The following is a 72089-nucleotide window of genomic DNA, read 5'->3' as shown; positions in this document are numbered from 1 at the left end:
ACCCCCCATATGATATTCATTAACAAATACCTGTACGTAATACACCCCCGATATGATATTCATTAACAAATACCTGTACATAATACACCCCCCATATGATATTCATTAACAAATACCTGTACGTAATACACCCCCCATATGATATTCATTAACAAATACCTGTACGTAATACACCCCCATATGATATTCATTAACAAATACCTGTACGTAATACACCCCCCATATGATATTCATTAACAAATACCTGTACGTAACACCCCCCCATATGATATTCATTAACAAATACCTGTAATGTAATACACCCCATATGATATTCATTAACAAATACCTGTACGTAATACACCCCACATATGATATTCATTAACAAATACTTGTACGTAATACACCCCCCATATGATATTCATTAACAAATACCTGTACGTAATACACCCCCATATGATATTCATTAACAAATACCTGTACGTAATACACTCCCATACGATATTCATTAACAAATACCTGTAATGTAATACACCCCATATGATATTCAGTAACAAATACCTGTACGTAATACACCCCCCCATATGATATTCATTAACAAATACCTGTACGTAATACACTCCCCATATGATATTCATTAACAAATACCTGTACGTAATACACCCCCATATGATATTCATTAACAAATACCTGTACGTAATACACCCCCATATGATATTCATTAACAAATACCTGTACGAAATACACCCCCCATATGATATTCATTAACAAATACCTGTATGTAATACACCCCATATGATATTCATTAACAAATACCTGTATGTAATACACCCCCCCATATGATATTCATTAACAAATACCTGTACGAAATACACCCCCCATATGATATTCATTAACAAATACCTGTACGTAATACACCCCCCCATATGATATTCATTAACAAATACCTGTACGTAATACACCCCCCCATATGATATTCATTAACAAGTACCTGTACGTAATACACCCCATATGATATTCATTAACAAATACCTGTACGTAATACACCCCCATATGATATTCATTAACAAATACCTGTACGTAATACACCCCCCATATGATATTCATTAACAAATACCTGTACGTAATACACCCCCCATATGATATTCATTAACAAATACCTGTACGTAATACCCCCATATGATATTCATTAACAAATACCTGTACGTAATACACCCCCCCATATGATATTCATTAACAAATACCTGTATGTAATACACCCCCATATGATATTCATTAACAAATACCTGTACGTAATACCCCCCCATATGATATTCATTAACAAATACCTGTACGTAATACCCCCCATATGATATTCATTAACAAATACCTGTACGTAATACACCCCCCATATGATATTCATTAACAAATACCTGTACGTAACACACACACCCATATGATATTCATTAACAAATACCTGTACGTAATACCCCCCATATAATATTCATTAACAAATACCTGTACGTAATACCCCCATATGATATTCATTAAAAAATACCTGTACGTAATACCCCCCATATGATATTCATTAACAAATACCTGTATGTAATACCCCCCCATATGATATTCATTAACAAATACCTGTACGTAATATACCTCCCATATGATATTCATTAACAAATACCTGTACGTAACACCCCCCCATATGATATTCATTAACAAATACCTGTACGTAATACACCCCCCATATGATATTCATTAACAAATACCTGTACGTAATACACCCCCCATATGATATTCATTAACAAATACCTGTACGTAATACACCCCCCCATATGATATTCATTAACAAATACCTGTACGTAACACCCCCCCATATGATATTCATTAACAAATACCTGTACGTAATACCCCCATATGATATTCATTAACAAATACCTGTACGTAATACACCTCCCATATATTATTTATTAACAAATACCTGTACGTAATACACCCCCCCATATGATAATCATTAACAAATACCTGTACGTAATACACCCCCATATGATATTCATTAACAAATACCTGTACGTAATACCCCCCCATATGATATTCATTAACAAATACCTGTACGTAATACACCCCCCATATGATATTCATTAACAAATACCTGTACGAAATACACCCCCATATGATATTCATCAACAAATACCTGTACGTAACACACACCCCCATATGATATTCATTAACAAATACCTGTACGTAATACACCCCCCATATGATATTCATTAACAAATACCTGTATGTAATACACCCCCCCATATGATATTCATTAACAAATACCTGTACGTAACACCCCCCATATGATATTCATTAACAAATACCTGTACGTAATACCTCCCCATATGATATTCATTAACAAATACCTGTACGTAATACACCCCCATATGATATTCATTAACAAATACCTGTAATGTAATACACCCCCATATGATATTCATTAACAAATACCTGTAAAATACACCCCCATATGATATTCATTAACAAATACCTGTAATGTAATACCCCCATATCATATTCATTAACAAATACCTGTACGTAATACACCCCCATATGATATTCATTAACAAATACCTGTACGAAATACACCCCCCATATGATATTCATTAACAAATACCTGTACGTAATACACCCCCATATGATATTCATTAACAAATACCTGTAATGTAATACCCCCATGTGATATTCATTAACAAATACCTGTACGTAACACCCCCCATATGATATTCATTAACAAATACCTGTACGTAACACCCCCATATGATTTTCATTAACAAATACCTGTACGTAATACACCCCCCATATGATATTCATTAACAAATACCTGTACGTAATACACCCCCCATATGATATTCATTAACAAATACCTGTACGTAATACACCCCATATGATATTCATTAACAAATACCTGTACGTAATACACCCCCATATGATATTCATTAACAAATACCTGTACATAATACACCCCCCATATGATATTCATTAACAAATACCTGTACGTAATACACCCCCCATATGATATTCATTAACAAATACCTGTACGTAATACACCCCCATATGATATTCATTAACAAATACCTGTACGTAATACCCCCCCATATGATATTCATTAACAAATACCTGTACGTAACACCCCCCATATGATATTCATTAACAAATACCTGTACGTACACCCCCATATGATATTCATTAACAAATACCTGTGTAACACACCCCCCATATGATATTCATTAACAAATACCTGTACGTAATACACCCCCATATGATATTCATTAACAAATACCTGTACGAAATATACCACCATATGATATTCATTAACAAATACCTGTAATAATACACCCCCCATATGATATTCATTAACAAATACCTGTACATAACACACCCCCCATATGATATTCATTAACAAATACCTGTACGTAACACCCCCCCATATGATATTCATTAACAAATACCTGTACGTAACACCCCCCATATGATATTCATTAACAAATACCTGTACGTAACACACCCCCCATATGATATTCATTAACAAATACCTGTATGTAATACACCCCCCATATGATATTCATTAACAAATACCTGTACGTAATACACCCCCCATATGATATTCATTAACAAATACCTGTACATAACACACACCCCCATATGATATTCATTAACAAATACCTGTACGTAATACACCCCCCCATATGATATTCATTAACAAATACCTGTATGTAATACATCCCCCCATATGATATTCATTAACAAATACCTGTACGTAATACACCCCCCCATATGATATTCATTAACAAATACTTGTATGTAATACATCCCCCCATATGATATTCATTAACAAATACCTGTACGTAACACACACCCCCATGGCAAAGACAACATAAGGGAAGGAGACTGAAGTACACAAAGTAACACAAGTATAAACAGGAAGTAGTTCTAATTTCTTTTGTGTCTGGACAGAGAGCACTAATCAGGAAAACAGCTGTGATTCGTTGTTCCATTTTCATTCAAGTTAATTTTATTTGGACGTCTTCCTTACGGTTTTGTCTGCTGTCCAGAGTTACAAGTCACATTTGTGGCATATAAACAGCTTGCAAACTGCAGTGATATTGACTAACACACACTAGAAGTAAATCATTTGACATGTCCGAGATATAATGAAGACCCAGTCCAGACTAAAGAATTAGATTCATAAACCCATAACCTGATCTACAGAAGATGCACAGCACAAAAATGCATTACATATGCCATGGTTTGGACACACACACACACACACACACACACACACACACACACACACACACACACACACACACACACACACACACACACACACACACACACACATACACACACACACTCACACACACACAAACAAAGAAGTAAAACAACCAGATAGCAGAAATGAGCAATTGAGACCACAGTGAGTTTCTTGTTCAGACCACAGCATTTATTTTTTGAAAACAAAACTGCATAAACATCTCAGACTCAGGAATTAATACCACCCAACCTTCAAGTGTTTAAAATGTGCAGATGAAGCTGTATAAATAAAACATGTGGATAATGGCTGGCAGTGAAATAAAAAGGCAGTACTTAACAATAGGTGTAATAAAAAGCCATTAGTTAACAAAAAGTGTAATAAAAAGGTTTTACTTAGCAATAGGTGTAATAAAAAGGCATTAGCTAACAATAAGTGTAATGAAAAGGTATTACTTAACAATAGGTGCAACAGGTGTAATAAAAAGGCATTAGTTAACAATGTTGTGTCTTTCGGCTTTTCCCAGTTAGGGGTCGCCACAGCGAAAATCCAGCCCGCTAATGATTGTCAGTAGATTTTTACGTAAGTTAACAATAAGTGTAATAAAAAGGTTTTACTTAGCAATAGGTGTAATAAAAAGGCATTAGCTAACAATAAGTGTAATAAAAAGGTATTACTTAACAATGGGTGTAATAAAAAGGCATTAGCTAACAATAAGTGTAATAAAAAATATTACTTAACAATATGTGTAATAAAAAGGCATTACTTAATAATAGGTGTAATAAGAAGGCATTAGCTAACAATGGGTGGCAACGTTTTTCTGTCCCACTAGCTGTGATCATGTAGAACCTTGGTGCCATGTTGACTTATTTGATCCGTTTGTACAATTCCATGTCATTCTTTGAGGAGCCATCCTTTCCAAGGGAAAGTAGCTTTTCCCATAAATCATTTGTGGGAGACAGCTACATAAACAATATCTTGTAGCAGTCATCTTCAGCAGCTACAGAATGGCTTCTCATTTATGGTCCTATTCTATAAGCTGTCTCTGTGTGACATATATATTTAATACAAACACAGGTTCCACTGGTGTCTCTCTTTACAATGTTACACCCTGATGTCTACCTGCAGAATAAGATGATGTGTGCATCTCTGCTGGTCTGCTGTTCTCCAACAATTGATGCTTTCTGAGCTGAAAAATTGCACCTTTCCACCTGAGTTAGAAAAGCTGGACACCAGTAATATGCAGTACCTCTCCCACTCTACCAGGTTCACCAGTCAGACTCCTCTCACCTGTGTCATACATAATCAGGGCTACAATGTTTACACCAATGGAGCTGTTTGCTAGAAGACAAAAATGCAATAAATAATATAAGGAAACATTTCTTTGTTGAAGGAATGGTAGTAAGATATATATGGGTAGTTCTTTTATAAATAAGAAATATCAGAGCAGTTACAGAGTTTAAAAAGGTACTATAGAAGCATAATGAAACTCTGAGTGATAGTTTACAATAGATATTTGAGTATAAGTCCTTACATGCCAGTTAGTCCTCACATATCAGTTCTGGGTTTCAGAGGGAGCAGATAATACGATGTACATATTAGCATTGTTTTACCAGATTTTTTTCTGACGCCATTCTCTGACTGGACATTTCACTTTGTGGCTTTACACAGAAAAATGGTTGATACATACAAAAAAGGAAGAAACTCTTCCGTGCTCTGTAAGTATAGCAAGCTGCTTCCTAACAAATTGCCACAGTTACTAATACTCACTATGCATTTCAGCCAAACCTGCTAACCCACCAATGTGATATTGACATTCACTTATGTAGCCATGATGTCCTCTTGGCTGCGTACATCAATAATGGTACTGCACTCCTGCCCCATCAGCACCCATAGAATGGTACTGCACTCCTGCCCCATCAGCACCCATAGAATGGTACTGCACTGCTGCCCCATCAGCACCTATAGATTGGTACTGCACTCCTGCCCCATCAGCACCCATAGAATGGTACTGCACTGTTGCCCCATCAGCACCCATAGAATGGTACTGCACTCCTGCCCCATCAGCACCCATAGAATGGTACTGCACTCCTGCCCCATCAGCACCTATAGATTGGTACTGCACTGCTGCCCCATCAGCACCCATAGAATGGTACTGCACTGCTGCACCATCAGCACCCATAAAATGGTAGTGCACTCCTGCCCCATCAGCACCCATAGAATGGTACTGCACTCCTGCCCCATCAGCACCTATAGATTGGTAATGCACTCCTGCCCCATCAGCACCTATAGATTGGTACTGCATTCCTGCCCCATCAGCACCTATAGATTGGTAATGTACTCCTGCCCCATCAGTACCCATAGATTGGTACTGCACTCCTGCCCCATCAGCACCTATAGATTGTGCCCTTCAGACAGGATAGTCCATATATGGGCAGTTGCTTCCTGTGAAAAAACATGAAAATGGCAAATGTCCTGACAGTTCTGGTCACAAAAATATTTCCTAAGTTTCTTCTATCAGCTGTATAAAATGATTATTTAGTATCGGAAGTGCTTTAATATTGTATGGAACAACATCAACAACTGAAACCCACCATTTTAGCAAAACAGTTTATTCCATTCCTTTGTTTTTGTTGTGGGCATGGTCTGTCCCTAAATATTTCACATTTCCATATATATAGTGCTCTATTTTAGATATCTGAGGGCTAAAGGTTCTACTCTCACTCTTGGTGACTAGATTAATTTTCAAACTGCTGACACTGCATTGTAGCACTGGGGGGGGGGGGGCTGCACTTCTAACTGTGCTGTCCTTCAGATGAGATGTCAGCTAAGGTCCCATCTCCTTGAATTGGTGGTAGCTCACATGCATGGAAGAGACCCCACCGCACTTGCCGAAAGGAATAGGGGAATTTTCCCAGTGTCCTAGCCAAATTTCCTCTAATAGCATAAATACTATTTTGGGTCTGCCCCAAAACAGAGGATACTTGTTTAGTGAGACTAACCAAGTCAACAAACGATAAATGAATAACATTTGAAAAGATGGCAACCCCAGCGTTTATATATTTAATCACTGGATAACCATTTTCATTGATCCGGGTTTTGCATGGGAACACTGCAAATGTTTACAGTCAATTACTGACTACAGGCATTTCCTTCTGTTATGCTGTAAGTTTAAGATTGCCGCTTATATGCATGCGCTTCCACAGTCATCCATGGGTGGCTCCAAAGACACGTTCCACAACTTACTGTTACTATTTATCCTTTTGTATTTCAGTAATCACCACACTGGTTTGGGACATGTTATGCATGCCTGCCTAAAGTGTCTGTAACATACAGATGTATTAACAGCATTGCCTGCTGTAAAATAACTTGTAAATATTTGGTCAGTGTAGAAAGACATTTATTTTTTTATTTATTTATAGTTTATTGAGTGGGTTAGTCCTTTTAGGCCATCAGTTTCTCTCCAGGGCAGTTCCAAGGTGGGATTCATATTGATTAGTGGAGATTAAGTTAGGAAACCAGGGAACTTCCCCAAGTCCTTATGAACTGCTGCTTTCTAGTGCAGGCTGGACTGGAATCATGGTAGAGATAATGTACAGCAGAGCATTGCAGCAATACATCCTTGGAAATGATGGACAAAACAGAAATAGTGAGTCAGGAGAAGCTGAAGAGATTGTCTGTATAGCAGTAGCTCAGCTTCTGGAGGTGGAGATCACCGTAGTACAGTCAGGAGATTTACCAGATGACAAACTGCAAAAATGATGCTGGAGAAGGAACTAGCAGATGAATCTGCAGTTTCTGGGGGAGATATTCTAGGAAACATGTTTGAATTCTTTATGAGTGTTGACAAATATGGATATTATAGTAGCAACACTGAGCTAATCAGAGGAAGGGCACTGAGCAAACCCTGATCTGCAATATATAACATTAAGTATCATGTTTTTTGCTTATTTTTATGAGTTATGTATAGCACTTTTATTGTCTGCTGCATACTTTTCTAGCTAGTTCCACTGTGTGTGAGGTATTAACTGGAAATTTTCTGCATTTGTTAAAGACCTGTTTGGGTTTGTTTGTTCTGATTTCCTGCCAAGGAGTGTATCATATAACTTATTTGTTTGCAGTTAAAAGCATTCTCTAGAGTCTCCTTGATCCTTTATCTGTTTAAAACTTTCATTTAAAGGCTCACTGCTGCTTTTCTGCTGTAATAAATATTTCTGCAGTTTTTTTTTTCTACCCAAGTATTGTGGGTAGTTGTAGCATTGTCCATATTCAGGCTTGAATTTTGGTCCTAGTTGTTTGTTTGTAGAGGCTGTGTGTCTGAGCACATGTTCCAGGCCATCTTAGTTTAGCCAAAGCTATTCTTGCATTTCTGTGAGAGGGAAGTGTTTATGGTCATTGGCTGATTGGGGCTACCTGGACTACCTGGACTATGGCTTGGAGTAAGCACCTCATTGGTTCTTTCAAGCTTTTTATAAAGTTGTTTCAGGTTTCAACTTTCTGTTACTTAAGAAGTTAACTTGCGAGTTTTTCTGCCATTTCCCATTAAGCTAACTGAAGGAAGGGCACTGAGCAAACCATGATCTGTGATATATAACATTAAATATCCTGTTTTTTGCTTATTTGTATGAGTTATTTATAGCGCTTTTATTGTCTGCTGCATACTTTTCAAGCTAGTTTCACTATGTGTGAGGTATTAACTGTGATTGTTTTACATTTGTTAAGCACCTGTTTGGGTTTGTTTGTTCTGATTTTTGTCTTCCACCCTCCCTCCCTATTGGTATCCTGTTCTTATACTTGGCGGCTTTGCAGTTGCCCACCCCTACTGTAAAATTTGATCTGAGACACTCCTCCCAGTTTAGTGTCATTACCTCATTCTACCTAATACAGGGAGAACATTTGAGAAGGCCAACCCACTTAGATCTTAACCTTGAGTTATCTTCTGCTCCTCCTTACACCCTTTCCACTTTACAAAAAAAATGTTTAAGCTTGTTTCCTGCCTTTCCTATAAGTAGTCTAGTCTAGATACAGACTTGCTATATCCAGGACTGTTTGTAAGCTTCTGAGCCCCCACCGCTTAGCTAGAGTTAAACTATTCCTGGCGCCATAAAGTCTGCTCTTCAAATTTTCCATTAGAACTAGCCAGTTATTTAGTTTTAGCACTCAAATCTGTTTCTTTGCACTCAACCCTTGTTCAGAACTCATTGTAAGCACTAAATAAACTGTAACTTACTACAGCACTCAACTTTCCTCACTTGTCTAGAGGAAAACAGGTTTTAGTACTTAATAAATGAGCACCTACCCAGGCATGTCTAAGGGTCAGCTCCCGGTGTTTTCTCCTGTTTACCTGATTAATCTGGGCATCTTGGGGCAATGCAGCAATTGCCTCATGTAGACAGACAACCCTCTCCTCCTACCACCCAACACTACAGCCTGTGAGAGATGCACTTATACAGCCAAACTGGAAGCAAAGCTCTCTTCACCAAAGACTAGACTAGACAGTCAAGAAGAGGTGGTAAACACTTCCACCACACCACACCCATCACATAGTTCCTTAAAACCTACACCACAAAAACACACACATAGCAGCAAAAAACACACACCTACATTCATGGAGGCTCTCAATAAAAATCTGCCCTAGCAACAGAGACCTCCAAAGCAGAAACCCAAGCAACCTCCACCCCACCAACACAACCCAAATGACACATAGCCCACAAACTCAGTGTGCCACTCAACCACAGCCTATAAGGCATAACAACGTACCCAATACTCTAGTCATAGGTGACTCTATAGTCAGGCACACTGATGTTCCACTCACCAGGCTAAACAAGGAGAAAGTTACTGTCAGCTGCCTGTTGGGTACCAGGATCCGCCACATAATGCACGCACTCAGGTCACTCCACAAGTACAAATACGACTCTGTCATTGTCCATTTTGGTGTGAATGACCTGAGACGTACCTTCTTGGACTACATGAAAAGAGACATGAAGGAGCTGTCCGATCTTGTAGCCCAGGCCGGTATGACCCTAGCCATGAGTAGCATCCTATCATCACCCAGAATGATACCACAGTACAAGGACAAAATGATTGACTTCAACAATTGGCTAAGCTACTAGTGTCATTTTAAGGAGATCCAGTATCTGTCTGCCTGGGATGACATGATCGACAGACCACGATGCTTTGCTAGAGATGGCCTGCATCTGTCACCCTTGGGATTACGGATATTGGCTAAGGCTCTTGCCACCCCTATAGTGGCTTTTTTAGGCAAGGTTCAAATGACAAACTCACCACTGTAACAGGTACACGCAAGCAAATTCTGAGGGTAATGCTACTCACTGCTAGAAGTCTAAACCTTAAAATGCAGTCACTTGAGGCACTCCTTAAAATGGAGAACATCAACATCTGTGCAGTGACAGAGACCTGGTTCAAGGCTAAAGAGAGCACCCCTGCATTACCAGGCTATAATTCATACCACACCTTTCGGCCACCTAACCTGGACCGAAACACTAAAGGTGGAGGCGTGTCCATATTCATTAAGGATATCCACACCTCCAGCTAGTTGCTCAGCATAATGCATCCAACATTATCCAAGTGCAACTAACTCTGGGCAAGACCACAATTCAAATTATAGCTTGCTACAGATCCCCCACCATGCCCCAGGATTCCCACTACTCATTTCTTGATACACTGGAAAATATTAGGGTACAACCTAACACCCTAATAATAGAAGATTTCAACTACCCACCATTAAATGGGAAAACTACTCATATACCAACTCTTTTGCTCAACATTTTCTGGAATTCATAAATTCCGACACCTTGGATCAACTTATCCACACCCCCACCAGGGGCAGCAATTTCCTAGACCTGGTCATTACCAACATGGGCAGCCGGTGTTCCCCAGCAGAGGTCAGATCCGACCACAAGCTAATCACTCTAGACATTCTCATCCTGCCCCCACCCCCCATTAGGGAAACCACCGTAAAAAAATTCTCTGAAGCCAACTTTACGCTTCTTAAGACAGAAGTGGCAAACTTCATGACATCCATGCAGATGGGCAATAGAGGTACGATTGCTGAATCCTCCACAAATGCACTTTATAAGCACTTACACAAGTGCATAGATCGTGCAATCCCTAACAGAACCAAGATGCTATTCTCCAAAAAAAAGGAAGCCAATCTGGTGGTCCCCTGCCATAAACAAACTATACAACAGAAGAAATAAACTGCTGCAAAAAAGAGTAAAATCCCATGATTGGAGGAACTCCCTGGTCAGCCTCAGTAAAAATCTGAGATCCCTCATAAAATCCTCCAAAGCTAGTTATGAAAACAAAATCACTACTGATTCTAAAGACAACCACAAAGCATTCTATAGCTATGTCAAGAATCTCAATGGCAACACTCAGATCTGCTCTGAGTTACAGCACAATGGCATTAAATATACAGAACCAACTGATATTGCCAACATCCTGGCAGATAGTTTCAATGCTAACTTTACCCCCTCTCACCCCCTAAACGGCCTGTGTCTATACCGGAAGAATGCAAAGTTCTTGTAATCACAGCTGCACAGTTAAAAACCACACTCTCCAAAGCCAAGAACACAGCACCCATGGGACCTGACAACTTCTCATGCTGCATTCTTCACGAACTACAGTATGAACTGGCTCCCCACCTAAGTACCATGTTCAGTCATAGCCTCACCTCAGGCTTTGTGCCCAGTGAGTGGCACACAGCGACGGTTATCCCACTCCACAAAAGGGGAGCCACCACAGACCCTGGGAACTACCACCCCATTAGCCTGGTGAGCCTGGTCTGCAAGGATATGGAACGTATCATCATGGAACTTATAAACAATGACATAGGTAATCTCCAAACTCTGGACCTCACCCAGTTCAGGTTTGTAAAAGGCAGATCATGTCTCCTAAATCTGATAGACTTGTTTGAAGCGGTCATCAAAGCCATAGATGAGGGTAAGATGGTTCACACAGCCTATCTAGATCTCACCAAGGCTTTCAACACCATCCCCCACTCTGGAATTATAGATAAACTCACTAAACTAGGTATAAATTCCTATGTCACAAGATGGGTTGCCAACTGGCTTACTGACAGAACCCACACTGTGAAAGTAGCAGACTCCAAATCCGACTTCAGACCAGTGACAAGTGGAGTACCACAGGGTTCAGTCCTGGGTCCTCTCCTGTTTGGTATCTACTTCTCAGAAGTACAGGGTAATACAGAATGTCTTTGGCTAATGAAGTTTGCAGATGACTGCAAACTAGGAGCCATAATCAAAACTCCTAATGATGTGGACATCCTACAAAAGGGCCTCACTGAGACAGATGCCTGGTGTCAAAGCCATGGCCTCAAGCTCAAAAAGTGCATTGTCATCCCTTTTGGTAAAAACTCTGTACCCATGAACTAACACATAGGTGGTAGTCTACTTAACACTGAAAGTATGATAAGAGACCTGTGGGGCACAGGTGGGCAGTAGTCTCTCCTTTGATAATCACATCGCCACAGTAGTCAGGAAATCCTTCTACATGGTACACCTCATCACAAAAGGGTTCTCATCCAGGAAAAAAGAGGTAATTGTTCTCCTCTACTCATCACTCATTAGACCCATTATAGAGTACAATGCCCCTTTTGGTAAGTACTTCACAAGACATCTACAACAAATAGAAAGGCTGCAGAAATACCTCACAAAGAGGATTACTAGTCTCAAACAGATGCCCTAGGCAGACCATCTCAAAAAACTCCAGCTTTACTCCATCGCATTTCATCTGCTCAGAGGTGATCTCTGCCTAACATACAAAGATATGTCAAACCCAGAGCTGTTGGACATGCTTCACTTAAAGAAATCCCAATCCATCTGAGCTATATGCTCTAGGGACTCAAACCTTGTCACCACAATAAACAGAACATGCTGGAGGGATAGATTCCTGTCCCAGAGATTTCCCATACTCTGGAAGAAACTACCTATCTCAAACAAAGCTCCTCATTAGCACTCTTGAAGAAAAATCTTGATGATCGGATGGGAGATAGGAAATTCACCCCGGGGATCACTTCTGTGGCTCTACTCGACAGGGGCACAGGAAAATAATTTTCTTGGGTGGCGAAAGCCAAGGTACCTTTTTGGCTAGGCTTATATAGGCGATAGGGCCAATAGCCTAGTACCTACCTATGAACTGATGAGTCAGTGGATGATATAAAAAACTTATGTGGTAAAAGAGACACTACTTTGAGATGAAGAAAGACAGCAAAAAATAAGGATGAACCTGACAATAAGACTGAAAGCAAAACCTGATGTTTATTGGAGAGACATGATATTTGGGACAATGTCATGCTGCCTTTAGGTATAAAGGCTTATGAAGTTAGGACTTTTATTCTTTTGGAAATAGAGCACTTTTGTGACATCATATCTGAGTTTTTTGCTGGATTGGAAAACTTCATGAAAACATATCAAGAAAGAGGTAATATTTACCCTTAGAATAAATAAAAATTTCATATATAGACTTCACAATTAAAGAAAATAAATTATAAAACAACTCAGAACTAATGCTGGAAAAGAAGATTTAGTATGTAATTATTGGTCACAAGGATACACAAGTAAGTAAAGAATCATGTAGTGAAACAGGGAAATCAACTGGAGGGTGGAATATTTTGTAAGTTTAAAAGTTCAAAATACAAAAGGGAAGCATATTCCATGTTATAAATGTCAACTGTGGGGCCCAAAATGTTTGTTCAGGTTCAGAACAACCTTTAATAACAAACTGTCCTTAAAGGAAATGCAGTCAGTGCATGGGGGGGGGGGGGTATTCTATTAAAGAGGCTGAACATTATGAACATCATAAAAATGGCATTTTTATAGGTTCATAGGTTCATATGTAAGTATTAGACTAGCTGCCCTTGTGGACCATTTTAAGCCTAGTCTATTTCTTTTTTGTGTGCATGAAATAACTTATCCAATTTAGTTATAGACTGACCTTACCCATCCCATTGTTGATAATTATATATTACCCCTAATGAGAATAACTCTGATCAAACCATAGATAATTTGAGGGGACCCATGGGAAAAGGCATTTCTGAGCTGGGTCTGTCCATTAGTAGTACAGGGGGCAGTTATGCAGTAAATGTTTAGTTTCCCATCCATAGATCTAAGTTGCGTTTGAAAATGGACAAGGATGAACTTTTTTTATATGGATGGGGAGTCTGTTCCATAACAGTGGTATTCTCTGAGAAATATACACGTGCCATCCAAACCATTCTGTTGATGTTGCAGAAGAGGTTTAGATCCCTAAGCCAAATATTTCTGATGCAATATGACTGGCTGATATGCAGTAAATCCATCAGTAATGGATCAGAGGATGCCTTCTATGCCAAATATATGTCACCTCTTAGCAGTCTATAGTAACCGAGTATAGTGAACGGGCTTTAAGTTGGTCCATGTAGGACATAGTGTTTAGGCCTTCTATCCTTTTAGTAAGGTATCCCTGTGGACATTTCAGTTGTTTCATGTGGCTGTACCGATACATACAACAGGGGGCATTATATTTATTTATTTATTTATTTTACATTTGCTAACCAGGATAGTCCAACTGGATTAATGTCCATTTTCAGAGGAGGCCCGGGGAGAAAAGCTCCAAGGTAGACAGATAAGTAATAACAAAGAAGGCATATTACCAAGGTAGACAGATAAGTAATAACAAAGAAGGCATATTACCAAGGTAGACAGGTAAGTAATAACAAAGAAGGCATATTACCAAGGTAGACAGTTAAGGAATAACAAAGAAGGCATATTACCAAGGTAGACAGATAAGTAATAAAAAAAGAAGGCATATTACCAAGGTAGACAGATAAGTAATAACAAAGAAGGCATATTACCAAGGTAGACACATAAGTAATAACAAAGAAGGCATATTACCAAGGTAGACAGATAAGTAATAACAAAGAAGGCCTATTACCAAGGTTGGCAGATAAGTAATAACAAAGAAGGCATATTACCAAGGTAGAGAGGTGCGTAATAACAAAGAAGGCCTATTACCAAGGTTGGCAGATAAGTAATAACAAAGAAGGCATATTACCAAGGTAGACAGATAAGTAATAACAAAGAAGGCATATTACCAAGGTAGACAGATAAGTAATAACAAAGAAGGCATATTACCAAGGTAGACAGATAAGTAATAACAAAGAAGGTATATTACCAAGGTAGACAGATAAGTAATAACAAAGAAGGCATATTACCAAGGTACACAGATAAGTAATAACAAAGAAGGCATAATACCAAGGTAGACAGATAAGTAATAACAAAGAAGGCATATTACCAAGGCAGACAGATAAGTAATAACAAAGAAGGCATATTACCAAGGTAGACAGATAAGTAATAACAAAGAAGACATATTACCAAGGTAGACAGTTAGGTAATAACAAATGAGGCATATTATCAAGGTAGACAGATAAATAATAAACAAAGAAGGCATATTACCAAGGTAGACAGATAAGTAATAACAAAGAAGTCATATTACCAAGGTAGACAGATAAGTAATAACAAAGAAGGCATATTACCAAGGTAGACAGATAAGTAATAACAAAGAAGGCATATTACCAAGGTAGACAGATAAGTAATAACAAAGAAGGCATATTACCAAGGTACACAGATAAGTAATAACAAAGAAGGCATATTACCAAGGTAGACAGTTAGGTAATAACAAATGAGGCATATTATCAAGGTAGACAGATAAATAATAAACAAAGAAGGTATATTACCAAGGTAGACAGATAAGTAATAAAAAAGAAGGCATATTACCAAAGTAGACAGATAAGTAATAACAAAGAAGGCATATTACCAAGGTAGACAGATAAGTAATAACAAAGAAGGCATATTACCAAGGTAGACAGATAAGTAACAAAGAAGGCATATTACCAAGGTAGACAGATAAGTAATAACAAAGAAGTCATATTACCAAGGTAGACAGATAAGTAATAACAATGAAGGCATATTACCAAGGTAGACAGATAAGTAATAACAAATAAGGCATATTACCAAGGTAGACAGTTAGGTAATAACAAATGAGGCATATTATCAAGGTAGACAGATAAATAATAAACAAAGAAGGCATATTACCAAGGTAGACAGATAAGTAATAACAAAGAAGTCATATTACCAAGGTAGACAGATAAGTAATAACAAAGAAGGCATATTACCAAGGTAGACAGATAAGTAATAACAAAGAAGGCATATTACCAAGGCAGACAGATAAGTAATAACAAAGAAGGCATATTACCAAGGTAGACAGATAAGTAATAACAAAGAAGACATATTACCAAGGTAGACAGTTAGGTAATAACAAATGAGGCATATTATCAAGGTAGACAGATAAATAATAAACAAAGAAGGCATATTACCAAGGTAGACAGATAAGTAATAACAAAGAAGTCATATTACCAAGGTAGACAGATAAGTAATAACAAAGAAGTCATATTACCAAGGTAGACAGTTAGGTAATAACAAATAAGGCATATTATCAAGGTAGACAGATAAATAATAAACAAAGAAGGTATATTACCAAGGTAGACAGATAAGTAATAAAAAAGAAGGCATATTACCAAGGTAGACAGGTGCGTAATAACAAAGAAGGCATATTACCAAGGTAGACAGATAAGTAATAACAATGAAGGCATATTACCAAGGTAGACAGATAAGTAATAACAAATAAGGCATATTACCAAGGTAGACAGATAAGTAATAACAAAGAAGGCATATTACCAAGGTAAACGAGTGCAAAACAAAAACTGGATGAAATATGTAAGGAGAAAATACCACTCTGGACACAGAAATAAATATAAAGTTAGCGCTTTCGTTTATAAAATATATAAACTTCTTCAGACAAAAGTATACAGGAAATAAACCATTTAAATAAGCATTCAAGAAGTGACATCATTTCCCATTCAAAGAAAAAAGTCACAATAAAAGTCCCATTAAACATCAAAATAAAAGACATGCCTCAAAATAAGATATCCAACTACACAATAGACCCATTGAACAAAACTTTAAATAAAATCCTAAACACTACAAATATATGCATAAAATATATATAGAAGTTAGAATATTTAAATAATTGACTACAAAAATACAATAATAAATGTTATCTACATAAAGACTTCAGTTTCAAAACACTCATGATAGAAATGGTGTCATTCAATCCAGGTGAAACTGAAGCGTTCAACTTAAGTTGCCATAAAAGTATTTTCTCCTCAAGTTGCAAGGAAGTCGGACCTCCCCTAATGTTTTCAACAACTCTATCAATGATTAAAAAGCAAAATTCATGTGTAGGAAAGGCCAAAATATGTCTAGCCAGGGCATTTGTGATGTTTGCTTTAGAAATGGCGTAAAAATGTTCATAAATTCGATTTTTAAAAACCTTATCAGTTTTGCCAACATAGAAAGAAGGGCAATTCTGACATAATGCCAAGTAGACCACCCCTCTTGTGTTGCAGTTGTATTTATCCGTTAAGTAATATTTTTTCTTTTTGATCATAAACATGTTGGTAACACATATAAACTTACGCCAGCGGCATGATCCACATTTAAACATCCCACAATGTGGGCGGTGACGTTTATAATTTACTGTTTCAAGGATAGTTTTTAAGTTCCTACCTTTTTTAAAAATTACAAGAGGCCTTTCACCCACATAATTTCTTGTTGTACTATCCTCGACTAAAAAGTACCAGTTCTTGAAAATGATATCCCTTAAAAAGGGAGCATCCTTAGAAAAAGTGGTAATGAAACCCAAATTTCCAAAGTTATTGTTATTTTCATGCTCAAATTGCTGTGTTAAAGGAATCAGTGTGTTAGGTGGATCCATAATATCATTAACACACTCAAGATTCTCATTTCCAGATGAAATAACATAACTTAGAATTGGTTTAAAATAACCATATGTCCTTTTAGATGTAACCTCAAAAATGAGTTCATCCAATAAGTTGATAGGGTAACCTCTTTTCAAAAACATATCCCTTAATAAACTGCACTCATCCAAAAAATCTTCATCTAAAGTTACCATCCTAGCTGCCCTAACTAGTTGTCCCTTAACAACTCCCTTCTTCTGATGGAAGGGGTGGCAACTAGAAAAATGGAGGAATGCATATGAGTAAGTGGGTTTTCGAAAAATCCTAGATGTAAATGTGTGTAAAACAACATTTTTTACTAATTTTACATCTAAAAATGAAGTCTCTTTTTCTTGAAAGTCCCAAGTGAAATCCAAGAAATTAGTAAAATCAGTAACTTTTTCAATAAATGATGCTGTGGAATGTCTATCACCCTTCCAGAGAATAAAAATATCATCCAAATAACGGGTACATAAAGCAGCCTTACTCTGGAAAACAGGGTCTTTAAATAAAAACTGTGTTTCCCAAAATGCCATTACTGTATTGGCAAAGGTTGCACCACAGGGAGATCCCATGGCTACACCTGTTTGTTGCAAATAGAATTTAGATTCAAAAAGGAAATAATTGTTAGCTAAAACAAGTTCCAGTAAATATATAACCAAATCAATAACATGCCCATCCATTTTCTGGTCCAACATAAAATCCCTAACCCATTCGCATCCAAGATCTTGTGGTATACAAGTGTACAAGTCACGAACATCGATGGTAAAAAAAATTAAATCTTCATCAAAAGGAAAACTATTTAAGGAATCCAAAAAAGCCCAGGAATCCCTGCAAATTTATTTTTGATTTTTTAGTAAATCTTTTAGTTTACAGTCAATGAATCTGGCACACCCATAAGTGATAGATTGCCTACCATCGATGATCGGACGAAAAGGGGGTTTATTTAAATTCTTATGGACTTTTGGCAACCCAAATAATGTAGGAATAACTGGGTGTGTAATGTTAAAAAAATTAAATAAGTCAATGTCAATGCGGCCTTCAATGAATAAGTCATTAATGAAACCTTTAAGTTTACGATAGGCTCCATTAATTTCATTAAGAGAAACACATACATAAGCTGCACTGTCCAAAACAAGCAACATATTAGTTGTATAATCAGCCTTATCCATAAAGGCCAAACCACCCCCTTTATCTGGTTTACATATTCGTATGTTAGCAAACTTTAGGCTATTCAAAGCATCTTTTTCCTCGAAAGTAAGATTGTCATCCAAAGAATTAACTGGATAATGTACATTTAATAAACTTCTAAAGTCATTCTCACAAATTTTTTCAAAAAGTGAAATAGAAGGATCTAAGGGTGGGTTAAAAATGCTAGCCACTTTGTAATCTTTAATAAGACTGGGAGTATTAGCAAACATCACATTCAAATTTAATTTTCTAGTAAAAGTCTTTAAGTCAATCAAGGACCTAGCAATATTGCTCCTAAATGCAGGAACAGATAAGTAATAACAAAGAAGACATATTACCAAGGTAGACAGGTGTGTAATAACAAAGAAGGCATATTACCAAGGTAGATAGATAAGTAATAACAAAGAAGGCATATTACCAAGGTAGACAGATAAGTAATAACAAAGAAGACATATTACCAAGGCAGACAGATAAGTAATAACAAAGAAGACATATTACCAAGGCAGACAGATAAGTAATAACAAAGAAGGCATATTACCAAGGTAGACAGATAAGTAATAACAAAGAAGACATATTACCAAGATAGACAGGTAAGTAATAACAAAGAAGGTATATTACCAAGGTAGACAGATAAGTAACAAAGAAGGCATATTACCAAGGTAGACAGATACGTAATAACAAAGACATATTACAGATGAGATCTTTACAAATTACATAACCAGACATGAAATAGACAATATCACAAGTTCAAGTTACCCCTGGTAACAGTCAGGGGAAAAAATAACAGTAATTTGATTAATAGATTATATACATTCATGTTGAGAGTTAGCCAGGCTTGTTACAATGGCAAAGCCAGTTTAGTGCCAGATGGTGTCTGAGTTTAGCTTTGAATTGGGATAGAGAGGAGAGTAAAGTAATGTTAGCTGGAAGGAGGTTCCATGCTTTGCCTGCAGAGTTTGCAAAGAGGGAGTCACCGGCTACATTGTTTATTTTAATTGTCTTAATTTGTAGTCTGTTTGAGGATCGGAGCAGTCTTGGCTTGTTGTGGGGGGGGCATATTTTTAAGAGCTGGTGTGTTATCTGGATACTAAAGGATTTTATTAGCCATAATCAAAAGGTTATATTGAATTAGACTGGGAAGTTCTAGCCACCCAAGCTGTTTTAGGTTGATGCAATGGTGTGTTCTAAAAGGTAGGTCAGTGGCAAACCTGACAATGTGGTTTTAACAGATTGAGGGTCTATTAAGTACAGTTTTATTTAGATTAGAGAAGGTGGGATGCATATAAAAGTGTTAAAAGCAGATGGGAGCGAGCTATGGCAACCATAGCCGGAGGGGTTAGGAAGGCTTTTATTCTATACAGTGACCCTAGTTTTTTATTGATGATTTTGATCGTTTGGTTTACATGAAGGTTAAATTTTAGGTTATTATCAATTATTACTCCTAACAGTTTTGTAGAGGAGTCGGGGTGATTATTGTGCCATATTTTGCATTTATGGTGAAGGTAAATGGTGTGGACCTTTGTGTTGAAGAGAATAACATCCTTTTAGTTTTTTAGGATTTAACAACAAACAACATTTGGAGAGCCAGATTTCTATATTATTAAAGGTGGATTGGGTAACAGACCTTAATTCTGAGGGAGATGTGGCTGAGCACATCAGGGTGGAATCATCAGCATATTAGATACAGCTGTCATGCGAAATGATTGTATATAGGTTGTTTATAAAGATGGAAAACAGTAGGGGTCCTAATATGGAGCCTTGTGGCACTCCAAGGGTATTAGGTAATAGAATGGAGAGCTTGTTCTGCCAGAGGACAGCCTGCTGCCTCCCACTGAGGTAGGATTTAAACCATTGAATGGCACTAGTATTTAGACAGAAAGATGGCAGTGTGTGAATCATAAGTTGGTGCTCTACCATGTCAAATGCATTTAAAAGATCCAAGAAGAGGGCTGAGGATATTTGATTATTGTTACAATTACTATTAATGATATTGGTGAACGCTAGTAGGGCTGTGGTTGTGCTGTGGTGTGGACGGAAGCCATGTTGGGTATCGGCCATGAGGTGATTCTGAATTAAGTGGTGCATGAGTTGTTTGTGAATACATTTTTCCATAATCTTAGCTAGTGGAGAAAGTATAGCTATCGGTCTGTAATTGGAGAATTCAGTGGAGAAACCTCCTTTATGTAGTGGGATTACATAGGATGTTTTCCAAATGGTGGGAATTTTTGCCTCTGCTATGGTGCAGTTAATTAGTATAGATACTGGATAGGCTATGGCATCAGCTGATTTTTGAAGGTACTCAGCAGGGAGTTGATCAGCTGAGAGTGCAGTGGGTTTTAATTTTTTGAGCAGGGTACAGATAAGTGATGTGGACACTGGTTGGAAGCTGAAAGAGAGTAGGTTTATAGGGGTGGTACTATCAGGGCCAGGGGAGCCGGAAGGTAGTTGGCTAGCTAGGGCTTGAATTGTCTCTGTAAAGAAATGGTTAAAACTGTTTGAGACATCCTCAGGAGATTTTATCAATGGTAGCGATGGGGATAGGGGCAGACATTTTTCCAGGATGGAGTAGATTATTCAGACCTGCCCAAAACTTCTGAGGATTGTTCTGGTTTGCTGTCTGTAAATTACAGTAGTATTGTTTTTTGTCTTGTAGAATTAATTTTTTAGTCTCATTCTTAGCTTGCCTGTATTTAACATGATTGTAGGGGTCTTTAGTGGGACGCCATAGAGCCCAGATTTTATTTCTCCTGGAAATTTTTAGTCTAGATTCTTTAGACAGCCATGGGGCAGTTTTTGCCTTTGTTCACTTAGAACGGGCAGGTGCATGCAAGTCAAGGATATCAAGAAATCTGTTGTTAAAATATGCAACAGCCTCTTCTAAGGAGAGGTGTTTTAACATAGACCAGTTACACAAGTTAAGTTCCTGTTTGAATTTGACAGGGTCAAAGTTTACTTTGTTTCTGACGTTCCTGAGTAAGGGTTGATGATGAATAATGACGTTTTGCTTAACTATATAAGGAAGAAGGTGATCACTCAGATCATCGAGGAGGGTACCAGCAGTGTACAGTTGGGGGTTACAATTTACAAGTACCCAGTCTAGTAAGCTTTCTTTATGTTTGGGATTACCTAGTCTGGTTGGGGTGGTTATGATTTGAGTAAATGCATGCAGGTTGATGTGGGTGATAGGGGATTCTGAGGAACAGGTGGCCCAGTCTCTGTTAAAGTCACCAAGTAATAGGGTTTCTTGTGGGTAATGGCATGAAATCCAGTGCAGGGTATATTCGAGTGTGGCTATATTATTACCCAGGGGAATATACATACAGATAATGTTGATGCATTTACTTTTTTTAATTTGCAATTTAGTGGCCAGGATTTCTGAGTTATTCATTTGAGGTGGTTGATTAACATCTATGGTCACATTCAATGCAGATTTATAGAGTATAGCTACCCCACCCCCCTTTCTGGATGCATGGTCTAGCCTGTGAATGTTATACCCAGGTGGTAACACTTCATTGTCAGTTGTGGTAGGTTTTAACCAGGTCTCAGACAGACAAAGAATCTTAGGGGAGTGGACAGCCAGGAGTGCATGCAATTCATGTACCTTGTTATTGATGCTTCTAATATTGAGATGACAGGCCAGGAGAGAGTTATATATATATATAAATATATATATATATATATATATATATATATATATATATATATATATATATATATATATATATATATATATATATATATATATATATATATATATATATATATATATATATATATCAGAAGTGGACGGGCCAGGGTTGGGATGAATGTCAGCACCAAGTATAAGACTAGGACTATACTTAGTGATAAGTTTCAGCAGTTTGTTTAAAAGTTTGTAATATTGTTTGGCTCTAGAGCTTGTGTGCCTGTGGTTTGCATGCTGAAAGAGGAAGCAAGGCTTAGAGTTGGACCCATATTGATTAGTATGGCTAAAGGTGGGCTGTTTTACATCTGGTGTGATAGTACGGCTATTTGGGTACTGATAATCAATAAGCATCTGGTTTTCATACAAGGTGATTACATAAGTAGCCAGCAGTGTGGGTATTAGAGAATAGCGTAACATTACGAGAGAAGGGGTGTATTTGGGAGCAAAGATAGCAAATACAAAGACGATTACAGCATACAATAGGTCCATCAGAGTTTAAGTCTTGGCCTAAATAAAGTCCAAATCTTAGTTACAAATATATGCAGAGATAAGTCACACACAGTACAGTACAAAGAACAATATTATGTCTTGGCATTACAATATACAAACATATGTTACATTATAAAGGAGAGTTTAGCTGTGGTAACAAAGGTATGCTTTACACAAAACATAAAGCAGTAAAGGGCAGTAGTAATTAAACAAGGTATTTGTCAACTGAATGACAAAACATTTGAGTTTCAGACTTCATATCCTTTAGAAAATTCATGGCAACACAAAACCTTTTACTATAGCAACCTTCCAACTTCATAAGAGCAATATTTAAAATCTATTTTTTTTTTTGTTTGGACTTTTGTCACACTATTATTTTTGGCCTTGTCCAGATTTCCTGTGTTAAAATGTTGAATAAATATAAAACAAAATAAATGAAAAGCTTCACACGGTGGGTATAGCTCTGTTGTGCGTCGTTAGTTCCACCTCACAGTAGTGTTTGTCAAGTTCCATCAGAAACACAGGACACAAAAACAGATCTGGTCACTATTTTCTTAGGCTTCACATGCCCATACACTTTATCATTTCATTTGAATCTGTATAGCTTCCATTCAGATGGACTTTTTACCCGTCTTTACTCCCAATAGTAAACATCGACAAAAAAAAAGCTGCATAGCCCTCCATACACCTAAATGGCCGATTAGATTGAATGTTGTTACTGTCTCTGTTTTAATCCAACTTTCAACTGCTCTGCAGCCAGAAAATCCACACAGTGAAAAGTCAGGTCTGCATGTCGCTCCAAAAAGGAAAAAATGTGGAAACCAACCATAGGCTAAAGTGACTTACACTGTAAAAAGAAGGCACTTTGGAACAGCTCAAATGAAACCACTTGAACAGACGTTAGATCCAAAAAATGGACTACCAAGGCCCCATTGATTGGTGTAATGAGGGCTGGATAAAGGGAGATAATAACATCCCTCGATCTAAACACAATCCGTTTGTATGTAAATTGTGCAATATAGAAGGGCTTTCTTTCAACAATAGACACATGTTGATCAAACGTTAGGTCACTGTCTACATATGATCCCAAATCCTTGACAACTAGGTCAACTTTTATGGATATATTGTCCATGTGGTAGTTCCACGAGGTAGATGACTTTCCATAGGATACAACAATGCATTGCCTGGCATTTAGTTAAAGACTATGATTTTGATGCCAGTTGTTTATTTGGGACAAACCTTCTTGCAGGATAGCTCAGTCATTTGGGCTGGATTGTGAGGAGAGAATATTGTAAATGGAAAAAAAGTAATAATGACAGTGTGATTAAGATGAACAACATGAATTTAGAGAATGTATAGCAAATGACAGAGGAACAGAAAAGGAACAAGAGTTGGATGAGGAATGGCAAAACAGAGCTAGTGAAGCTGAAGAGAATGCTGACACAGTTCAACATCAGTTGTAGCAACTGAGAAGGTTGAAAAAACAGGCACTGAAATATGGCAGATGACTGAAGGAAATTTTTCCATATAAAAAAGGTCAGAGATAGGAAAAGAAAGATTCAAACTTTAGGAAGTGGAGTTGGCATAATAGTTAAGGTTTTCTCACAGACGCAAGGTACAGAGTTTGACTTTCACCCATGAATGGGAAATTGGCCAGGCTTAAAATCATAGGATCAGAGGATCATAGGAGGCTACTAGGCTAATGGCCCCAGGGCCCTTACAGGCCTAGCCAAGTTCAACCCATGTTCCCAGGGGTCTATGGTTGAGGCAAACGCTAAAATCAGCACCTATTTTCCCTGTCCAAGAGGGACAGAGGTGGAACACCCAGGGTGAATTTCCATTTGCCCTTCCTATTATCCAAATTATAGGTGAAGTCCAAGAAAATCTGGTTAACTGAGGGTGAAGCAGTGAAGTATAAATATAATAAAAGTATCCAAATCCAAGGAATCTCCAGAAAATCAAGCAAAAATGATAAGTTTTATTTTATACAGACAAGCGCTTTCGCCAATAATGGCTTCATCAGGTCTATCTAATACAAGTAAATTAAAAAGCTATTTATATATGATCTTGGCTATTCAATCAAGCATAATTACATCACTAACTTAAAAGGGAAATGTCACTGTTTTTAACAAATTTGTGAGTGGTTGGATCATCATATTCCCTTCTAGTATACTCATCGCCACCATCATAAATCATATTAAAAATATACTCATGTACATAAGTATATATATATAAAAACAAATAATAAATATGTATAAAAATATACATAAAGAATGAAGTACATCCCTAAAATCATGTATGCATATAAATATATCACAGTTACATATTATGAGTGTCCTAAATGATATGTTAAAATAGTGTATAAAGTGCCTGTGCTGAAATGTATATGCATGTACATATATAAATATGATATAACTGTCAGTCATCCATGCTTGTGTATGCAACTGCATGAAATATATGAACTGACTTGAAAAATACATATATAATGTGTCTAAATCTATATAGTAACTCATATCAAATGTGTTGAAATGAACATGCTGGTCAAGACTCATCACATGAATGCTAAAAAATACTTAAAAAATATGTATGAATTTAAAATGTATATGAATGCTTCTATGAATATTAAAAATGTGTACTTCTATATAATAATAGATGTAATGAATGTAGTATATCAGTATACTTGGAAGTACATGTTCTATATAAACATAGATAAAACACATTAGAAAATATTCAAAAATACTATAAATAAAATACATCTATAGGTCAGAAAATAGTCTTACTTAATTTTCCTTCTTTTTCTCAATTTGGGTTTTATGGATACTCTCTCATTTAAACCTTTCCCATTGTCTGCTCTTAATCGTATAATCCAGTAATTCTCTCTATCCTCCGTGTGGTTGCGAATATCTCCTCCTCTACTATTAATTGGTACCACTTCTAAGACTCTGAAATAAAAAGTATGTGTAGAGTCATTTTCTACCACATGTTTGGCTAAGGCGTTATTCTGATAACACTTCTTAATGTGATAGACATGTTCTCTGATGCGGTCTCTGAATCTACGATTAGTTTTCCCTACATAGAAACACTTGCATACTGCGCATACTGCTAGATACACTATGTTGGAAGTCATGCAATTTGCTGCAGTAGTGGTTTTAAAAACTTTCCCTGTATCTGGGTGCAGGAAGGTAACACTTGTGTCTATATAGGAACAAAAATTACATTTGCCACATGGCTCAGTGTGTCCTATATTAGTAGCAGGCTGGCTTCCCTTAGTATCACATAACATCCTTTTCAAATTTTTTCGATTTCTATATTGAAATTTGGGAGTTCCACCTACAATATTCTTAATCTCTCCATTTATATCAAAAATGCTCCAATATTTACTTATGATATCCTTGATTCTATGACTGTCAGAGGTAAATGATGTCATGAATTTTACAACTGAGGAACTGTACTCAGTAACTGTATTTCTAGGTAAATTATCAGGGCCAAAATATGGTGTGGCAGTGGTTTTCCTTAGATTAGGTAGATCTTGTAAATTGCTCTCCACCTCGTGTTCTAGGTATCCTCTCTCAGATAACCTATCCTTCAACAAATCTAGTTCTAAACTGAAACCTTCAGTTGTCGGATTTAATTTGGAGGCTCTTATCCCCTGTCCTCTTATGATGTTCTTAAATACAAATGATGGATGCATGCTTGATCTCACTAACAAAGAGTTGCTGTAACATGCTTTTCGAAAAATCCCTGTATTAATCAACCCATTAGGCAATTTCTCTATGTACAAATCAAGAAATTCAATCTTACTCTTTGAATAATTCAATGTAAAAGTAAGAAAGCCAGTTAGGTCATTAATAGTACTAAGAAATAATTCTAGTTGTTCCGCTGTTCCTTTCCATAAAAGGAAAACGTCATCGACAAAACGTCGATAGAATGTGACATGCTCAACAAATAGTCCTGTTTTAAATAACACCTCCTCCTCCCAGTGCGCCAATACCATATTAGCATAGCTGTTGGCGCATGGGGTGCCCATGGCTACCACATCCACCTGCTTGTATGCGATGTCATCAAACATAAATATGTTGTTATTTAAAACCAAGTCCAAAAAATGTAGTATCAACTCTACCTTAGTCATACTATAGTCACTGTGTTTCCTTAGATAATCAGAAATAAAGGACAATCCTTCCCTATTCGGTATAACTGTGAATAAAGACTGTATGTCTAACGTAGCAAACATGAATGACTGTGGTTCAGATTGATCACCAATGCATTCATATAGGTCTAATAAAAATTGTTTGGAATCTCTTAGTACAAACTTATTATTGTTTAATACAGGTCTGAGGTTCTTTTCTATGTAAACAGATAGATGCTCAGTAATCCAACTTCGTCCTGAGACTATCGGTCTCATGGGAGGGTTGGCCTGGTTCTTATGGATTTTTGGTAGTCCATGCATAATCGGGATTAAAGGTTCTTTAATCATTAGATAACCAAACAAATCTTCATCAATTTCGTTGTTATGTAACAGAACCACTAGTATATTCTTAATTGCTGTTATGATATTTCTTATATCATCAGAATGTATGGTTTCATAGAATCTATCTTCTAACATATCCTTCATGGCTGCATAATACTGATTTAAATCCATTACTACAATTCGTCCTCCCTTGTCTGCTGGCCTGACCACAATGGTACTGTCAGCCTGCAGACCCTTTAAGCCCATTCTCTCACCATGGGTCAGATTATCTGAATAGTACTGTCTCCTACCTCTATATTCATTATAGTACTTGTGTAGTTCATCCTCTGTTAACCATTGATAGGTTTCTATAATGGGATGATTAATTGGAACATAGTCACTGAGTTTCTTAAAAGTGAATTTCCTATCTGTTTGTAGTGTGTCATTCGTGTCTTTAAACTGCAATTTTAACATGATATTTCTACAAAACAATTTCAGATCTGAAACAGTCTCCGTTATATTGCTATTACTTTTCGGTATAAAATTCATGCCCTTTTCCAATAGAGAGATCTCATCTTTTGTCAAAACTCTATTCGACAAATTGAATACTGAACTAGCATTTATTTCTTCCACATTTTCCTCAACGTTTGATTCTGGGGAAAATCCTCCGAATATTTCCTTTTCTGGCGCCCCCGGCTCACAGAGCGCGTGCGTCTTGGACCCTTCTCCAGACGCACTGGGAGGGGAAAAGAAATATTCATGGTAGTCTCATGTCCTGTCTTTAAATGAGGCCCCAATGCTTTCTTTCTCACAACTGCCTCTGCATTTTCAACATTAATACTAGAATTATTTTTGTTTTCGATCACCTGGATCGTCGGATATAAATTAATGTCTTCATTCATGCTGGGATGCATGATATGAATAACATCATTAGAATCATCGGGATTGTGACTGTTAATAAATTCTCTACCTCCCACCTGTTCTCCATTCACAGCCTCCTCATTCGTTAAACTATTTCGTGGAGCACTGCCACCTATCTTGGCTATTGTAGTCTCTGAAATATTCGTATCATCCTCTACAGGTGTTATCTCACTCATGCTGTGTTGTAAAGCCTGTGCAGCTGTATTGGGGTCAGTTGTACAGGGATTTTTCGAAAAGCATGTTACAGCAACTCTTTGTTAGTGAGATCAAGCATGCATCCATCATTTGTATTTAAGAACATCATAAGAGGACAGGGGATAAGAGCCTCCAGATTAAATCCGACAACTGAAGGTTTCAGTTTAGAACTAGATTTGTTGAAGGATAGGTTATCTGAGAGAGGATACCTAGAACATGAGGTGGAGAGCAATTTACAAGATCTACCTAATCTAAGGAAAACCACTGCCACACCATATTTTGGCCCTGATAATTTACCTAGAAATACAGTTACTGAGTACAGTTCCTCAGTTGTAAAATTCATGACATCATTTACCTCTGACAGTCATAGAATCAGGGATATCATAAGTAAATATTGGAGCATTTTTGATATAAATGGAGAGATTAAGAATATTGTAGGTGGAACTCCCAAATTTCAATATAGAAATCGAAAAAATTTGAAAAGGATGTTATGTGATACTAAGGGAAGCCAGCCTGCTACTAATATAGGACACACTGAGCCATGTGGCAAATGTAATTTTTGTTCCTATATAGACACAAGTGTTACCTTCCTGCACCCAGATACAGGGAAAGTTTTTAAAACCACTACTGCAGCAAATTGCATGACTTCCAACATAGTGTATCTAGCAGTATGCGCAGTATGCAAGTGTTTCTATGTAGGGAAAACTAATCGTAGATTCAGAGACCGCATCAGAGAACATGTCTATCACATTAAGAAGTGTTATCAGAATAACGCCTTAGCCAAACATGTGGTAGAAAATGACTCTACACATACTTTTTATTTCAGAGTCTTAGAAGTGGTACCAATTAATAGTAGAGGAGGAGATATTCGCAACCACACGGAGGATAGAGAGAATGACTGGATTATACGATTAAGAGCAGACAATGGGAAAGGTTTAAATGAGAGGATCCATAAAACCCAAATTGAGAAAAAGAAGGAAAATTAAGTAAGACTATTTTCTGACCTATAGATGTATTTTATTTATAGTATTTTTGAATATTTTCTAATGTGTTTTATCTATGTTTATATAGAACATGTACTTCCAGGTATACTGATATACTACATTCATTACATCTATTATTATATAGAAGTACACATTTTTAATATTCATAGAAGCATTCATATACATTTTAAATTCATACATATTTTTTAAGTATTTTTTAGCATTCATGTGATGAGTCTTGACCAGCATGTTCATTTCAACACATTTGACATGAGTTACTATATAGATTTAGACACATTTTTAAATGTATTTTTTCAAGTCAGTTCATATATTTCATGCAGTTGCATACACAAGCATGGATGACTGACAGTTATATCATATTTATATATGTACATGCATATACATTTCAGCACAGGCACTTTATACACTATTTTAACATATCATTTAGGACACTCATAATATGTAACTGTGATATATTTATATGCATACATGATTTTAGGGATGTACTTCATTCTTTATGTATATTTTTATACATATTTATTATTTGTTTTTATATATATATACTTATGTACATGAGTATATTTTTAATATGATTTATGATGGTGGCGATGAGTATACTAGAAGGGAATATGATGATCCAACCACTCACAAATTTGTTAAAAACAGTGACATTTCCCTTTTAAGTTAGTGATGTAATTATGCTTGATTGAATAGCCAAGATCATATATAAATAGCTTTTTAATTTACTTGTATTAGATAGACCTGATGAAGCCATTATTGGCGAAAGCGCTTGTCTGTATAAAATAAAACTTATCATTTTTGCTTGATTTTCTGGAGATTCCTTGGATTTGGATACTTTTATTATATTTATACTTCACTGCTTCACCCTCAGTTAACCAGATTTTCTTGGACTTCACCTGTTATTTCTTTACTAACTGAGGGCGTTCATCGTAGTGGCGGTTTTACTTTTTCATTATCCAAATTATGTTTAAATAGGGCCAACGAGGGGCTTTGTTTAACATGAATAGGAAGCTTGTTCCAAAGGTGGGGCAACCTCTGTGAGACAAATCTGCCTCTCCAGCAAGTTCTGTTGATGTCACATGCCAGGTTAAGGTTCTTTGAGTGAGTGACCCATGTGCCATTTGACTTGCGAAAGTGCAGCATTTCCATTAAAGCTGGGTCAGAGATTGGTCTATATGCAAGACACAGGTTATCTCTGAGCAGTCTGTACGACACAGAGTAAAGTGAACAATGATTTAATTCTGTTCACATAAATCAGATTAAGAAAATACTGAATTTTCTTTGTAAGGAGCCTTTGTGGCCTCTCCAGTTGCTGCAGGTGTTTGGAAAGGAACATACCAAAGGGAGTGTTGTACTCTATTATTGGCCTGATGAGGGAAGAGCACAAGGGGGGTTATAATCTCTTTTTTTCTGGAGGCAATGACCTTACTTATGAGATGAGCAATATAAAATGCCCTTCTTACCACTGTGGAGATATGGTGATCGAAGTTAAGCTTGCTGTCGACCTGTGTGCCCAGATCTCTCACCACTGACTGTGTACTTAGAGTATTGCTATTGATGTGGTAGTTTGCAGGAACATTACCCTTGCTGAAGGGGATGATAATGCATTTTTTTGCATTACGTTTAACACCATGACTTTGGCACCAGTCATTAGTCTGATTAAAAACAGTAGGGGTCCCAGAACCGAACCCTGTGGAACACCACTGGTTATGGGTCTGCTGGAGGAGGTGGAGTCCCCTGTTTTGACCAAATGAGTTCTATCAGTGAGCCAGTTTGCAACCCACCTGACAATATATGTGTTGATACCCAGCTGGGTGACTTTACCAATGATGCCTAAGTGGTGGATTGTGTCAAAGGCCTTGACTAAGTCTAGGTAGGCAGTATGCACAGATTTGCCCTCATCTAGGGCTTTGGTGACTGTCTCAATGAACTCCACCAAGTTTAACAGACATGATCTCTCCTTGACAAAGCCAAAATGGGTGGGGTTGAGCATTTGGAGATTTTCTATATCTTTGTTAATAAGGTCCATGATGATTTGTTCCATGGCCTTGCAGATAAGGCTGGTCAGACTAATGGGTCTATAGTTCCCAGGATTCTTGGACACACCCCTTTGTGCAAAGGGATGATGGTAGCTATTTCCATTCCACTGGAATGAAGTCAGTGCTTAGGCTGTGATTGAAAAGCATGCCCAATGGTGATGCTAATTCCTGTTTTAACCCATGTAGAACACAGCCTGGGATGTTCTCTGGTCCCAACCTTCTTTTCACCAAGGACCAGTTTCATATAAGACAATTTTCCACAGACCGGCCATCACACACACAAAATAAAACATAATAAAGTGCATATTTATTTTTTTTTTAACATTTGTTTACCAGGGAGGTCCGACTGGACTAGAAGTACATTTTCAGCCAAGAACCAGGGAGAAAAGTTCCAAAGTACAATAAAAATACAATTGGCAATAATTAACAAAAAAATAAGTGTACATTCTGTTTAACAGCATAACATTGATATACTATGGTTGAGAGGAATGTAAACCTAATGACAGCCTTATTGACTTTCTAAGTTTATAAGAGCAATATTTAAAATCTTCCCCTATTATTTGTGGCTCTGTTCAGATTTATTGTGGGATAAGTTCATAGGTTCATAGGTTCATACTAGGCTATCTGCCCTGGGGCAATTATAAGCCTAGCCCGATTCTGTATGGCTTACGCCACCCCTTGATTTGAGTATACTGTGCCCTTTTTAAGGTTTAGTTTACTGTGCCTCTGTCTAATAGTGACACGGGAGTAATCCCTGGGACAAACCTACGATCCCCCATCCACTTATCGAGATTTTTCTTGAAGAGATTCAGTGAGGTGCTCTGCCTCACATGAACTGGAATTCTATTCCAGAGCGAAGGGAGCCTCTGGGTTATGAACCTGTCCCTCCAGCAAGTTCTATTTATTTCTGTGGTGAGGTTCAAGTCCCTCGAGCGTGTGGCTCTAAGGGATTTAGATTTACTGAGGTGGAGCATGTCCATTAATTCTGGATTTGACATAGCTTTGTATGTCAGGCATAGATCGCCTCAAGTAGGCGGTATGCAACTGAGTAGAGCTGGAGTTTTTTTAACCGAGCAGCATATGGCATCTGTTTGAAACCCTTGATCCTCTTGGTGAGATACTTTTGGGGTATTTCTAATTGCTGCAGGTGTCGGGTAAGGTACATCCCAAAAGGGGCATTGTATTCTATGATGGGCCTGATGAGGGATGAATAAAGGGGCACGATTACCTCTCTTGATCTAGATGTGAAACCCTTCGTGATGAGGTGGGCTATGTAGACGGTCTTTCTAACCACTTTGGCAATGTGGTTTTCAAAGGAGAGATTGCTATCAACTTGGGTCCCCAGGTCCCTAATAACTTTCTCTGTACTTAATGGGTTTCCGCCTATGTGGTCATTTGTGGGCACATTGTTTTTGCCAAAGGGTATGACTATACATTTTTTGGCATTTAGCTTTAAACCATGGTGCTGGCACCAGTTATCTGTCTCTGTGAGACCTTTTTGAAGGATGTTTGTGTCAGCTGGAGAGTTGATTATGGCGCCCAGTTTGCAGTCGTCTGCAAACTTGGTGAGCCATAGTCCTCCCACATTTGCCTGTACCTCGGAAAAGTATATACCGAACAAGAGTGGTCCCAGGACAGAACCCTGTGGGATGCCACTTGTGACCGGTTTTGAGTCTGACATGGCTCCAGCAACTCTCACACTGTGGGTTCTGTCTTTGAGCCAGTTTGCGACCCATCTTGTGACATAGGGGTTTATATTTAAGCTGGATAGCTTATCTATGATGCCCCAGTGGAGTATTGTGTCAAATGCCTTTGCAAGGTCCAGATAGGCTGTGTGGACTACCTTCCCTTCATCTATGGCTTTGGTGACTGTTTCAAAGAAGTCAACCAGGTTCAAAAGGCAGGATCTGCCCTTGACAAAGCCGAACTGGGTAGGATCTAGTGTCTGTAGGTCCCCAATGTCTTTGTTTATGAGCTCCATGATGATCCTCTCCATAGCCTTGCAGACTAAGCTAGTCAGGCTTATGGGGCGATAGTTTCCAGGGTCTGTAGAGGCTCCACCTTTGTGGAGTGGGACCACTGTTGCTGTACGCCATTCTGTGGGCACATATCCTGTAGTGAGGCTGAGATTGTATAGCTGTTTTATTTGAGGGATTAGTTCCTCTTGTAGTTCATGTAGGACGCAACCTGGGACGCCATCTGGTCCCATGGAAGCAGTGTTTTTTGCTTTGGAGAGGGCAGCCTTCACCTGAGCATCTGAGATGTTTGGGAGGCAGCCCTCTGCTGGGATAGATACTTGCTCTTTTGGGGGGGGGGGTAGTTTGCACTGAACCTGTCTGCCAGGATATTGGTGATGTCTGTGGGTTCCGTGTATTTTTTGTCGTTTAGAATCAACTCAGAACAAGTCTGGGAGTTGCATCCCAGGTTTCTAACATAACTGAAAAAAGCCTTATGATTGTCTTTGGTGTCCTTTGCAACTTTTCTCTCGAAGCTGGCCTTGGAGGATTTTATGAGGGATCGTAATTTTTTGCTAGTACTGATCAGAGATGCCTTCCCTATTAGGGATTTTGCTCTATCATGTAGTAGCTTCCTCCTTCTGTTGTACAGTTTATTTATGGCAGGGGTCCACCAGACTGGACGCCTGCCTTTGGATAATTGGGTCTTGGTTTTGTTTGGGATAGCACGATCCATGCATTCCTGGAGATGTCCGTAGAATGCATTTATATAGGATTCTGCAGTTTGGGCTGTAGTTTCCACTGGCCCTGGGGCCTTGAAAGATTCCACTTCGGTTTTGAGAAGTGAGAAGTTTGCTTTTGAGAAGTTTTTCACTGTGGTTTTCTGGGCTGGGGGTGGGGTCGGGATGTGGACATCCAGTGAAATTAATTTATGGTCTGATCGTACCAATGAGGGATATACTTCTGGTGTGGAGCATAGAGTCCCCATGTTGGTAATGATCAGGTCTAGTATGTTGTCCCCTCTTGTGGGAGTGGTGACTAGTTGTTTCATAGCATTTGAGTTTATAATTTCCAGGAATCTTTGGGCTAAGGTGCTGGGGCTTGAGTAGTGCTCCCAGTCAATGTTTGGGTAGTTGAAGTCACCCAATATAATGGTGTTCGGAGAGATCTTCATGTTCTCCAATGTTTTCAGGAAAGCTGAATGGGATTCCTGACTCTGAGAGGGTGGTCTGTAGGATGCTATAAACTGAAAAGCAGTCTTGCCCACTGTTGTTGCACATGGATGGTCTCCGATACTTCGTGCAATGCCACTAACCTGGAGGTGTAGATATCCTTGATAAATATGGAAACTCCCCCTCCTTTTGTGGTTCGGTCCGGGTTTTGGGGCCGAAAAGCATGATACGAGGTATAGCCTGGTAGTTCTGGGGTGCTCTCTGGTGCCTTGAACTAGGTTTCTGTCACTGCACAGATATCGATGTTCTCCATACTGAGGAGAGCTTCGAGTGTGTGCATCTTGAGGTTAAGACTTCTGGCGTTTAGCAGCATTACCCTTAGTTTCTTGTTCCTTGTGCTGTCTATGGGGGTGGGTTTGACTTTTGAGCCTTGCCTAAAAAAGGCACTATGGGGGTGGCAATTGCCTTTGCCAATATCCAAAAGCCCAGTGATGACAGGTGCAAGCCGTCCCTAGTGAAGCAACGTGGCTCGTCGATCATGTCATCCCAGACTGACAGACACTAGATCCCCTTTGAATGACACCAAAATTTTAGCCAATTGTTGAAATTGATCATCTTGTCTTCATATTGTGGCATCATTCTTGGTGAGGGTAAGAAGCTGCTCAAGGTCAGGGTCATACCGGCCTGGGCTACATGCTCAGAGAGCTCCTCCATGTCTCTTTTCATGTAGTCCAGGGAGGTACGTCTCAGGTCATTCACACCAGCATGTACAATGACTGAGTCATATTTGTATTAGCTTTGAAGTGACTTGAGTGCTTGCGTTATGTGTCGATTCCTAGCACCCGACAGGCAGCTCACCGTGACCTTCTCTTTATTCAGCCTGGTGAGCGGGACGTCAGTGTGTCTGACAATAGAGTCACCTATAACAAGAGTATTAGGTGTGTTATTCAGCCTTAAGGGCTGTGGCTGCTAGGCACACTGACTTTGTGGGTTATGTGTTGTGTGTGTTTTGCATTGAGGTAGCGTTTGCTTGGATGTCTGCTTTGGAGGTCTCGGTTGCTTAGGTAGATTTTTATTTAGAGCCTCCGAGTATGTTTTTGTGTATTTATGTGTTTGGTTCGCTAATGTGGTGGGACTATGTGATACTGGAATTGTGTTGTGTGAGGTTACTTCTCCTCCTGACTGGTTACACCAGTTTTGAGATGAGAGAGCTCAGCCTCCAGTTTGGCTAAATAGTTGCATCTCTCACATATATTTGAACCTGTTTGGAGGAGGAGAGGGTTGTCCGTGTACATGAGACAGTTGTAACATTGCCTCAAAATTCCCAGATTCACCAGCTGGACTGGAGAGGAAACCATTGACTGACCTTTGGACATGCTAGAGTAACAGGGAAACTGAATTTAAGATGGACCAATAGAGGACAGGGTAATCGTAGAGAGTATAAGAGTAAGTAGTGCTTATGGTTTAATAGTGCTAACTTGTAGGAATACTTAATTGGACCAGTGAAGGGCCTTAGAATGAGAATATGGTGTTTAAATTGAGAGATAGAGCAGTTCTAAGGGAAAAAGTGAAGAGCAGACTTTGTGGAGCCAGGAATAGTTTAAACCCAATTAGGCGGCACTGCCCGTTGTTGCGCTATGCTCAAAAACGCCATAAAACCGCAAAAGAGGGTTTTAAGAGAGGAAGATGAAGGAGTTTTGGAATTGACCCAAAATGGCCAATAAAACTACAGTTTCAAGTCAGTAACAACTCCCATAGGGGCAGGCAGGCTGCTCAATGTTTTTCACTGCCACTGATCAACAGAGAGACTTTCCTTTAGCCCAAGCAAAAAATGGCCTCACAGAAACTTACAAACAGTTCAAGAACAGCAAGCCTGTAACTGAACTTTTTTAAATCTCAGAAAAGTGGGAAAAAAGCAAGATTTTTTTTTGTTTTTTCAGAGATAGCAGAGGTTAACAAGTATCAACAAGTTATAACAGTGGAGTAAATTACCCCACACAAGAGTGCTAGGCCAAAGACAGATAAAATGCAAGTTTTGAGAAAAAAAGATTTTAAAAATAAGTGCAAACAGGAAATTCAGTAAACAGCTCTAGGTTGTGCTCTAAATACAGTTACTAATGCAGAAATCAAGTTTAACAAGCCAGAAAATGCTCAAAATAGGCGGCTATGCAGAAAAACTTAGCAAATAAACAGAGGAAAAATACTTAAAGTCTCAAAAGTGGCTCCTTTCTTCTCTCAGCGTTTTCTCCTCTTGGTGGGTGCTTCACCAACAGCCAACAAGCCTGAAAAGACCTGAAAAGTTGAATGCATAACCTCTCAACCTCTTACAGTAGACCAAGAAATCTAGACAAAGCCTTAAATAATGGGTGGGCAAAGGCCCAAGAATAGGGAAAATTGTTAAATATTGCTGTTACAAAGATAGAAAGTTGGTATAATTTATTTATGTAACATTTGTTTACTGGAAAAGTCTGACGTGGAACAAAGCCAATTTTCAGCAGAAGCCAGGGGAGAAACACTCTAGATATATATATTTGAAATGTGGAAGAAAACCAGAGCACCCACAGGAAACCCACACAAACGCAAGGAGGAGACGCAGACTCCACATAGATGGCACTCCAGCCGAGAGTTGAACCAGAGAACCTCTTGCGGTGAAGCGACAATGCTACCGCTGCACCACTGCGCCATCCAAGAATAATAGGTTGTTTGTCAGCATGAATTTTTTGAAGGGTATGAAGTCTGAATCTCAAATGTATGTCATTATTTTCTGACTTCAGTCTTTAATAACTTGCCAATGATTTGCCAGAAAACCACAATTTTATGAAAAGCAGATCCAAATATATGAGGCAAAACTTTGGAATTTCTGTGAAAATCTGTACAGTTGAGAGGTTTGGTTGAGTGGTAAGTAAACCTAATGGCAACCTTATCGACTTTTAAATACTGCTCGTATAAACTTAGAATCTGTCCTTATTTTTAGCCTCTAACCAGATTTATTGTGTGAGAGACTGAGTGGTATGCTCGAGAGGTACTCAAACCTCATTGCTGCTGCTGCTACTGCCAGAGATCACTCTTCACTCTGTCTCTCTCACACACGCACACGCGCGCGCACACACACACACACACACACACACACACACACACACACACACACAATCTATTTTCCTTTCATGCACACATTCACTCACACATGCAGACAAAAACATACATACACACACACACACACACACACACACACACACACACATGCATACATGGTCTCTTCTACCTTCATGCACACCTTCACTCACATATGCAGACAAAAACATACACATACACACACACACACACACACACACACACACACACACACACACACACACACACACACACACACACACACACACACACACACACACACACACACACACACATGGTCTCTTCTACCTTCATGCACGCATTCACTCACACACGCAGAGAAAAACATCACACACAACCACACACACACACACACACACACACACACACACACACACACTTTTTTGAATTGACTTTTATTTTACACTGACTAAACAGTAAAACAGCTGCATAGACAGTGTGAAATAATGGCTTACCCGATCTCATGCTCATTCTCTCTTACCCGATGTCATGCTCATTCTCTCTTATCTGATCTTATGCTCATTCTCTCTTACCCAATCTCATGCTGATTCTCTCTTACCTGATCTCATGCTCATTCTTTCTTACCTGATCTCATGCTCATTCTCTCTCACCCAGTCTCATGCTCATTCTCTCTTACCCGATCTCATGCACATTCTCTCTTACCCGATCACATGCTCATTCTCAATTACCCGATCTCATGCTCATTCTCTCTTACCTGATCTCATGCTCATTCTCTCTTACCCAATCTCATGCTCATTCTCTCTCACCCGATCTCATGCTCATTCTCTCTTACCTGATTTCATGCTCATTCTCTCTTACCTGATCTCATGCTCATTCGCTCTTACCCGATCTCATGCTCATTCTCTCTTACCTGATCTCATGCTCATTCTCACTTACCTGATCTAATGCTCATTCTCTCTTACCTGATCTCATGCTCATTCTGTCTTACTTGATTTCATGCTCATTCTCCCTTACCCGATCTCATGCTCATTCTCTCTTACCGATCTCATGCTCATTCTCTCTTACCAATCTCATGCTCATTCTCTCTTACCTGATCTCATGCTCATTCTCTCTTACCCGATCTCATGCTCATTCTCTCTTACTGATCTCATGCTCATTTTCTCTTACCCGATCTCATGCTCATTCTCCCTTACCTGATTTCATGCTCATTCTCTCTTACCTGATCACATGCTCATTCTGTCTTACCCGATCTCAAGCTCATTCTCTCTTACTCAATCTCATGTTCATTCTCTCTTACCCGATCTCATGCTCACCTGATCTCATGCTCATTCTTTCTTACCGATCTCATGCTCATTCTCTCTTACCCGATCTCATGCTGATTCTGTCTTACCTGATCTCATGCTCATTCTTTCTTACCTGATCTCATGCTGATTCTCTCTTACCCGATCTCATGCTCATTCTCTCTTACCGGATCTCATGCTCATTCTCTCTTACCTGATCTCATGCTCATTCTCTCTTACCTGATCTCATACTCATTCTCTCTTACCCGATCTCATGTTCACTCTCTTACCCGATTTCATTCTCATTCTCTCTTACCCAATCTCATGCTCACCTGATCTCATGCTCCTTCTCTCTTACCGATCTCATGCTCATTCTCTCTTACCTGATCTCATGCTCATTCTGTCTTACCTGAGCTCATGCTCATTCTGTCTTACCCGATCTCATGCTCATTCTCACTTACCTGATCTCATGCTCATTCTCTCTTACCTGATCTCATGCTCATTCTCTTTTACCAATCTCATGCTCATTCTCTCTTACCAGATATCATGCTCATTCTGTCTTACCCGATCTCATGCTCATTCTGTCTTACCCAATCTCATACTCATTCTCTCTTACCTGATCTCATGCTCACTCTCTCTTACCCGATCTCATGCTCATTCTCTCTTACTGATCTCATGCTCATTCTCTCTTGCCGATCTTATGCTCATTCTCTCTTACTGATCTCATGCTCATTCTGTCTTACCTGATCTCATGCTCATTCTGTCTTACCTGATCCCATGCTCATTCTCTCTTACCGAGCTCATGCTCATTCTCTCTTACAGATCTCATGCTCATTCTATCTTACCAATCTCATGCTCATTCTCTCCTACCTGATCTCATGCTCATTCTCTCTTACCTGATCTCATGCTCATTCTCTCTTACCCGATCCTATGCTCATTCTGTCTTATCTGATCTCATGCTCATTCTGTCTTACCCGATCTCATGCTCATTCTGTCTTACCCGATCTCATGCTCATTCTCTCTTACCTGATCTCATGCTCATTCTCTCTTACCTGATATCATTCTCATTCTGTCTTACCTGATCCCATGCTCATTCTCTCTTATCGATCTCATGCTCATTCTCTCTTACCCGATCTCATGCTCATTCTCTCTTACCCGATCTCATACTCATTCTCTCTTACCTGATCCCATGCTCATTCTCTCTTACCTGATCTCATGCTCATTCTTTCTTACCCGATCTCATGCTCATTCTCTCTTACCCGATCTCATTCTCATTCTCTCTTATCTGATCTCATGCTCATTCTCTCTTACCTGATCTCATGCTCATTTTCTCTTACCCAATCTCATGCTCATTCTCTCTTACCCGATCTCATGCTTATTCTCTCTTACCCGATCTCGTGCTCACCTGATCTCATGGTCATTCTCACTTACCGATCTCATGCTCATTCTCTCCTACCTGATCTCATGCTCATTCTCTCTTACCTGATCTCATGCTCATTCTTTCTTACCTGATCTCATGCTCATTCTCTCTTACCTGAGCTCAAGCTCATTCTCTCTTTACCCGATCTCATGCTCATTCTCTCTTACCTGATCTCATGCTCATTCTCTCTTACCCGATCTCATGCTCATTCTCCCTTACCCAATCTCATGGTCATTCTCTCTTACCCGATCTCATGCTCATTCTCTCTTACCCGATCTCATGCTCATTCTCTCTTACCTGATCCCATGCTCATTCTCTCTTACCCGAGCTCATGCTCATTCTCTCTTACCTGATCTCATGCTCATTCTCTCTTACCCGATCTCATGCTCATTTTCTCTTACCTGATCCCATGCTCATTCTCTCTTACCTGATCTCATGCTCATTTTCTCTTACCGATCTCATGCTCATTCTCTCTTACAGATCTCATGCTCATTCTCTCTTACCTGATCTCATGCTCATTCTCTCTTACCCGACCTCATGCTCATTCTCTCTTACCCGATCTCATGCTCATTCTCTCTTACTGATCTCCTGCTCATTCTCTCTTACCTGATCTCATGCTCATTCTCTCTTACCTGATCTCATTCTCATTCTGTCTTACCTGATCCCATGCTCATTCTCTCTTACCAAATTCATGCTCATTCTCTCTTACCCAATCTCATGCTCATTCTCTCTTACCCGATCTCATGCTCATTCTCTCTTACCTGATCCCATGCTCATTCTCTTACCTGATCTCATGCTCATTCTCTCTTATCCGATCTCATGCTCATTCCCTCTTACCCGATCTCATGCTCATTCTCTCTCTTATCTGATCTCATGCTCATTCTCTCTTACCCGATCTCATGCTCATTTTCTCTTACCCGATCTCATGCTCATTCTCTCTTACCCAATCTCATACTTATTCTCTCTTACCCGATCTCATGCTCACCTGTTCTCATGGTCATTCTCTCTTACCGATCTCATGCTCATTCTCTCTTACCTGATCTCATGCTCATTCTTTCTTACCTGATCTCATGCTCATTCTCTCTTACCTGAGCTCATGCTCATTCTCTGTTACCCGATCTCATGCTCATTCTCTCTTACCTGATCTCATGCTCATTCTCTCTTACCTGACCACATGCTCATTCTCCCTTACCCGATCTCATGGTCATTCTCTCTTACCCAATCTCATGCTCATTCTCTCTTACCTGATCTCATGCTCATTCTCTCTTACCCGATCTCATGCTCATTCTCTCTTACCCGATCACATGCTCATTCTCTCTTACCCGATCTCATGCTCATTCTCTCTTACCTGATCTCATGCTCATTCTCTCTTACCCGATCTCATGCTCATTCTCTCTTACCTGATCCCATGCTCATTCACTCTTACCTGATCTCATGCTCATTCTCCCTTATCCAATCTCATGCTCATTCTCTCTTACCCGATCTCATGCTCATTTTCTCTTACCCGATCTCATGCTCATTCTCTCTTACCTGATCTCATGCTCATTTTCTCTTACCGATCTCCTGCTCATTCTCTCTTACCGATCTCATGCTCATTCTCTCTTTCCGATCTCATGCTCATTCTCTCTTACCTGATCTCATGCTCATTCTCTCTTAGCCGATCTCATGCTCATTCACTCTTACCCAATCTCATGCTCATTCTCTCTTACCCAATCTTATACTCATTCTCTCTTACCCGATCTCATGCTCATTCTCTCTTACCCGATCTCATGCTCATTCTCTCGTACTGATCTCATGCTCCATTTCTCTTACCTGATCTCATGTTCATTCTCTCTTACCTGATCTCATGCTCATTCTCTCTTACCTGATCACATGCTCATTCTGTCTTACCCGATCTCATGCTCATTCTCTCTTACTCGATCTCATGCTCATTCTCACTTACCCAATCTCATGCTCATTCTCTCTTACCGATCTCATGCTCATTCTCTCTTACCCGATCTCATGCTGATTCTCTCTAACCCAATCTCATGCTCATTCTCTCTTACCCGATCTCATGCTCATTCTCTCTTACCTGATCTCATGCTCATTCTCTCTTACCTGATCTCATGCTCATTCTCTCTTACCCAGTCTCATGTTCATTCTCTCTTACCTGATTTCATGCTCATTCTCTCTTACCCGATCTCATGCTCACCTGATCTCATGCTCATTCTCTCTTACTTGATCTCATGCTCTTTCTCTCTTACCAATCTCATGCTCATTCTGTCTTACCCGATCTCATGCTCATTCTGTCTTACCTGATCTCATGCTCATTCTGTCTTACCCAATCTCATGCTCATTCTCTCTTACCTGATCTCATGCTCACTCTCTCTTACCCGATCTCATGCTCATTCTCTTTTACTGATCTCATGCTCAGTCTCTCTTACCTGATCTCATGCTCATTCTCTCTTACCGATCTCATGCTCATTCTCTCTTACCTGATCTCATGCTCATTTTCTCTTACCAGTCTCATGCTCATTCTCTCTTACCCAATCTCATGCCCATTCTCTCTTACCTGATCTCATGCTCATTCTCTCTTACCAATCTCATGCTCATTCTCTCTTAACTGATCTCATGCTCATTATCTCTTACCCGATCTCATGCTCATCTGATCTCATGCTCATTCTCTCTTACCGATCTCATGCTCATTCTGTCTTACCCAATCTCATGCTCATTCTGTCTTACCTGATCTCATGCTCATTCTGTCTTACCCGATCTCATGCTCATTCTCTCTTACCTGATCTCATGCTCATTCTCTCTTGTCTGATCTCATGCTCATTCTCCCTTACCCGATCTCATGCTCATTCTCTCTTACCGATCTCATGCTCATTCTCTCTTACCTGATCTCATTCTCATTCTGTCTTACCTGATCCCATGCTCATTCTCTCTTACCGATCTCATGCTCATTCTCACTTACCCATTCTCATGCTCATTCTCTCTTACCTGATCTCATGCTCATTCTCTCTTACCCGATCTCATGCTTATTCTCTCTTACCTGATCCCATTCTCATTCTCTCTTACCCAATCTCATGCTCATTCTCTCTTACCTGATCTCATGCTCATTCTCTCTTACCCGATCTCATGCTCATTCTCTCTTATTTGATCTCATGCTCATTCTTTCTTACCCGATCTCATGCTCATTTTCTCTTACCCAATGTCATGCTCATTCTCTCTTACCCGATCTCATGCTTATTCTCCCTTACCCGATCTCGTGCTCACCTGATCTCATGGTCATTCTCTCTTACCGATCTCATGCTCATTCTCTCTTACCCGATCTCATGCTCATTCTCTCATACCTGATCTCATGCTCATTCTCTCTTACCTAATCTCATGCTCATTCTCTCTTACTGATCTCATGCTCATTCTCTCTTACCTGATCTCATGCTCATTCTCTCTTGCCTGATCTCATGCTCATTCTCCCTTACCTGATCTCATGCTCATTCTCTCTTACCGATCTCATGCTCATTCTCTCTTACCTGATCTCATGGTCATTCTCTCTTACCCAATCTCATGCTCATTCTCTCTTACCCGATCTCATGCTCACCTGATCTCATGCTCATTCTCTCTTACCGATCTCATGCTCATTCTCTCTTACCTGATCTCATGCTCATTCTGTCTTATCTGATCTCATGCTAACTTTGTCTTACCCAATCTCATGCTCATTCTGTCTTACCTGATCTCTTGCTCATTCTGTCTTACCCGATCTTATGCTCATTCTCTCTTACCTGATCTCACGCTCATTCTCTCTTACCTGATCTCATTCTCATTCTGTCTTACCTGATCCCATGCTCATTCTCTCTTACCGATCTCATGCTCATTCTCTCTTACCCAATCTCATGCTCATTCTCTCTTACCTGATTTCATGCTCATTCTCTCTTATCTGATCTCATGCTCATTCTCTCTTACCCGATCTCATGCTCATTTTCTCTTATCCAATCTCATGCTCATTCTCTCTTACCTGATCTCATGCTTATTCTCTCTTACCCGATCTCGTGCTCACCTGATCTCATGATCATTCTCTCTTACCGATCTCATGCTCATTCTCTCTTACCTGATCTCATGCTCATTCTCTCTTACCCAATCTCGTGCTCATTCTCTCTTATCTCATCTCATACTCATTCTCTCTTACTCTATCTCATGCTCATTTTCTCTTACCCGATCTCATGCTCATTCTCTTCTACCCGATCTCATGCTTATTCTCTCTTACCCGATCTCGTGCTCACCTGATGTCATGGTCATTCTCTCTTACCGATCTCATGCTCATTCTCTCTTACCTGATCTCATGCTCATTCTCTCTTAACGATCTCATGCTCATTCTCTCTTACCCGATCTCATGCTCATTCTCTCTTACCGGTCTCATGCTCATTCTCTCTTACCCGATCTCATGCTCATTCTCTTTTACCCGATCTCATGCTCATTTTCTCTTACCCGATCTCATGCTTATTCTCTCTTACCCGATCTCGTGCTCACCTGTTCTCATGGTCATTCTCTCTTACTGATCTCATGCTCATTCTCTCTTACCGATCTCATGCTCATTCTCTGATACATGATCTCATGCTCATTCTGTCTTACCCGATCTCATGCTCATTCTGTCTTACCCGATCTCATGCTCATTCTCTCTTACCTGATCTCATGCTCATTCTCTTTTACCTGATCTCATGCTCATTCTCTCTTACCTGATCTCATGTTCATTCTCCCTTACCCGATCTCATGCTCATTCTCTCTTACCCGATCTCATGCTCATTCTCTCTTACCTGATCTCATGCTCATTCTCTCTTACCCGATCTCATTCTCATTCTCTCTTACCCAATCTCATGCTCATTCTCTCTTACCTGATCTCATGCTCATTTTGCCTTACCTGATCCCTTGCTCATTCTCTCTTACCTGATCTCATGCTCATTCTCCCTTATCCGATCTCATGCTCATTCTCTCTTACCCGATCTCATGCTCATTCTCTCTTACCTGATCTCATGCGCATTCTGTCTTACCCGATCTCATGCTCATTCTCTCTTACCTGATCTCATGCTCATTCTCTCTTACCCGATCTCATTCTCATTCTCTCTTACCCAATCTCATGCTCATTCTCTCTTACCTGATCTCATGCTCATTTTGTCTTACCTGATCCCTTGCTCATTCTCTCTTACCTGATCTCATGCTCATTCTCCCTTATCCAATCTCATGCTCATTCTCTCTTACCCAATCTCATGCTCATTCTCTCTTACCTGATCTCATGCTCATTCTGTCTTACCCGATCTCATGCTTATTCTCTCTTACCCGATCTCATGCTCATTCTCTCTTACCTGATCTCATGCTCATTCTCTCTTACCCGATCTCATGCTCATTCTCTCTTACCCGATCTCATGCTCATTCTCTCTTAACCGATCTCATGCTCATTCTCTCTTACCCGATCACATGCTCATTCTCTCTTACCTGATCTCATGCTCATTCTATCTTACCCGATCTCATGCTCATTGTCTCTCATATATATATATATATATATATATACACAAAATCTCTTCTTTCACACACGCATACATTATGCTTTCATGCATGCATTCACTCACACAGCATACAGACACATAAAAACACTTATACACATACATACGCACATTCATTTTTTGTTTCACTCCGTGCCTGGCGGCCCAGTACCAAATGATCCACCACCCAGTGGAGGTCCACGACCTGGTGGTTCGGAACCGCTGCCATAGAGATTGTGGTTTTGGCCTTGGAGAGGGCATTTAAGACCTGCTACTTGGAGACACTAGGTGGGGGACAGGTGTTAGGGATGCTTTGGGGTATATGTGGCAGGGACAGGGGAGTGAAGTTTGCTATATCCACATGTTCTGTATATGTAGTACCATTAACTATGAGTTCAGCACAAATCTGTTGGGCCTTACCTTGAAGGTTATGGATGTAACTAACGAGCACCTTGTGATTATTCTTAGTTAGGGAACCTAATTTAGATTCATAGTTAGCTTTGGAGGACTTCACTAGGAGTCTTCTTTGCTTCTTTAAGTTGAGGAGACAGTGTTTCCAGTTTTGAGACCATTCCTTCCTACTCTTAGACAGCAATTTCTTTCTCCTATTGGATAGCCTATTAATGGCAGTAATCCACCAGGCAGGTTTGTTTTTCCTTGAAGATCTGCCATCGGTTCTATCGGGTATGGCAGAGTCAATACAATTGTACAGGTGCTTGTATAAAGCATTGGTGTATAACTCAGCATAGGTGTCTGTTCCATCAGTGGGTTGAGGAGCTATGAAGATATTTATGCTGTCATGTAAGAGGTTGTAATTGGCGATGGAGACGTTTTTTAGCCTAGTTGTTGCTAAGGGGGGTCTTATATTATAGTTACTTCTAGCGAGACTGATTTGTGATCAGATATCACCAGGTATGGCCACACACTGGGGGTGGTGCAACGGTCCCCCCATGTTGGTGAACACCAGATCCAGTATGTCTGAGCGCCTTGTGAGTGTGGCAACCAGCTGGTGCAGGGCATTGGAGTTAATGAAGTCCAGGAGCCTTTGGAAATGTGAGTTAGAACACATATAATTTACCCAGTCAATGGATGGGTAATTAAAGTTACCCAAACCAGGGTGTTTAGTTGTATCTTGAGTGACTCAAGAAGATCCAAGTAGGCTGAGTGCATGTCCTGATTCATGGAGGGGGTCATATAGCTGGCAATGACCTGATGAGTGGTCTTACCTACAGTCAGTTGCACCTGAAGTAATTCTAGGGACTCATGCTGTTTAACCAACCTTGAGGTGTATTTATCTTTCATGAATATTGATACACCACCTCCTTTAGTTCTCACATCTTCAATTTGTGGTCTGAATGTGTGGAAGAAAATGTAATCTGGTATAGCTGGGGTGCTCTCTGCAGCCTTAAACCAGGTCTCAGTGACAGTAAAAATGTCAACATCTTCCAATGTCAGGACTGCTTCCAGTGAGTGCAGTTTCTGATTTAAACTCCTAGCATTTAGCAGCATAACCTTGAGATTGTTTTTAGAAGGTATTTTTATGTCAGAAAATTTGTTCTTGGGACATTGCCTAAAAAAGGCACTATGGGGGTGGCAAGTGATTTAGCCAGTAACCGAAATCCCAGGGTTGACAGATGAAGACCATCTCTGGCAAAGCATTGAGGTCTATCAACTATGTCATCCCAGGCTGACAGATACTGGATCCCCTTTGAAGGACACCAAAAACTAATCCAATTGTTGAAGTCAATCATTTTTTATTTGTATTGAGATGTCATCCTAGACAAAGGTAAAATGCTGCTTAGAGCTAGGGACATACCTGCCTGAGATACATAATCAGAAAGCTCAGTCATGTCTCTCTTCATATAGTCCAATGAGGTACATCTCAAGTCGTTCACACCAACATGGACTACTATGGAGTCATAAGAGTGCCTGTTGTTGAGAAACGTGAGTGCCTGTGTGATGTGGCAGATCCTGGCACCCGACAGACAGCTGACTGTGACTTTTTCTTATCCAACTTGGTGAGAAGGACATCTGTGTGTCTCACAGTTGAGTCACCTATGACTAAGATGCTTGTTTTTGTGTTATGCCTTTGGGGCTTCACTGGTGTGACACTGATGTGTGATATATTATGTGTACTATGTTCTGCAGAGGATGTGTTATGTGAAGCCTGCTTGTGTTTGTGTTTGAAAGATCTCTGATGTTTAGGTAAGCTTCTGGTAAGGACCACCATATATATATATATATATATATATATATATATATATGTGTGTGTATATATATATATATATATATATATATATATATATATATATATATATATATATATAGGTTTATGTGCTGTTGGTTTGGTAGGTGCAGGAGATGAAGAGTCAGCCTGCTTAGTATCAGATGAACTGACTGGTGAGCAAGAGAGCCTAGATTCTAGGGTCTTGATGTTGCTGCATCTCTCACATAATGAATTTGTGTGGACTAGAAAAAGTGGGTTGTCAGTCTACGTGAGGCAATTCCTACATTGGCTGACGAAACTGTGGGAAATTGTCCATCCATAATGCTAAGTAAGTTGATGTGGTCAGAAAAGAGGGAGAGGACAGGAAGGACCAGGTGAAGTAGAGGACAGGAGAAGTGGACAAAAAATATGAAGGACTAGTGGGTAGGATCTGTGTTGGTACCTCAGGAGCTTCACTGAATTTATCACCTGTCAGTGAGGGACAATCGTGAGAATGCACCGATGGAGCACCAGCAGAGTACTAAAGGGAAATTTACAGGCAAAAGTGTTTGTGTCTGTAACTGCCAATGGTGCCCACTGCCGCTCATCAGTGCGCGATATGTAAACAAGCGCAAACCCATGCAAACATGGTACTTATGTAGCAAGCGAGGGCAAACTGATTTAAACAAGTTAACCAATAAAAAAGCTCTAATTTGAGCTCTGTTCCAGCAACCTTCAATCAGATGAGTTCTAACTGCAAACATCTGCCACTAGGGTGCAGAGAAACCCTCTCCAACAAAAGATGGTTTGGTTTCAAGCTCACGTTATACAAACAGAACTAGATTCATCAGGTCCACAAAAGTTACTTATGTAAGAGTCTAAATGTAAAAAAAAAAATCTGTTATTTCAGTAAATGTTAACAGACTTTAAATGATGTTAGGAGATTGCACATATAATGATGGTGTGACAAGTTAAGAACAGGTTTGTTAAAGATCAGCTTTTTACCTCACTATAAAGGGGAAGAGACTAACCCCAGGATTCAGTAAGGTTCCATGCAGGAATAGCTTATTCCTGCACAGAAATGACTGTTTAACAGCAGCACAGCAGTGCGCCATGAATAGTTATGAAGAGGGTGCTGCCTCTGCTCCTAAATGGACACGGAGTGTGGATAAGTGCAGGGGGTGTGTCTGAGAGCAGAGCTCTCACAATATACATGCCCCTGCACTCAAGAATTGCCATTCAGCAGTTACAATGAGCGAGAATGCTCATGGGGGTTGCATACCTCTCAACTGTACAGATCTTCACAGAATGTCCACATTTATCGCTTATACTTTTGGCCTGTACCTCATCTGTTCTGGCAAATCACATGGATGATCTCAGGATTGAAGCCATTAAATAATGGCATACAATTGAGTTTCAGACTCCAAATCCTACAGAAAAGTTATATTAAGACAAATTCTGTTACTCTAGTAACTGTCTTAAGTTTATAAGAGCAATATTAAAAATATGTCCCTAGTTCTACCTCATTTTGTCAAGCTTTGTCCAGATATTTTGCATGAAGAGGTTGAGAGGTATGGGGGGTTGCTAGGATGTCTGCCAAATGTGCAGATGCACACATAAATCAACAGCAATACATGAAATCTGTCCCTTCCTAAAGAAAATAACACTAGAATTTTTTTTTTATCAAACAGATTAAATTTAACCATAGTTGCGCGGGTTTGCTCATTGCTTAGCTATGCATACTGTAGCTTAAATAGCACACGAAGATAAATAACAAGATACAGTCAGTTGAAGCAGTACTGCAATAGTGTAGTGGTCAGAGCGTTCATTTTGCGAGCAGTCATTCCCTGTTCGATCCTCACTGTAGCAAATTCCATTTTCCATGTGAAAGCAATTTATGAAATTTTTTTTGCTGTATAACCAACTAAATAACATATTTGTGAACTGGAGTACTGCATTAAGTGCAGATGGGAGGTGTCATTGTAATAATGTGGTAAAATCCACAGATAACACAAGTTCCCCATACAGTATATTTACACATGAATCAGGGATACTAAACAAAGTTATAATGTCTAATGAATGATAAATCCATGTCATACAGCAAATAGTGTAAAATATGCATAACGTGTCCAAATCTACCACTTTCCCAAGACCCATGTTTCATTTCTTTCTAAATTAGTGCTGAGGTAAGTGGGAGTAAGCACTTTTAAGCAGTAGTAAGCAGGTTTATTCCTGTTTGCACCAGGGTAAGCAATGCCTACACAGGATAAGCAATTTAGAGGCTGAGTGTAAGAATATTTAACAGGAAGTTAGCATTGCTTACCGTCTCGCAAACCCGCTTACAACTGCTTAACAGTGCCTTAGTCACTCTGAAGCCCACAGCACTTGTTCTGCCCAGCAACAAAATAATCAGCCTTTGCAAATCTCGATCCCAGGACTCTGAACACCAGAGCCACAGTGATTTACCACTACACCATACCAGCTGTACATAAAATTGAGGTATACCCAAACAGATCCTTACTATAGCAAAATCACAATTTACCTAGGAAAGGAATCTATAAACAGTTTTGTGTTGTATAACCTACTAAATAACATATATACGTGGACTGGAGTACTGCATTAAGTCCAGATGTGAGGTGTCATTGTAATAAAGTGATGAAATCCCCCAAGAAACACAAGTACCCTATACAGTATACGTACACATGAATCACAGATACTAAGCAAATATATAACATGTGATGAATGATAAATCAATGCCAAACAGCAAATAGTGTGCATATTTAAAAATAAGCAATGCTAAGCATTGCACACCTCTTTTTACTAGGTGCAAGCAATGCGTAGCCCAGCTAAATCAATTTGCACATTGGTATGCCCCTTTAAGCAATGCCAACCTTAGGTAAGCAGGTTTTCCATAGCTAAGCATTTTCAAAACTGTCTAATCATGGCAAAGTGCAGTAAATCAGCCCTATTTAAACTCCACAGGTGGAAATACATCTCATAACTGGTTGCAGCTTCCTCCTGTAGGCACAATGGCTGGTGTCGGAGAAGGATCGCACTTCTGAGTGCAGCGCTGGGGCATCCAGGAGTCCAAGGTCATGGCAGGACTCCTGGTAAAAGATCATGAAGAGAGACTGCTGCAGGGCCAGCACCAGGGTTCCCAATATAAAGCGGCAGCCTAGGACCATCTCGCCCGTGATCTCACCAGTGCCACTGGCATCCCTCAAACTGGTAAGCAGGTCAGGCATCACTATGCCAATCTGAAATGGAGGAAGAGGGAGCTCTTGGATCAATGGATCCAAGAAGCTAGACAGGGTGATGTCCCAGCAGTGTGTAAGCACTCATTCTACTACCTGTTTAATAATTGCCAGCTCATGTATATTATGCATAGGTATGGCTAAATATTCCTCTTATGTCTTAGAGAGCGGAGCGGGTGGTGAATCAGGAAGCCCATGCGTGTAGGCTGCAGAGGCTGCATCGCAAGGCAGGTTAGTAATAATCTTGCATGTACTGTAATAAGAAATAAATCTAAAAGTGGTAGAAAGTTAATTGCCAGTATAAAACCTGTATTGTGTATGGTATGTACTGAATAAATCAGACAATATGACAGGAAGAGTCTCATATAGGTTGTATGTAAATAAAAGGGTAACAGCCTGGCAATAAATATCTAACTCCTGGACTGCTTGTGTTTATTATGGTATCATATGGTAATGTAGTGTTGCATTCTCTTAATAGTACTGTTGTATTAAGCACTATTACCACTGTGTTACATAAATAAAATGTGTAGGAATGTCTGTATACGATTGCTGTAATCATAAAGTCATATTATACAACTGAGGGAGACTTAGACAGAAAACAGTGAAAAAATACACAACAAAATCCAAATAGCACACTCAACTGAGGGTCTATATTATATTCTCGAAAGCCGACAATGTTGAATCTGACATTGTCGACATGACAATATCGAACGCTCAGAATCTCGAGCGTGTAAACTGAAATCTCTGTAAGGGGAGATGTCCGTTTACTGCAATGTAGTGCGGTCTCGGTGTTGGTATATTTAAGTAGCGGGGAGTATGGGGGGTGCAGCCCCCCACATTTGGGATGCAGGGGGGGGCTTGCCTTCCTGCTTAAACCCATTAGGGTACTTTTTTCTTTTTTTTTTTCGTCTTTCTATAAGGTCAATGTTTGAAGACATCGACTATATGGTGTTGACCATATGTTGTTCGATGTTTTCAAACATCGGTCTTATAATATAGACCCTCAATTGAGACATAAACTGTTGTATTTTTAGCACACATGGCCATGGTTCGAATCCTGGGAGTGGTAGTAAGTTGTATGCAGAATCATACCCCTCAACTGTACAGATTTTGTCAGAAAGTTCAGATAATTGGCTTACATTTCCTGCCTGTCACCCTGTCCTCCTGGCAAATCAGTGGGATGATCCCAGAAGTACAGGCAGCAAATAATGACATACAACTGATTGTCAGACATCATAACTGTCAGAAATATATATATAAGAACAAACCTGTCACTCTAGCAACTCACCAAAATGTTATGAGAGTAATAAGCAAAGTCTGTCCCATCTCCACCCCCATGTTGTGAAGCTATGACCAGAGTGTGTGCAGTAACAGAGTGAGAGGTATGTGCATAACATCAACCTGGAATCTAGGAATATACGTAGAAACAGTCAGGTAGTGTTAACAAACAATACCTCCACAGGTATACCAGGTAAGAGGTGTATACTGCAGGTAAAACACAGTTTATGTATATAGTTGTCTACAGCCATACCACTGTCCAAACTAAGGCCATAGGGTAGTGTAATAATACCTGTAAAGTACAGATCACAGCACTGACTAAAAAAGTATTGAGAACGACAGGGATATACAAGTTGTTAATTAACATCCCCCCCACCATATCTGCAGCAATAATCTAAATACACAACTCAATGGGTATGTGAACAATTAAATCTACTGTTGGGACATATGTCCTATTATTTGATAAATACTGACATTTCTTTCTATGCATGTGCCATGTTAAAATACTCTTACAGAGGTGGAATGCTGCCATCAATGTACCTGTATGCTGTTGTAATGGCCACTGTGGTTCCATATATGCATTTGTTCTGTTTGCTATGCAACTGTTCCATATCTGGTGTTTTGGGTTAATGGGAATATCTATGCATGCTGTTATACCTAATCCTGGAATGTGTTGACTGTTACTAACCCACATATGTTTTAAAATTGAAACACCATAGCACGTTTGAGAAGGCCAGTCCCAGCAGACCCACCTTTTCCACCTCATCTGACCATGGCACCAGGCACCAGCGCATCTGGGGCCCACTGCGAGACCTCCTCGTCCGCTGGTCCTGCACCACCTTCATGTGGATCTCCCTCAGGGGCTGGTGCTCACCCCCCCCCCCCCGGGAACAGGCACAGACAGGAAACTGTCACCCATCATCAGGTCCAGGATCTGGTGTGTACTGAGCTTCGCAGGGAGTTTGGAGTTCAGTTACACCAGCTTGAGGGCTGCACGGTGCATCTAATGGGTCAGCCTACCCCTCCTACCCAGCCCTCAGCACAGCCACCTTTGGAGCCGTGAAGGTGCAGTGGTGACTGCCAATGGGTGGGGACCTCAATCCCACTGTTTACATTTGGGGGCTCATGGGCTTCTGACTTCCAAACACCCCTCCCCATCCAAGGTGTTTATCCCCCACATGTGTCATATACAGCCCCTGTATGCTGTCTTGTCTGTCTTATCTAGCATCATATTCAACCTAACTCCCCAAATATACCTACTATCCTTCACCAACATCCCACTCTCACCTTAAAAAATGGGCAATCTTTTCCCAAAAAAAAAATCTCACCACATATATAGCTGTCCATTTCGCCCATGTCCATTGGACACATGTAATCTGGTCTAATTGGCTTCACATTGTCCTCACCCCTCTCTCAGGGGTTTGAGTGTCCAAATCTACCTCCAAATTAGTATATATACACAGCTGTTGCTGTAGAAGAAATGGGCAGCTATGGACCTTCCTTACCCCAGTCCTGCACATCCCTAGCTATTTTCCCCTACTGTTTTTCCCGCTCTGTGCCCCTTTTTCACCACTTTCCTATCACCCCTTTTTCTTTTCTTTTAAAGAAATTAGCACAGGGGTAAGTGGGAGTAGGCACTTTTAAGCAGCAGTAAGCGGGTTTCATCCTGTTTGCGCAGGGGTAAGCAATGTGCACACAGAATAAGCAATTTTGAAGCAAACTCTCTGTAACCATATGTGACCGGAAGTTAGCATTGCTTGCCATCGCTCAAACCCACACAAACCTGCTTACAACTGCTTAAAAGTGCCTTAATCACTCTGTATCCAACAGCCCTTGTTCTGCCCAGTAACAAAATAAACAGCCTTTGCAAGTCTCGACCCCAGGATCCTGCACACCATAGCCAAAATGATTTACCACTAAGCCATGTCAGATATAAATAACTCTGATGTTTTCTCAAACATATCATCCAGTACACTCTTGCAACAGTAGAGGAAATGTATATATGTAGAAATATATATATATATATATATATATATATATATACATATATGAAACACCAATCCCAATGGCGGGGCACCAAGCTTGTATGAAATTGTAACCACTTGTAGAAGAAGATGCAAAGCACAATCTTTATAATCCAAAATTCAACAAGGAACCAAACGTTTGTTGCAATGCAGCTACCAATCAAGAAATTGCAAAACCAGCGTCTTTTAAATCCACAAATTCGGTAAACAAGCCAAAGATTCAAGCAAATGGATAAGTAAAAACAAAAATCACATTTATTTCGTAAGCGCTTTCGCGGTGTGACTCACCGCTTCTTCAGACATACATAAAATGACCATTTAATGCTTTATATATATATTAAAGATAAAATAAACCTATCATATGCATTTAAACATTTAAATTCATAAAATCTCACCTATCAAAGAACGCCGTAGCACTAAACATGTCGGCATACTTTCCATGAAACTACAAAGCAACTTGGCTACGTCACGCTCTATACGCAGGATTGAGTTTATATGACCTGCGTAAAATATAAAGCCATATACATCTTTATAAAATCAATATTATAAAATGTTGTGGATACATTCACATTAATAGTTTATTGTTGAATCAACACAATTCCCTCACTGTTGTGAACCTACGTAATATGAAAACGGTAACTGTGAAACTCGTACATCCAGTACAGTAAAAAGCAACAACGTTTCCTGTTTTAAAACTGCATGTACACCCAATCTATATAAGATGAACATTATCCAAAGATTTTTGATAACGGATTAAAGCGAAATAAAATTGAATGGGATGAACTTCCCAAGCCATGGAATTCATTATATGCTTAACCCATAATACCATTGTGTTGAACAATAAACATCGTAAAAGCTACGAAATAAAGGATACAAAATAAGACTAAGAATATATTATAAAAGAAATTGCTTGAATCAACGTGATGTTATAACATATTCAGCCCATAATACAAGTTACTAAACATTCAAGCATTACAAAAGAGATGGAATGCAAGCACTAACCCTGATGTATCTGAAAAATAATGTTGTTCATAATTCAGGGATTGTAAAATACACCCTGTTTAGCGAGTATATGTGCACATAATTAAATGAATGGAAATAAGAATGAGGTATTATATATGCATGTAAATGCTAATGTACAGTGGTGCAGATAAGGAGGGAATGAACAGGAAAAAATTTTTTCACTGAGCTGAAGTAGACTATTATGAAACATGTGGACTATCATGTGCTAATAATATAGGCTATTGGTGAATATGGTATCTGCTAAAGTGTGTAATCTATGGTATCCTAAAAGGGCTAAACCATACACTATAGAGTGTGCTGGACTGGAGAGGAAAAAATATCATGTGAAGCAACTAACGTAAACTCCTGCTTCTAAGACATGGTTTGATTGAAACAGTTTCATTCAAGCCCATGCCCCTATGGGCTCCTAATCTGAGAATCCATCGAAGTTTTGCCTCCTCCGTTCTGTTGACTATATCCCCTAAACGTGTTGAGGGGATTTCAACATGAAGTACCTGAAATAGAAACTGATGCTGTGGGCCACTACTCATCATGTGTTTGGCAAGAGCACTACTGTTATCATTCCTACTCAAACAATAGTAATGATCCCTAATGCGCTCCCTTAACAAACAATTGGATTTCCCAATGTAGTAACAAAAACATGTATTGCAATGAGCAATGTAGACTATATTGTGGCTCAAACAGGTGGCATCTACCCTTAACTCCCATAGTCTACCACTATCTGGGTGTCTAAAGTAGTGCGATTCGTCTATATAGCAACATTGTGGACAACTGCCACATCTAGCTGTTTTTTCTAACCCTGTATGGGTCATACTTGAATTATTTTTGTGGCAAAGAATCTGTTTCAAATTAGACATGTTGCTATACGTAAAATGTGGGTACGGTCCAACAATTGCCTTAACTTTGTCATCACAGGACAGGATGTTCCAATTCTTGTGAATCACAGTCCTTAAATATGTTGATGTTGCTACTGTAGGCTACCACCAAGTGTTCAAAATTGTTCTTGGTGTTGGTTTGTGGCTCATTACTGACCTTCTCCGAAAAATATGGTCGTGCTCTATCTCTTCTAAGTTGGTCCATATTGAAATAAACCTCCTGTATTTCATTGGTCTTATATCCCCTTTCAATCAAGCCTGATTGCAATGTTGTTAACTCATTTCTATATTGTATATCCTGACTGGATAACCTCGATAAGCGCATCGCCTGTCCCTTGATTATATTGCTAAAAATCAGTGGATTGTGCATGCTCTGTCTATGTAAAAATGAAGGTCTATAGCATGCCTTCCTATGAATGCATGTCTTAAACCTTCCTTGTTCTTTAAAGATTTGCATGTCTAAGAAATCCAATGTATGCATGGAATAATTCAAGGTAAATTTAATGAAATTGGTGGCACTATTGAGTTGGGAGTGAAAATCTAACAAATTCTGGACAGACCCTTCCCATAGAAAGAAGAGGTCGTCTACAAATCTTCTGAAAAATCTTATTTGACTGACATTCTTGATAAACCTGGTTTCAAATTCTGCCATGACTAAGTTGGCGTAGCTATGGGCACAACTTGTGCCCATAGCTACGCCACTCGTTTGTCTATAGCAGATGTTGTTAAAGAGAAATACATTGTTTTCCAATACTATCTCTGTCAAAAAACAGAGAAAGTCTATTTTAGTATGTGTGTAATATGTTGTTTTTAGCAAAAAGGACTTTAAGAAGGCCAGCCCTTGTTCGTTGGGAATACATGTAAAAAGCGAAATTACATCCATTGTTACTAATATGGTATTATGAGATGTAGAAGATTCGCTGACTTTAGAATAAAGATTTCTCAGGAATTGTTCAGTATCTCGCAGTACTGGTTCGTATGTAGCTAAACATTGTTTAAGTTGGTTATCCATGTATATGGAAATAGGCTCCGTCAGCCAGCCAGCCCCAGCGACTATGGGTCTAAATTCAGGAGTGTGGGGATTTTTGTGGATCTTGGGTAGCCCATTTATTATGGGGATAAGTGGAAATTCAACCTTGAAATAAGAAAAAAGATCATCACTCAAAAGCCCTAGATTTTTGCATTCTTCTAACGCATTCGCTATTCTAGTTTGCATATTGATAATATCATCAAGGGAGATCACTACATATGACCCACTTGTTAACAATTCCATCATTTTTTGAAAATAATACTCACTGTCCAGTACAACTATCGGGCCGCCCTTATCTGCAGCCCTTAAGATGATATTTTTGTTCTGACTTAACCTAATTATAGCTTCATTTTCTTGTTGGGTTAAGTTACTTTTCATGATTGTATTTGGTCTTGTTAATTCTTCATAAAGCTGTGCTTCCACGACTTTGATAAAGGTGTCAAGATTAAATTAAAGATGAGGTGTAAAGACACTTCTCCTTTTAAAGTCCACTTTGGGAATAGAGGTATCTCTGCTACTGTCAGGCCCATATAAGATTTTTAGTGAGACTCTGCGTGCAAATAGCCTGACAGAAAGAAGGGCTTGGCTGATATCCATGCTAGTGGTGGGTATAAAGGATAGCCCCTTATTTAGGACACATTCTTCTGGGTAAGATAATTCATATCTCGATATATTATGAACCAAAGCTGTCGACCTGTTCTGTCCCTTTGCAAGATCACTCTGTCTATTGTTTATAGAATTCACAGGCTGGAATTCCAATATTTTTGAAGTGTTCGTTGTTGTTGTGGAGGTTCCTTCCTCTTGGCTCCATGGTTGCTGTCGAGATCTAACGACCGTTTCCTGTTCTTTCTGATGGGTAATGCAAAATCCGTACCATTTTGTCCATCTAGCTGTATCTTTCTTCTAACAGCCCCTGACAGAGTATTGCTGGAGCCCATTGCTGATGTAGTTCTGTTTGTATACCCGGTTGTGTGTATCACAGCTTCTTCACTGGGTGTTGCATAAACAGATTGATTGCCCTCTGGGGATGTAACTTGGTTAAGTATTGGTACATTATTGCCCGAATGTACAGGACCTGGCAATTCAATACTCTCCATTGTCTGGATGGAATCTCTCGAAGGTACTTCATTCTGTTCACCAGATGTATCTAATACTATCTGTACATTCGTTGGTCTTTTATTTACTACAGTTGCCTCTTTATTATTTGTTGCATCCAGTTTATCAATCCCATGTACATTGGTTGCTCTGTTGCCTATTGCAGACATACCTGTATTCTTCACAACTTCTTTCTTCGTGTTTTGCCCAGGAACTATGCATTGGCCATTCACATATGTCTTTGGCCAAACAAACACATTGTTGTTTGCAAAGTCAAATGAATCTCTGGCCAACTTCTTTCTTTTGTTGTTAAGAAGATTCTTCTCATAACGACTTAATTTCTCCATCGTTTCTTGCAGATAGAACTCCATTTCTTCCAAGCCACACTGCTCCAACAACTTATTTTGTATCTCCAAAATGTTGTCTTTTGCAGTGTTCTCAATAGGTTTGAAGAAGTTAATAAGCAATTTAATGTATTCATTGCTAGCACGTATGTTTATCTGTTGCCATTTGGCTAATAGTTTGGGATATGTATTGCCATATGTCGGCATTGTAAGTATTCGAAGACCTCGTGGAATGACATTTATATTTAAGCAAGCTTCCATGTGGAAGCGTTGTGCTGTGAGTCTTTTGACCCGATAGAGTTCATTTTCAAAATCTCTTTTTAGATCTCTTATCATTCGTTCATTACGGGCGTCATTGTTGGTATCAACGGATTCTACAAACTCATTTGCACCAAACAGCGGGTTGACATTATCTTCTAAAAAATGTCTTAACTTCTTATTCACTGAATTCAGCAAATTGTCTGTTAGTAACTGTTCATTCATAGCCCCTTCCATGTCGCTGCTGTGAGAAGTGTAAAAACACCCAAGCGATACTCCCTAAAAAATGAAACACGAAACACCAATCCCAATGGCGGGGCACCAAGCTTGTATGAAATTGTAACCACTTGTAGAAGAAGATGCAAAGCACAATCTTTATAATCCAAAATTCAACAAGGAACCAAACGTTTGTTGCAATGCAGCTACCAATCAAGAAATTGCAAAACCAGCGTCTTTTAAATCCACAAATTCGGTAAACAAGCCAAAGATTCAAGCAAATGGATAAGTAAAAACAAAAATCACATTTATTTCGTGAGCGCTTTCGCGGTGTGACTCACCGCTTCTTCAGACATACATAAAATGGCCATTTAATGCTTTATATATATATATTAAAGATAAAATAAACCTATCATATGCATTTAAACATTTAAATTCATAAAATCTCACCTATCAAAGAACGCCGTAGCACTAAACATGTCGGCATACTTTCCATGAAACTACAAAGCAACTTGGCTACGTCACGCTCTATACGCAGGATTGAGTTTATATGACCTGCGTAAAATATAAAGCCATATACATCTTTATAAAATCAATATTATAAAATGTTGTGGATACATTCACATTAATAGTTTATTGTTGAATCAACACAATTCCCTCACTGTTGTGAACCTACGTAATATGAAAACGGTAACTGTGAAACTCGTACATCCAGTACAGTAAAAAGCAACATTTCCTACACACACACACACACACATATATATACATATATATATATATATATATAGATAGATAGATAGATATATATATAGATAGATAGATCGATAGATCGATAGATATAGATATATAAGAGAACACAACAAATACATATATGACCAAAGGCACCATTAATGGGGGTGAGGGGCCCCAATTTAAGTACCTCTAGCAATTATTAATATCATCCCATCCTCCACAGCCAAACAGATCTGTCTTGCAACACAATACCAACGCTTGCAAGTCTCATACACAGGACCCTACACAACATAGCCACAAGAAGTTAACAGTAATCCATTCCACCTGTACAATGTCAGGATGGTATCAATAAGATATCATGCAGAACAGTCTGTCTACCATAGGGAATGTACAATGTGGAAGCAGTAAACATTCAAGTGATACATATACACACACACACACACACATATATACAGATACATATATATATATATATATATATATATATATATATATATATATATATATATATATATATATAGTACTACGTATAGATATGTATAGGAAGATACATATTTAGAGGGTGCACAGCATATTGACCAGGCAGTATTCCTACAATTGCCACCTTTTAAAATGGCCATTGTTTATCTCATACAAAAGACAAGTATTGCATGAAACATATACCCACAGAAAAGTCAAAATGATATGACACCACACACAGATTTGCATACATAGAAATGTTTTTTTGTGTACTATTTCAGTTGTATATGCTATCTCATATAGCTGTTAGGTGTTTGAAATGCATACTGGATAATGCTACTCTCAAGCACAACATTTTATACAGTAATCTGAAAGCATAACATATGTTACTGCCCAGGCCAAGGCCTTCAAGTAGTACAACAGTAAAGAAACGCCGGCCCAAAAGATAAGAATCAATCAACAGTAAGTAATGCAGATGTAGTTCAGCAGCCTCCAATTACACTCTTTACTCAACCCTTAGGGGGAAAAGAATTAAGTTGTCACAATTAAAATGTATCTGTTACATAACAATGCTTAACTGAAAACATCACTATCACACCGACAAACAGATCTGTCTGTAAGACTATAAGACAGTAAGCACTAGCCCACCACTGTTCCCAAGGTGAAATGTTTGATAATGTACAGCCATATACCTTAAGGCGTCTTACTACTGATATCCCTCACATGTTGTAACAGCCTAGATTATATATGGTGCATACCCCCCCACCGTAGACTGACTTAGAGGGGCATATACCACTGTTACATACACTGACCTCTGGACTGCAGAAGGGTACACATGTATTGTGCAGATGAAGCCCACACATATATGGACCCAACCCCACAGTATGTGTGGGGTCCACAACAGCAGTGGACTGATGGCAGGAATGGCAGCATGACCTACTCACAGGCCACCACATAACAACCCCTTACTGCATGTCATATGGACAAAGCCTGGTATGTAGGTGGAGGACAGAGGACGGAACACAGGCCCATATATGAAATACTGTTGTCATACACTAAGCAAGTTGCTGGTGTTACAGGATAGTCTGCAATACCCTTAGTCAGGAATATGACATCAGAAACATAAATGGATGTAGCCATGTACTGATAGCACTCAGACAGAACGTCAGTGATATATCTGAGACAAGACCTGTGATGGTGACAGACAAAACTTAACAGGCACACCTCTGGCCATCATGTGGATAGGCCCACAGTTGAGAGCTATCCAGACAGACTGCATTCCATGCTAAACTAGTATGTACCCACAAACCCTGTAACACTAGCAGTATACAATGCATATATCAACACTACTCACACTGTCTGTAGGTCTGGAACCTTATACAAATATAGAGTTGGCCTGTGTCTGCAAGTCCTCTTGTAAGAGGTATTGCTACCTGCTGTCTGTAACATGGCTGCCCACACACAGGAAGGATGTCCTCCATACAGGAAAAGTAAAGGGATCACACCCACATGATTTAGTAATTTATAGTAGTGGGTTGCCATGACAGTGGTAATTGGAAGTACTACAAAGCAGGCTGCATGCAGGTAGTAAATTGTGGACACTGATTGGTGCAGAGGCTATCACCTGATCACATGCATCACCTACAAAATCCATGCTGCAATCCATTCAAAGCAGCTCAATCCATGTAGTGGAGAGAGACAGAGAGAGAGAGAAAGAGAGAGAGAGACAGAGAAAGACAAAGAAAAACAAACAAACATCCAGTAAATAATAAGTTGTTCAACAACTGAACCTACAGACATCCCAAGTTAACCAAGGGGACACAGCCAGCTGTATCCAGAAGAGACAACAATCCTACAACAGGCATGTGAAGTATATATGCATGTAAATCAGACCTCATTCCCACAACAGGTATGTGAAGTATATATGCATGTAAGTGAATGTAGTACTTGGTCCATAATAATGGGATAGATGATGTTGAATGATTTATATGCGCCATCAGGTGTTGTTGTGATGATGTTCAACTGAACAACTGCTATGGACACTAGTGTCTGTCCCTGTGGGTAGTGGGCCACACCTGTCAACTGTGCAGATCAGCACAGACTGACAAGATGTAACCATCACAGTGTGTGTTGTGTAATGGGAGGTATGTGCATTACGTGGCCAACAGCTGGTGGTGGAAGTAATGACATTATGATGGACACATGAGTTTCAGACCCCACCACCTGCAGGACAGTCATGTTAATGTGAAATGTATCATGCACAAATGTCATAGGTTTGTAATAGGCTTACCTGCAACCTGTCCCTATATATACCCACTAATGTTAGGCTGTGTCCACATGTGGCACCTGTCTGTGTTGTAAGAAAGCAGAACAGTGCAGCTGTCCGGGAAGGAAAGGAAAGTTAGAGATTGTGGACCTGATGTTTGAATGCACCCCATACGTGTGTGTGTATGTGTATATATTTATATATATATATATATATATATATATATATATACACATGTATACACACACACACACACACACACACACACATATATATATATATATATATATATATATATATATATATATAATACATATACACAAAACTCATAATATGTATCTACACTTGAGAGAGGACATGCAGGTGGTTGGTGTGACAGAGCGAGATGCAGAGGACAGGAAGAAATGGAAACAGATGATCCACTGTGGCGACCCCTAATGGGAGCAGCCAAAAAAAGAAGATATATATATATATATATATATATATATATATATATATATATAAACGTGTATGTCTACATATATACAAACACACACACACACACATGTCCCCTACTGTTGAATGACAGTGCTGCATGATATGTGTGAGAGAACATCACACATATCAATACACACATATATATGCAGCAGTACGTGGGTGCAAAATGGACAGTTATGTCAGGTGTGAACTCCATGTTGGGAACACATTGGCCTTGTTTGTGAAGGTGGGATTGGTATTTTGAGGAAGGATAGTAAGCATATTTGGAGATGTAGGTTGAGTTGGAAGACAGACAAGATAGCATACAGGAGTGGTATATGACACATGTGGTGGGTAAACACCTTGCATAAGGAGTGTTGTTTGAAATGTGGAAGCCCATGAGACCCCATATGGAAACAATTGGACCAAGGTCCCCACCCATGGGCAGTCACAACAACATCTTCACAGCCCTGAAGGTACCTAGGCTGGGGGCTGAGCAGGAGGAGCATGCGGACCCTGTGATTGTGTACTGAGGGCCTCAAGGTGGTGTAGCACATCCCCCAAGTCCCTGTGGAGCTCCCTATGCACCAGACCCTGGACCTGACTTTGGGTGACAGGATCCTGTCTGTATGTCCTCCTGGGGGGGTGAACACCATCCCCTGAGGTGGTTCCACCTGAAGGTAGTGCAGGATCAGTAGATTATGAGGCCCCAGGGTGGGTCCCAGATGTAATGTGGCCTGGTAACATGGCCAGATGAGTTGGGAGAAGTGGTTCTGCTGGCAACTGTCTTCCCAAACATGCTATTGTGTCACTGTTATAGAACATATGTGGGTAGTAATAGTCCACACATTCCAGGATTATGTCTAACAGCATGCATAGATATCCCCATTAACGCAAAACAACAGATGTTCAGCAGTCACATAGCAAACAGAACAGATGCATATATGGAACCATAGTGGCCCTTACAATGGTATGCAGGTGACATTGTTCATAACAGGCCACCAATGATAGTGTTTCAACATGGAACATGAGTACAAACACATTGCACAAATTGTTGTACAATACGATATATGTCCCAATGGTAGGTCTTCTGTAGACATACCCATTGATTTGTGTGATCAGATTGTTGTTGCAGATATGGTGGGGAGGAGGCAGAGATGGGTATTAACAACTATGATAACCTTGCAGTATGAGGTCCTCAGACCTGTTTCCCTCTTTGTCTTTCAGGCAAAATGTCCAGGGAGAGACTTCTGATGTGCACAGTGCAGGAGAATGATGTCATCATCACATACCTGGTGCAGCACTACCACACACTGTTAGGGTGTACAGCCTATGATCTGCAGGAGAGGACTGCCCTGTAGAATGATCTTGTCCACAGGGTAAATGATGTTGGCCTGCATAACCGCAGTTATGAGCAGGTCCGATATTGATACACTGATCTACTCTGCCATGTCCATTGGCATGCTGCTGCGGTTAGGGGGGACCAGCTTGTAACAGGGGGGGAGTCATGCCATCCAGCCCCCCAGACACATGTTGAGGAGCTCCTCGTCAGCCTCAGTGCACCTGCCTGCCCGCAAACACAAGTCCCAGTGGAGAGCATAGTGGAGGTGAGTGCTACCCACACAATGGCTGAGGAGCATGCAGGTAAGGTCCCAGGGCACATCAGTGCTTTGTATCAATCTGCATCTGTAGAGTTTCATCATGCAAATTTGAGATAAAATATATATAGTCTGTTGCTGCATTGTAGTAATGAACAGATGTGCATAATCTGTAGTATTGTGGGTTTGTACTGTTGATACACTGTAATGCTGCTCCCACCCTGTACCAATGCCACAGGTGTGGCTACTGACATCACATCTCTCACACAATTATGTAGGTTCCTCTGGTATACCTCTGGGGCAGCAGCCTGTAGCTGGTGAGTATGGTATTTGTTCAGGTTCGCCAATACACCAGTCATGTTATGGCCATGGTATATTCCATGCAGACATTTAACACACCTACCAATAATGCATGCTGTACATGTTCATGTATTGTTGCTGTTAATTGCACTGCATCACAGTGCTCACCAAGGTGGCGTATCTGAAGGGTATGTAAGAGTCCTGCAATATAACTAACAACCTGTCATTGCAATATGTGTGCACAGAGATGAACATAATGGTGGGACAAATGGCCTACAGTAGGGACATGTCTGAAACATCACCCTTATACAGTGCTACAACAGTGTATATACCACTATTACAATGGCAACTGTTACAGATCTACACTACGGCATATCACAATACTGCATTCGACAACCCATACAACCTGCAATGTGATCGTAACATGAGCAATGAATGTGTAACATGGAATCCTATGTTAGGACAGCAAGTATTGGGAATACATACATTCACAAACACTGGAAGTATATGTGTGCATACACTCCAGATAGCATATTGTGGAAGCAGCTTTTGAGGTACTGACAGCATGCACACTTCATGATTATGGACCTTCCAGCAACTACAGGTCCTCAATGTCACACCAAGACATGGTCTGCTGTCCAAGATGTTTGGCCATCAAATGTGCCCACTTACCTGCAACAGAGGCAGCCGTGGCTTGCACATATCTTACAAGCCATGGAATGGATCCCATACCCAACAGGTAGCACCCAGGAGTTGGACATTTAGCCTTATCTCACCATTGCATATACTATGGCAAACAGTGCAGACAGTCATGTATGTGGTGAGGATGTATGGGACAGGATTAATATAGAAAATAAACAGATGGCCATCCAAGACAGATGATGACACATGTTGCAAACTGGTCATACAGGCTGCCTAGTAACATGCCACAACACTGTGGGAATTGCAGGAATGTCTAGCAATTACTGTGTGTGCAGTACTTTGTCGGCAATTGCCTGGACTCTGCATACATGTGGCCCATGGGTTAGGGTAATCAGATGGGACAGTTGTACCACAGGAAACATTAGCCAGGCCTCTATACAGGTAGTGTATGCATAACAGCAAAAGTCCCCCCAAAGGCATGTGTTGCAATGTGTACTGGTGTACCAAGACCACGTTGAAAACCTACAGACAGTATCAATTAAGATACATGTGCTGCACAACCAACACCTCACCCCACCTCACACCCACCATCCCCATCTGTACCATGCTAGTGCCAGTGTACACCTGTATGTTTGCCATTCATTAGCAGGGATTAGGCTGGTACACATGGTGTTCAGAGTTTGGGACACTGCAAAATGACACACATGTGAAGGCCATAGTTGTCAAGCATCTGCAAAAAGGCTGAGGGTGGGGAGGCGTGTCATCCTGAAACACAACAGTGCACTGAAGCAGAGATTCAAAGCTCACTAAGAATGGCTGCATCTTCACAGAGTCAAGATTATGAATTGTGGCATACATAACCCTGACTCCACAGCAGTAGAGACGGCACTGTATGACCTCCAAGGGCTGTGCACATGAGTTGACCTTGCAATCATGCAGAGTTGGGGGACATTTGTAGGGCAGAGTGACCAAATACTGGCAAATACAGATGGCCCTTGCTAGTATACCCCTTCAAGGAATAGTGACTGCTGTAGTACACATAACAGTAGGTGCAACAAACCATCATGATAAGGGTGTGCACACATCTGCACCTACAAATTGTATGCATCTCAATCAGCATCTGCACAACTAACACATTTGTTTGATACTGCATTTGATTGCACAGGTCATATGTCACATATCAGGTTCATGTAATGTTAACATATGCAGTAATGTGGCCCCATGGCATATTAAGGAAGACGGCGCCATATCAATAAGGGTGTGTACATTCCTCATAGTCGCGGTAAGGTTTGAATGTTGTCAGTGTAATTGTATCGTATTGGCCATACATGCACCGCTGATGATGAGATCTGTAAATCAGAGGTCAGACATTCACTAATGACATCTGTCCACATATTATTCCAGGTATGTGTCAGACAAACACATAGGGGCTGCGAGTAGCAGAGCAAACATAACTGACACACATATACACATTCAGCAATGGTGTGTACACCTGTGAAGTATGGTGCACAGTATATGCCAGGGTGCTGAACAAGTGCACAGCAATACTGGGAACATGGGTGCAGTGTTTTCCAGGGAAAGGGGCATCACCTACTAACACAGCCCATGCACCACACACGTATACTGTTGCTAGCATGGACTGACTATAGCTGCACTTCATGCTGTTGAGTACCATGTTATGCATGTTGACAGATGGGTAATGGGAGATCTGTGTGTAATATCTTCGTGCGACCTCACCTGTAAGGGGGGGTGGGGGTGGGGGGTATTTTGTCTGTAAGTTCAATCTGGCGGAGTGGAGGGGGGTTGATGTATGTAGGATGTGTGTGTGTATGTGTTTGTGTGTGTGTGTCCATGTATGCACATGTGTGATTGTGCGGTTGTTCATACGTGTCAACTTCCCTTAGAAATCATGCAGTACATGGACATGGACAGACACATGAGACACCAGGAATACTTTTCTGACATGTAATCTCAGGACAGCTGATAGTATAATAAAGTCTGCAGCATGAAAGATGCATTGGGAGGGAAAACTAGACACCAGGCATACTGTTTTAATTGCAATCAGCAGAAAGGTGAAAAAAATACCCATGTATGCAGCACTAAAGATGCATTGGGGAATTACTAGACAACACCAGAGAGTGTTTCCAAATATTACTGTAGACCACATAAAAAGTTAATAGAGCAACAGATCGTGCATTTACTGAACAATAGTTACATATGACACTCCAGTGTGTGACATTATTGAGTGAATGTAATAGCCCATAACATATGGGGGCCATGCACAAGACGTCCGGACAAAACCAGGGTGAACACTGGATGACATCAGGGAGTCTTTGAAAAAAATACTCCAATCAAGTTAAATAGTTAGTGTAGTAACAGGTCATGTTTTGTGATCACTTTTCTGAGCAATTAGAAGAATGATACGTTAATGATTGGTATTATTGACTGTAATTATTCAAAACTGATGCAGGATTGGGAAATTATGAGAAAAAAATAGGGACATTCTGTAAACTCAGGGACAGGTAAGTAGTATGGTGGAATGTCAGGGTGTGTGTGTGTGTGTGTGTGTGTGTGTGTGTGTGTGTGTGTGTGTGTGTGTGTGTGTGTGTGTGTGTGTGTGTGTGTGTGTGTGTGTGTGTGTGTGTGTGTGTGTGTGTGTGTGTGTGTGTGTGTACTGTTAAGCAATGACCTACAGGTCTTAAAGTGTGTTTCTTGTTTTTCCTTCACAGGTGGTGAGGTGGGTCAGGGTCCCTCCTGCAGGTAATCTGATGTTGGTGTCCATACAGACACTTAAAATGATGATAGGTGTGTTGAGGCACAGGCGAGGTTGTCAGGAGCTGAAGCTGTGCCATCATTTGACATCCCACAGTTATCCACCCCATCCCCGCACACAGTCACAATGCCTATACATACCCCATCAACAGTGACCATAGCTGAGGGCCAGTTGGCGGTTGGTAGCATGGGACAGGACAGTGTTGTATCTATGGCATGTGTGTCTGGACAGAGCAGCCATAGCCGGATGTCCGGTGGGGTACCACATAGGCAGATGTACGGGGGTGCTCATTGGAGGGCTGCTGGTCATCGTGCCCCTGGCAGAAGTGCCACATCTGGTACCACTAGATGTATGTTTCAGGCCTTCATGGAGGCGCAGGCACATATGGAATGGTACAACAGACAGGTTTTGAGGCTGTAGAGAACTACTCATTCAGCTGTTACTGACAACATCCTTGATCTTGCAGGTGCCCTCTGTTATTTTTCAAAGGTCATGGATAAACGGTTGGGTGAGATGGTGTGAATCATTGACTGTAGAATGTCCATGCTCGAGCATATGGTGGGAGTCGTGTGATGGCCACTTGGACATAGGCCAGTAACACCAACAGCTGGAGGTTGACGTGGACGTGCCAGAACACAGAGCCCCTCCAGTAGTGGCAGTACTAGTACCAGCACTGCAGGGGGGGCACTGTCCACACCACACCACAGCAGGCCATGTGCATGTGGCCCTGGCCAGCCACAAGAGGGACCCAGATCCAGCAGACATATGTCATCATCAGGGGAGAGTAGCATATCATGGCTTGTACCTGGTGGTGCCCATGGAACCACTGGCAGGCACAGTTCATATGTCCATGGCTAGAGAAGGTGAGCTGCACACCCTGCTAGGTACAGTCTGCAACTGTCCAACAAACCCCCTTTATGGAGCAGCCAGATGGCAGAATTGTGTGCATGCATACACACACACAATACCAACACAGCTAGGGCAACCCCATACCTACACACACCACATCACCACAGCCAAATTAATAATTAAACCCCCTCACTCACACACATGGTGTCAAATGTATGGCTCAGCCTAGGTCTCTGGCAAAGCAAGAACACACCCTGTGCATATGATGATACCAGTGCCACATCCCTGTCATCCACAACATTGATGCAGGGACAGGCTAATATGGTTCTAATGCAGAGGGTGACTGTACTACGGTGTACCAATGTAATGCTGTGTAACATGTTGTCAGCAGTAAAGTTTAATGCTTACATGTCAGGAAGTGTAGCTGTCCAACCATGATGCATTATAGCTGTTATTAACACTGAGTGATTGTGGTCTCCATAATGTATTCCGTTTGTGTTGTAGGTGTCCATGTGTCAGCAGGATGATGGTCTGCTGTTATATCCTACAAGGGGTATGGGACTGTGGTGACACCTTGGCTGTGCCATATCCTGGGTACAGGTGAACACATGTCACAGGTCTCTATAATAGTTACTGCATGTGCCACATGGCCGCTAGGTCTAGGGGTGGTGTTTCAGGTGAGTGCATGGCTGATGTCAGCAGCCCTTCTACAATGGACAATGGTAAGTGTACTTGGTGGTACACACCACATGTTTGTGTATAACACACATAGAGCCTTTGGTGTTGAAGCAATACACAGAGAATACTGTACACATGGATGTATGTACCTGTGCAAGGAACCCATTTTTGCCTATGTATTCCACCAAGACAGAATAGGCACAACAACACATTGCAAAATAAGCAGTCCTCTAGTTTAAAGTAATTGACGATGGTACTGGTAGGGTATATGTCCCCTTCTCCAATGTAATGCAATCCTCAACTCCGTAAACATATATGTGCTGGTGTGGGTGGCACATCCCTACCCTTTGGAGGGTGAGAGGTGCTGTAGAACCGCAGATAGTGTGATAGACAACTACTTAACCTGTTAACATGAACTGTACAGTGCCAGCTAAGCGGGGGAATACACTCAACAGTAACTGCAATGATGGTGGCTGTGTCCACAAGAGCCACACAAAGCTATATATACCAACCCCAGTATCACTGCACTCCTATACAGTGAGGAAGAGGGCATTTACACATCTACAACTAGCTGTGATGGAATGTATTTTCACAGGATAATACCTGAGAAATGTTAGCATATGCCAGACAGTTGTCAGAAAGATGACCTCCTGGGAACATGTAAATTCTGCAAATGGAAGTAGATTCCTTCACATACACACACACACTCTTATTTGGCAACACTGGGACTAGTACCCCTATCTACTGATGTGTGTGGCCTTAACTGCACACACCACACAGCTTTTAGGATGAGGTGTGTTCCACGTTAAATGTTACGTAAAGAACATCCCCAGGCCTGTACAGTATGGAAATGGGGGATGTATTGCTTGTTTATGAACAATACATAGTGTGACATACTGTCATATACACACTGACAAACACATAACAGTCATACACACATCTGAGAGACCTGGGCTTATCAGTGCTAACTACCTAGTCAGTGTGTCCATTCTGTTACAGATAAGTTGCACACAACACATGCATAACTTGGCTGGATAGTGTTATCAGTTACCTGTATGGTTGATGGTGACAGTCGTCCCCATACAGTGGAACATGGGACATGTACTGGGGTACCATGGTGTAAAGACAGTATACCCAGCATCCACACCCCACAGTGGATATTGTATGCACTGAAACCAATGATAACACTCTGACA

Source organism: Protopterus annectens, chromosome 4.part0, assembly GCF_019279795.1.
Source record: "Protopterus annectens isolate FY-2018-M chromosome 4.part0, PAN1.0, whole genome shotgun sequence".
Classification (NCBI taxonomy): domain Eukaryota; kingdom Metazoa; phylum Chordata; order Ceratodontiformes; family Protopteridae; genus Protopterus; species Protopterus annectens.
This window is presented reverse-complemented; position numbering follows the sequence as displayed.